Consider the following 70,557-nt stretch of genomic DNA (forward strand, 5'->3'; position numbering starts at 1 on the left):
TGGCTGGCTCAGTGGGTGGAGAGTGGGACACTTGAGCTCAGAGTTGTAAGTTTGAGCCCCTCGTTGGGTGTAGAGATTACTTAAAAATAAAAGCTTTTATTTATTTATTTTTAAAGAGTTTATGTATTTATTTGAGAGAGAGTGCACAAACAGGTGGGGAGAGGCAGAGGGAGAGCAGGCTCCCCACTGAGTAAGGAGCCTGATGCAGGGCTCAATCCCAGGACCCTGGGATCATGACCTGATCCCAAGGCAGATGCTTAACCAACTGAGCCACCCAAGCGCCCCCAAAATAAAATTTAAAAAAAAATTTTTTTTTTTTTTTTAAAGAACATGGCAAGTTCACAGGGAGGTGAGAATAAATGGCTTTGGGCTGGTCATCCTCCAAGATAGGCAACCCCACATTCCTTCTGCCTGGAATGCCCTTCTGCCCCTTCTCCCATGTCCTCTGAATATTTCATTATATTCTAAGGCTCAGGCCAAAAGCCCTTCACTTCATCATGCCTTATCTGACTCCTCCTCCCTCCAATCCTGGGCTCCCACAGTCCTGGTATATCCCTCTCTGCTGGCAACAGCTCCTCAGGCCAGAGATTTGGGGCTGGGTTTGGGCTTCTGGCACAGAGAAGATGTTTAATGCACATACAAAACTTTGCCAGAAAATGAGGAAGACTTCATGGAGAGGTGACCTGGAAAGATGGGAGGACATTTCAAGAGCGCAGGGGCAAAATGCTGGGATTGTGTGGGGAAGGGGGCGCCATCCCCAGCTCAGGAAAAGATGTGAACTTACTCAGGGCAAATGGCCCTGAGAGGAAGGTAGGTCCAGGAGGGCAGAGGTAGCAGCAAGACCTGGGGAGGAGAGGAACTGGTTCCTTAGAGGGTCTCCTTGGAACCCCCAACCCGAAATTCCTCGCTGTCTGGCCACAGTGCTGGGGCCAGGGCTTGGGACTCATCCAGCCCTTCTCTGGGGGTCATGACCCCATCCCCACGCCTTCCTCTCCCCACCACACCCCATCTTCTCCTCGGCCACCACCTAGGGGGGAATCAGTGGAGCCAAGACCTGTGATAAGGCTGGAAGGCCAGGTGGCTTCCCGTGTGCCCCACTGGGGGCAGTTTTCAATTCTTTGGTTTACCAGGGGGCAGAATGGGAAGAGCTTGGACTGTGGAGTCAGATGGACCTGATGTCCCCCTGGCTCTGCCACCCCTCCGCTGGGTCACCTGGGGCAAGTGGCTCCCCCTCTCTGAACAGAGTGTTTCCTCACCTGTGAAACAGTAATGAGAGCATCCCCCTCTCCCCACCAGGTTGTCCTAAGGTTTAAGGGACGAATGCATTTTACCAAAATGGAATTAGATAGTGGTGATTGTTATACAACCTGAAGTTGTATACTCTTTATCCTCCCCGAGGGCTCAGGAGTAGACTCTGGTCCCTGATCCCCCTGCCCTGCTCTGCCTCTCACGGTGGTTCCTGGTTTTCCTTGCACACACACCACCCCCCCACCCCACCCACCCCCACCCACCTTGCCTTTCCTTACAGGGAGGCTGGGCCCTGGTCCTGGCTGAGCCTGAGCCTTGGGCTGGCTTGTGGCATCTATATAGCTTGTCCTCAGGCCCCCTCCCATGGCCTTGCATGCTGACCTCCTAAATGTTTTTCCAGACAATGCCTGTTTTCCAAACCTTCCACACTCTGCCACCTCACTGGTGGCAACTGACCCTTCCCAGGGCTCCCTCCCTTGGATCCATGCTGTGGGGGCCCATTCAACTTGCGGTGTCTCCTCCCCCAGATGCCACGCTGGCAGCTTCCTTCAGCATCTGGGGGTCAGATTCTGGCCTGGGTCCCAAGGCTTCACTTCAGAGGCCCAGAAGTCCCCTGCCCCATCACACAAAGGCACTGCTTCGTAAGCCCCGGGCCAGGGCTGAGATTTCCCTTCTCCCCTATTGACAGGCAGGACCACTGAGTTCAGAGAGCCCGGTGCGGGCTCCACAAATGGGAAACGTGAAGGACGGACGAGCCCAGGGAAGCCGAACATGGAGCTTGAGACGATTTCATTCTAAATCACCTGGCTCTTCCTTGCTTCAGGTGGCTCCTCCCCAGAGTTCATCGGTCTTTCCCCGCAGCAGGGATGTGCCGGAGAACCTTCACCTGTTCACACACCAGAACTAGCCAAGCCTGTTTCTCACCATGTGGGGAGCCAGAGGTCTCTTCCCCATGGTGAAAAAGGCAGAGGCCACGAAGAGTTTAACTTTCTCGCTTTTACATGACTTCAACAAATAGGTATTAAACAGCTTCTACACTATTGTATGCCGGGCTTCATCCTCGCTCTCTCAGAGGCCCTGGTCTCCTTGGTTTTTTGGGGTTTTTTTCATTCTTTTTAAAAATTGAGATATAATTTGCATACCATAAAATCCACCCTTTAAAGTGTAACAATTCAGTGGGTTTTACAACATAAGGTTGTATAACAATCACCACTATCTAATTCCAGAACATTTCCATCATCCCCAAACCAAACCTTGACCCATTAGCAGTCACTGCCCCTGCCCCCAGCCCTTGGCATCCAATAATCTACTTTCTGTCTCCGTAGATTTGCCTATTCAAGACATTTCATATAAATGGAATCATACAATTTGTGGGTTTTTTTGTGGCTGGCTTATTTCATTTAACGTAGGATTTTCAAGGCTCATCCACATTGTAACATGTATCAGTGCTTTCATTCCTTTGTAAGGTTGAATAATACTCCGCTGTATGGATATACCACAGTTTGTTTCTCCATTTGTCTTTTGGATGGACATTTGGTTTGTTTCCACTTTTTGGCTATTGTGAATAATGTTGCTGTGGTCCTTCATGTGAAGTCTTTATGTGGACATGTGTTCTCATTTCTCTTGGAGTTGATGTTTAGGAGTGGAACTGCTGGGTTAAATAGTAACTGTTCAACTTTTTGAGAAACTGCCAAACTGTTTTCCAAAGTGGCTGTACCATTTTATATTCCCACCAGCAATTCCTTGCCATTTTTGGAATATGCCAGGCATGCTCCTCTTTGCTCCCCAATTTCTTGCTTAGAAAGGCTAGGCTTTACAAAATTGTAACCCATCCTCACCCTCTCCACTCTCCTCTTTGATTGTTGTTGTCATTACTGACATCTGACACACTATGCATTTTTTACTTTATTTATTGTCTCCCCTCATTAGAATGTGAGCTTTGTTTTATTCATTGTATTGTTCCTAGCACAGTGCCCAGCACTTAGCACCTGCTCAGCAAATGTTCATTGAGTAACACATGAATGAAGGCATGGATGGCATTGTGCTAGGCACCCGGGGTAGAGTACGGTGAAGCCTCAGAGGGGTGCCCCGAGTGTCACCAAGCTTGGACTCTGCCTCCACCTGTCAAATCTGTCATGGCGGCTCAACCCAGACCATTCATGCTCTCACCCTCACCAGCCACGGTGAGGGGGGACCGAACCTCTTCCCTAAGCTAGAGAGAAGGTGGGGGAGGCAAGTTTATTCACCATGCAGTCATTACAATAGGCCCACCTGTCAGATAGGACACTGTTGATAGACAAGGGAACAGTTTAGTCAAGGATTTGAAAGGTGGCAATTGGAGAGGGCAGTAGACTTGATGGCAGTGCCCTGCATCAGTCCTGTCTGTCCCCCTCCAGGACCCAGGCTGCCTCAGACCCTGGATGTGAGAGCTGCTTGACAGGAAAGGATGTTAGCTTTTCCCATGCCAGGAATGAGGGACAGACCATCCCAGCTGCAGAGCTGACCCAGTGGGTCTTTTATGGCCTCACCTCAGCTAGCCTCCAGAGGCACATTAGTCAAGAATCCTTCTGTAGCATGGGACAGAAATCCAGTTCAAGCTGAAGAGAAGGAGCAGTTCACTGGAGCATATGGTACTTAGAAGTGCAGGGGAGGGGGCAGCCAGTCTTCAGAATGCTGACAGCCAGGGACACACATGTCCTGGACTCTCCCACTCTTGTTCTCCTCTCTCATTTGTTTTTCTTTGCATGTTGGTTTCATTCTTTCCTACCATACATGGGGTTCTTCATGGGACAGGGAGCTTGGCTATGGAAATCAGCTTAGTGGCCCTGCCGCTCTCCTCAGAACAACCCAGAGAAACAGTTTGGCCCAGCTGTGATCATGTGCTCACTTCCCTCATTCACCCGCACAAACAGTCCATTCCCATCTGCAACTATTGTCGGTATGGTTACACCAGAAAACCAGGCAGGCTTGTTAGTCTCTCACATAATGCTTGCTAGGTACTAGGTACTTTGCAATATGATTTCTTTTAATCCACACAACTGCCCTGCAGAAAAATATACTGGTCAGGCCTTTTTTGGCTCCTACTGACAGAAGCCCAGCTCAGATTAGCTTAAGCCAAAAAAGGAATTTATTGCTCACATAACTGATAAAAACAGGAGTGGACTTTAGGCATAGCTGGATCCAGGGAGTCAGATTAGTCTGGGCTATCTCTCACTATCTCCAGCTCTTTTTTTTTTTTAAGTTTATTTATTTTGGGGGGAGCCTGGGTGGCTCAGTTGGTTAAGCATCTGCCTTCGGCTCAGGTCATGATCCCAGGGTCCTGGGATTGAGCCCCACGTCAGGCTTCCTACTCAGCTGGGAGCCTGCTTCTCCCTCTCCCTCTGCCCCTCCCCTGTACTTGTACTCTCTCTCTCTCAAATAAAGAAATTCTTTAAAAAAAAAAGTTTATTTTTTTAAGTAATCTCCATATCCATTGTGGCATTCGAACTCACAACCCCAAGATCAAGAGACACAGGCTCTTCCAACTGAGCTAGCCCCTCACTAGCTCCAGCTCTTTTAAAATTTTTGTAAAGTAGGCTCCACACCCAATGTGAGACTGGAACTCACAACCCTGAAACCAAGAGTCATCTGTTCTACCGGCTGAGCCAGCCATGCGCCCCTTAGCTCCAGCTCTTAACCTGACTCCCCTCTGTATTGGCTCAGGCACATTCTGCCCACACAGCTGGAAAGATACACAAGGCATCCAAAGCCCAGATGTCCTTTATAGCCCTCAATACCAGGCGAAGAGAGGGGCCTGCTCTCTGTATGTAGAGCAAACTACTTGAGGAGACTCTGACTGGTTCCTATGAAGGTCACCTATCTACTCAGTGGACAGAAGAAAGGCAACCCTAATTGGCCAGGCCAGGTCACATGCCCACCCCTGCAGCCAGAAGATAGGATAGACCTATGGGTTGTGGTGCCACCAGAACTGGGAAGGAACAAACAGATTGCATGGCCAGCTGTCGTTGGAATAATTTTCCTATTGTACAGATTAGGAAACTGAGACATGGGGAGATTAAGAAATTTGCCAGGGCTCTATGTACTAGAGATTCAGCTGGGATTCAAACCTGTCTGTCTGCTCTTCCCAGAACATTACCCTGCCCCCTTTTATTATTTTATTTTTATTTTTAAAAAGTATTTATTTATTTATTTATTTATTTATTTATTTTATTTGGGAGGGGTGCAGAGCAGAAGGAGAGAGAATCTCAAGCAGACTCCACTCCCCAATGCAGGGCTCAATCTCATGACCCTGAGATCATGACCTGAGCTGAAACCAAGAGTAGGGCGCTTAACCCACTGAGCCACCCAGGAGCCCCTGCCCCCCTTTAAAGTGATATTAAAACATCACCTGAACAAGTAGATTCTTCCCAGCACCCCTTGCAGCAGCTGTCACAGAGAGGATGCCCTGGTAGGAGGGGGTGGCCACATGCTCAGATTAAATTTTTTTATAAGCCCTGCTCCATGATTGAAAGAGTCTCTAAGGTCATTAACTCCTGTTGCCATACTGAATCAGTAATCCATCACCTGGCCTCTGTTTGGACATTGCCCATGACAGGGAACTCACCACCTCCCTACCCAAGGTAGGTAGCTTATTCCAGATGTGAACTAGTCTAATGGTTAAAAACATCCCCAATGGTTAGAGACAGAGCAGTTTGGGCTGGCTCCTGATCGTCTGTTTGTCTTCATTCATCTGTAGGAAAGCTTTTGCATTATAAGTGGAAGAGTAGACAGAAAGGCAGAGGGGGAGCCATTTAAATATTTGAAAGTTGTCATGCACCCCTTCCTCTAACCCACCCAGTCATCTCTCCAACTTCCATAACTGCTCTCCATTAATGAGAATACTAGTGAGAATATAATAATAATAATAATAAATTATTCTATCCCTGGGGGCAGCATCTATAGTCTCAAGAGCCCTCTAGAAAAATGTGAGCCTCAGTGAGTAGAGCACAGAACACAGGGGTCTCTCTCCTCCTTCACTGGTTTAACTAGAACCCAACATCTCTTGGTTTTGGTAGCCATGAAACACTGTTGACTTAAATTGGTTCTATGGGGTCTGCTGTTTAGCCACATCACCTCTCCGTTGTGGACAGTGACACTGACATTTTTTTTTAATCAAAAGTGGTGGGTCAGGGGTGGCTCAGTCGGTTAAGTGTCCAACTCTTGATTTTGGGTCAGTTTATGATCTCAGGGTTGTGAGATAGAGCCCCACATTGGGCTCCATGCTGGGTGTGGAGCCTGCTTGGGATTCTCTCTCTCCCTCTCGCTCTGTCCCTCCCCCACCCCTCTCTCCCTCTCTAAAAAAAAAGAAAAAAAGTAATGGGTCAATGGTGGTTTTTTGTTTTTGTTTTTGTTTTTTTGCAGAAATGAAAAAAAAACCATCTTAAAATTCATATAGAATTTCAAGGAACCCTACATAGCCAAAAACAATCTTAAAAAAGAAGAAAACTCATGTTCCCCAATTTCAAAACATCCTACAAAATTAATATGATTAAAACAGTGGCATTGGCATTAGGATAGAGGTATAGACCAGTGGGGTAGAATTGAGAGCCCAAAAATAAACCTTCACATCTGTGGTCAATTGATTTTCCACAACAGTGTTGAAACTATTCAATAAGGAAAGGACAGTCTTATCAACAAATGGGGCTGGAAAAACTGGGCATCCCTATGCAAATAATGAAGTAGACTTTTACCTCATACTGTATATAAAAATTACTCAAAATAGATCAATGACCTAAATTTAAGAGCTAAAACTGTAAAACTCTTAGAAGGAATCATGGGGGGTAAATCTTCATGACTTTTAGATTTGGCAATGGTTTCTTCAATATGATACCAAAGCACAAGTGACAAAAGAAAAAAATAAATAAATTGGACTTCACAGAATTTAATACTTTCGTGCATCAAAAGACATCATCAAGAGAGTGAAAAAGCAACCAACAGAATGGAAAAAAATCTTGCAAATCACAAATCTGATAAGGGTTTAATATCCAGAACATATAAAGAACTCCTATAACTCAGCAGCAGAGAGACAAACATCCAATTTAAAAATGGGCAAAGGAGGGGCCTCTGGGTGGCTCGTTGGTTAAGCATCTGACTCTTGATTTTGCTCAGGTCGTCTGACTCTTGATTTCAGTTCAGGTCATGATCTTAGGGTCGTGAGATGGAGGCTCCCGTCAGGCTCCACTGAGCGCTGAGCATGGAGTCTGCTTAAGTTTCTCTCTCTTTCTCCCTCTGCCCCTCCCCTCCCAGTGCGTACGTGCTCTCTTTCTCTCTCTAAAATAATTTTTTTAATTAATTAATTAAAATGGGTAAAGGATTGTGAATAGATAGTTCTCCAAAGAAGATATACCAATAACCAAAAAGCACATGAATAAAAGCGCTCAACATTTTTAATCATTAGGGAAATTCCAATCAAAATCATATTAGATACTACTTCATACCCACTAGGATGGCTAGAATTAAAACAAAACAAAACACAATCAAGTGTTGGCAAGGATATGGAGAAACTGGAATGCTTGCATACCGGTTGGGAACCTAAAATGGTGCAGCCACTGTATAAAACAGTTCGGCAGTCCTTCAAAAAACTAAAGAACTACCTCATGATCCAGGAATTGTACTCCTGGGTATATACCCCTAAGAATTGAAAACAGGGTCTCAAACAGACACTTGCATACCCATGTTCATTAGAGCATTATTCACAATAGTTGAAAGGTAGATACAGCCTGCGTGTCCATCAACATATGCACGTATAAATAAATTATGGTTCACATGTACAAGAGAATATTATTCAGCCATAAAAAGAAACGAAGTTCTTCAACATGGATAAAACTTGAAGACATTATGCTAAGTGAAATAAGCTAGATACAAAGGGACAAATATTGTAGGATTCCACAGAATCTAGAATATCTAGAATAGGAACATTCTTAAGAGACAGAAAGGAGGCTAGAGGTTACCAGGGGCTGAGGGAAGGGGGAAATGCGGAATTATTGCTTAATAGGTGCAGTTCCTGTTTAGGGTGATGAAAATGTTTTGGAAATAGATATTGCTAATGGTTGCACAAAATGTGAATGTACTTAATGTCACTGAACCGTACAATGAAAAATTATTAAAATGGTAAATTTTACATCATCAATGTTTTACCACAATTAAAAATTTTTTACATGATTAAAATGGCAATTTTTATGTTGTATATATTTTACCTCAGTTAAAAAAAATAAAGAGCAGAGCTGCAAGTTCTAAAAATACCTTCAAGGTGAACTTCAGAAAGTGTTCCTCTTCCTGTGGTTAAAATTGAGTGGCGTGCCTTCATTTCAGCTCCCATTTATTTTTATTTTTTTAAAGATTTTATTTATTTATTTGACAGAGAGACACAGCCAGAGAGGGAACACAAGCAGGTGGAGTGGGAGAGGGAGAAGCAGGCTTCCCACAGAGCAGGGAGCCCGATGCAGGGCTCGATCCCAGGACTCCGGGATCATGACCTGAGCCGAAGGCAGACGCCTAATGACTGAGCCACCCAGGCGCCCCTCAGCTCCAGTTTAGTCCCTCAACCTACAAGATGCACTTGGAGAGGGAACAGATTACACAACCATATGCGGTGACCACATGCTCGATTTTAGACTTAATGTCTGTTTCTGGTTGGTCAAGATCATGTTGGGTCTTCATTTTGTTATCCAGTGTACTTGCCATCTCCCCAGCTCTGTGACACCTACTGGACTGGATTACACCATCTTCCACACCATTGACTGAAAGGTCAAACTCGGCAGAACTCTGTGGCTCCTCAGTAGAGACCTCCTGCCAGATTTGTACTCTGGGGGTACGGCCATCTAACTGCCACTCGTCCTACCTGTGCCTCTGGAGTATCTGGAGTAACTCATCATCATGTCTTGTCCTGCCTTCTTCCTCACCAGTCTCCTCCACATTTTCCCACATTGTCCTCAAAGATGTCTTAAGAAGTAGACCAAAGGCTTTACTGCACTCCAGACACAGGGTATCTCCTTCATCTGCCAGTCTGGACAGCCTATTACAAAAGAAAATGAGATTATTTTGGCCTACCTGAATCTTTCAGGGAGGGGGATAATGTGGGGCAATGGTTTTCCAACTTGTGCATGCATGAGGATCTCCTGGAGGGTGACTACTAGGCTCTGCCCACAGAGTTCAGATTCAGGACGTCCAAGTGGGGCCCCAGCACTTGCATATCTAGTAAGTTTCCAGTGATACTAAGGCTACTGGTCCAGGGACCACATAAGGTACAAGAGCAAATGCTTTGGAGTCAGGTAGACCTTACCTTGCTTGAGCATCAATTTCTTTGAAACCAATCTCACCTCATGGAGTAGCTATGAATTAAAGAGGGAATGCATGAAAACACTCAGCTTGGTGCCTAGCACATAAGGGATCAATAAACACTGACTCCTAGTAATATGCCTAGTAATGAATTGGTGCTGGCTGTTCTTCTGAACAGCTCACAGACCGTTGCTGGATCATCCATCTGCAAACTGGAGTAGGGGTTGGTCAGTTACTGGTCCTTAGCTTTTCTTGGTTTCGCCTGGGTAGTGGGTAGGCTTCAAAATTGGTTACCTGAAGAAAATAGATGGATTCACTAAGGAAGAATGAAGAGAAGAGTATAAATCCTTCAAGTGGGAGGAAGGAGCCCTGGCTGAACCGGGGGAAGGACCCCTCTACCCACTGCTTCTCTTTTACCTCTTAGCTGGTTACTTGTGATGCTCTCAGAATCTTACTTTACACAGCCCATTCATAGATATCAGGTCAAGAAATGGGTGCCCAGCCTAACCTGGCTCCCAGGCACAGAAAACCTCTGCCCCAGATGGATGGGACTCCCAAAGCAGCCCCCCAGCTGCAGGCCAGCCGCACCCCGAGCATCCTCATTCCTGCCACACCTCAGACACTGAGCTCCCCACCCTACTCTTGAGATGCATGTTTCAAAACTGAGATGTCACCTCAGCTTCTATTCCCGAGATTGTGTGTTGGTTCCTGCCTGGTCCTTCTACTTCAGGGGCAGTCCCCAGGCTCAAAGGTTGAACAGGACTGGTGGACAGAACCAGCCAGGCAGTAGATTCACCTACCACCTCTGCCCCCTTTCCAAGCCCACAGGCCTGGGCTGAGAGGCCCTTCCCACTGCTTACATCCCTTCCCCCAACTTTCCCAGACCCTAAAGGATGTCCAAGAGCTCCAAGAACCATAGGGGCAGAGCCTGCCCCGGGATGCACTTCATACCTGCTGCAGGTAAAATGAGGCAGTAGTTCTGGGGCTGGACTGCTTATCCATGTAACCATGGATATGTTCATGAAGCTCCTGGTACCACACATGGTTTCCTCCTTTGTCAGATTGAAGCTAATGATCTTACGTGCCTCAGAATTGCTGAGATTACACGGGATATTTTATGGCTAGTGTTTAGGACAGATCCTGACACATAGGAAACTCTTAATAATATTGACTTTTATTACTATTAGTTTCTGGACCAGAGTTTTTTATTTTTTTTTGTTTTTATTTTTTAAAAGATTTTATTTATTTATTTATTTGACACAGAGAGAGAGAGAGAGAGAGCACAAGCAGGGGGAGCAGCAGAGGGAGAGGGAGAAGCAGGCTCCCCACTGAACAGGGAGCCCAATGTGGGGTTCAATCCCAGGACCCTGGGACCATGACCTGAGCCAAAGGCAGACACTTAATGACTGAGCCAGCCAGGTGCCCCATGGGCCAGAGTTTTTTTAAACTACTGATATTTCACCTTCTGTAGTAGGTTTGATAGTGTCTCCCCTTCCCAAAGATACAGAAAGTCCTATCCCCTGGTACCTGTGAATAGGACCTTATTTGGATAGGCTCAGTTAAGGATCTCAAAGTGACATCCTCCTGGATTTAGAGTGGGCCCTAAATCTAATGACTGGTGTCCTCACAAGAGAAAGGACATAAAGAGAGACACGCGGGCAAGAAAGCCATATGAAGATTAGATTATTCTGCCACAAGCCAAAGAACTGGAGCCACCAGAGGCTGGAATGAGGAAGGAAAGATTCTCCTTTAGAATTTTCAGAGGGAGTGTGGCTCTCCTTGCAACTTGATTCCCAACTCTGGTCTGCAGAACTGTGAGAATAAAAATGACTATAGTTTAAGCCACCAAGTCTGTGATGAGTTGTCATGGTGGCCCTGGGAAATGAATACACCTTTCTTTCTGATTGTCCAGAGGCCCTGCCCAGGCTCACTCTCTCTTGCAAGGGTCTGTTCACATTTCTCTCTCCTCCTAGCAGAAACTCCCACCTCTCAGGGAAATCTACCTTGGTGTTTAGTGGGGAAAAAAATGATAATTTAGCTACAAAGTCTTTTGCTTTGAGCATTAAAAACCTTCCCTCACACACCTGCTTTCCAAATGAGGCCTTCTTGGTGGAATGCAGGTCTGAAGATTTACAAGGCCCTCTTGGTCTCCCTGGCTGGGCTGGCTCACTCTGCAGAGGATACTTCTGCCAAAATGCTGACCACCCCGAAAAGGTCATGAGAACCCTATCTGTCCTGCTTGGCCTGTGGTGCTGGCTTAGCACATCATTGTCCAAATAAAAGTTTATTGACTTAAGGGATGAGGGAGGGGGTTTTACTGATGTCCCCACTCTACCCTAGTCCTAGAAAATTCCATGAGAAGTGAAAACATGTCCATACACAGAGCTGTACACAAATGTCTGAGAGGCTTTATTTACCATAGCCAAATCTGGAAACAATACAAATGCCCATCAAAAGGTGACTGAATAAACAAACTGTGGCATATCCATACAATGGAATACTACTCAGCAATAAAAAGGACTGATCTACCCACCAGTATAGACAAATCTCAAAATCATTATGCTGAATGGAAGAAGCCAGACACAAAAGAATACATACTATACTATTCCATTTACATGTAATTCAAGAGAATGCAAATTAATCTATGGTGACAGGAAGACCAGAAGTTCCTGGGGCTGGGGTGGAGGGGAGATTGGCTGCAAAGGGACAGGAGGGGACTCCTGAAGGTGACAGAAATATTCTGCATCTTGATCATGGTCATGGTTACACTGATGTCTACGTTTGTCAGAATTCATCAAATTGATAGTTTAAATGGGTTCAGTTTATTGTATGTAAATTATATCTCAATAAAGTTGATTAAAAAGAAAATTCTAGGGGCACCTGGGTGACTCAGTTGATTAAGCAGCCTGCTCTTGACTTTGCCTGGGGTCATGATCTTGGGGTCCTGGGATTGAGCCCCCTGTCGGGCTCTGTGCTCAACGGGGAGTCTGCTAGAGGATTCTCTGCCTCTCCTTCTGCCCCTTCCCGCACTTGCACTCAATCTCTCTCTCTCTCTCAAATAATTAAATAAATCCTTTAAAAAAAGAAAATTCTATGAAGCTGTGGACCCTGAGTACTACATCCTCTATTTCAATAAAAATAGGATATGCGTCTTGCATGTGGAGAAGTCTATCTGAGAACTTATTTAGACAACAGATAGGTATTGAACACCAGCCCAGTGTGGGCGTCTGGTTGGCACTGGTAAGTCCATAAGGCAGGTTCCGCCCTCAGGAGGCCCAAGGCTATAACACAGCTTGCCAAGTTCTCAAAGAGAGATGAGCTAGGATGAAAAGGATGTGCCGAGGGCAAAGAATAAGAATTCGTGTCCCCTGCGCTTCCTTGCCTGAGATGCTTGTACCAAGTACTAAAAACATCTGGGCCCCATCCCTGACTTACTCAGAATTGCTGAAAAGGCCTGAGAATCTTTATTTTTAACAAGTGTCCCAGGTAAATCTCCATATCAGGTAAGTTTAGAGAAAGTGCTTGACTGGATCTCCATTTCAGGCATAGGTGGGAATCACTGTCTCCAGCCAATTAGAAGACTTTGAACTAGAAGGGCATGTGAAGGGCAACCCACCCACCTATCTACCTCTGGCCAATGAGAATCCGCCAACCCCTCCTTCCTCTCCATTCCTAGAATCTCAGCCTATCTGCCAAAATTTCCCCTGTCTACTTAAATCTCTCCCCCTTCAGAAGCTCCTGACTTTTTGGTCCAGTCTGGGAAAAAGAGAAAAAAGCTCCCCGTCCCCAAATCCCACCATCTTCCAGAAGGGTAAAGGTTTTATTAAGCAGTTCTGCAACTTGGGTCAAACATATCGGTCCTTTGATTAGACAGTGTTTCTGCTACTCTGGCCTGAGAATTCAATACTAACCTTGTAAACCTAGTGAACACATTCCCCATGCTGAGAATGGTGGGTGTGAGGGTCACCATGCCCATAAGCACTTTCTACTCTGCATGCAGCCATTTTGTTTGCTTGGGCAAAGCCCCAGCATTACAGGAGGATGTTTGGTGGCAGTGGGGATACAACATTCAGTAAAGGTCTATGACACAGTTAGCGATCACTCTGTACCTCAGGGGCCCTTCCCAAAGTTGGCTAGGTTCCTCCCCAGGATGCCAGGACTTTGGGCGGAAGGCAAGAGTTCAGGCCTTAGCTGCTGTCCTTCCCCCAGAAGAGGAAACTGTCCTCTCTTTGAGAACATGCCATGGTGACCATATTTTAAAATCCCAAATAAGGACATCATTCCTGACAAAAAATTTGTGGATTGATTGATGTGAGAAGTCCCTTAAAGGTATGTAAATCAAGTCCCAGTTACATACTGAATAAATTATATTTCTGGAAAAGAATGCAATCAAGGTAGACACTGTCCTGAAAAATCTAGGCCAGTGGTTCTAAACAGGGGTGCTTTTTTGACTCCCAAGGCACATTTGGCAATACTTGGAGACGTTTTTGATTTTTACCTTGGGTGGGGATGAGACCAGGAATGCTGCTAAACATCCTACAATGCACAGGACAGCCCCACAACAAAGAATCGTCCAGCCCTAAAGGTCAGCCTGTGTCCAGGTCAAGAAACCCTGGTCTAGGCTCTGTGGTGCTGTACCTATGGACCCCACGGTGTTGACCCTGGCATTGGTTTTTGTCCTACCTACTTTGGTCCTGGTCTTGACATTGTCATCAGAGGGGAGATGTTTGGGACACTTCTGCTCTCTTCTGCCTCCTCCCATGTGGGCAGATGTAAGGAGACAACTGCCTTTGAAGAGGTGCCCAGGCACCAACCCAAGCATGATGAGAGTCAGGCAAGGTCTTGAGTCAGTATCTCCCACGGAGGAGTGTCCAGAGCAGAGATCAGCTGCAGCAAGGGTCAGGGAGGAACACTGGATTTGAAGGGGGACACTTGGGTTCTAGTTCTGGCTGACTCTGCTTCTGACTTGGTCACTTAACGTCTTTACCTCAGTTTCTTCAGTTTCTCCTCTGGGCACAGGTTCCTGCTCTTGCCTCCTTCACAGGGTTGCTGTGAGGGTCAAGGGAGATGAAGGGCGTGACTGGTTTTGGAAAACTCAAAGGTCAGGCAGCACCAACCCACAGAGTAGTCTCCTGTGTGTGGACATAGGGGTTCCCCAGGTGGCCAGCAGGAGGCGGGAGGATAACCCTTGTGGGGTCACAAACAGCCAGGTATGATTGGAGCGTGGAGGAGGGGACGGGAAGTGGCGGGCAACATGGTGCTGGGCAACACATGGAGCCTTCCTTTGAGGATCCTGCTTTCTTTTATAGCTGTCACACAAAGGAGACAGAAACTCCTACACAGCCATGTAGAAGTCCAGAAGTTTTTAGGGGCACCTGGGTGGCTCAGTTGATTAAGTGTCTGCCTTTGGCTCAGGTCATGATCCCAGGGTCCTGGGATCGAGCCCCACATCAGGTTCCCTGCTCAGCGGGGAGTCTGCTTCTCCCTCTCCCTCTGTGATATCTCTCGCTCTCACTCTCTCTCAAATAAATAAATAAAAATCTTTTAAAAAAAGAAGTCCAGAAGTTTTTAGGAATTGAGGAGTTTGGAAAAAATTTTTCCCACTTACAAAACTTTTCTAATTTCTCTTCATCTATAATCTTTGGCTATGGTTTTCTATTCATGCATGTGTGTGGGAGAGAACATCTAGTTTGTTCCCACCAATTTTTGTTAGATATTTAATTTTGTTCCAATTAATGTTTATTACTGGACATTTCAGTTATTCCAAATTTGTGTTAATATACACAACATAGAGAAGAAATAGCTACAAAAGAATTAGAGGGGCACCTGGGTGGCTCAGTCGTTAAGCGTCTGCCTTTGGCTCAGGTCATGATCCCAGGGTCCTGGGATCGAGCCCCACATCGGGCTCCCTGCTCAGCGGGAAGCTTGCTTCTCCCTCTCCTGCTCCCCCTGCTTGTGTTCCCTCTCTTGCTGTGTCTCTCTCTGTCAAATAAATAAATAAAACTTTTTTTAAAAATTAGAAGTTTAAAAGTAGATTTAGGGGCACCTGGATGGCTTAGTCGGTTAAGCATCCGACTCTTCGTTTCCTCTTAGGTCATGACCTCAGGGTCATGAGTCAGACCTCAGACTGAGCCCTGTGTCAGGTTCTGCCCTCAGCACGGAGTCTGCTTGAGATTCTCTCTCCCTCTCCTCTCCCTCTCTCCCTCTGCCCTTCCCCCTACTCATACTCATAAATAAATAAACAAATCCATAAATAAAGTGTTTTTGAAAGTCATTTTAAAAATAAATAAATAAAAGTAGATTTAAAACACCTTGAAAAGATGGACAGAAATGTTTAATGATATCTAAATGTGCAAAATCACTTCAAAAGGAACTAAACATATGAATACTTCCGAAACATCAGCTGTGGGTGTAAGTGTTCATCACCTCACAACCATGCTGCTAATCAACCTGCATTGGGCCAACTATACAGAGCCTGCTCCAGCATCTCCTTCCCCAGGCTAACCTCCTACAGCACATGTGACCCTTGGACCCTTGAACTACATGGGGGCTAGGGGTGCCTACCCCTGCACAGTCGAAAATCTACCAATAACTTTTGCCTCAAATACAAAACTTAACTATTAATAACCTACTGTTGGCCAGAAGCCTTACTGATAACATAAATAGTTAACACATATTTTTTTAAAAGATTTTATTTATTTATTTGATAGAGAGGGAGGGGGGAACACAAGCAGGGGGAGTGGGAGAGGGAGAAGCAGGCTTCCCGCTGAGCAGGGACCCCGATGTGGGGCTCGATCCCAGGACCCTGGGGTCATGACCGGAGCCGAAGGCAGACGCTTAACTGACTGAGCCTCCCAGGCACCCCCACATATTTTGCTTGTTATATATACAATATCCTGTAGTCTTACAATAAAGTAAGCTAAAGAAAATGTTACTAAGAAAATTGTAAGGAAGAGAAAATACATTTAGACTATTGTACTGTATTTATCAAAGAAAAAAAAATCCACGTATAAGTGGACCTGCACAGTTCAAATTCGTGTTAAGGGTCAACTATATCAGTACACACGTGCGTGTATACTTTTTTTTAGAGGAGGCAGTGGGATATAGTGGTCATACTTTCTGCCCGGAAGCTAGAAGGAGACCCCTTCTGACTGGCAGTATAACCCTGGGGCTGTTATTCATCTTCTCTTGACTTCAGTTTTTTCATCTGTAAGAGTTGGATAATAATGATGGTATGTCAAAGGGACAAACAAGCCAGCCAGAGAAAGAGCAGCCAGTGGCCAGAAATGGAACAATTTGAGTAACAAAATAAATAACATAGAATTAGATTTTAACTCAAAGTATAAAGTAAGTATCCATGAGGTTATATTGATATAAATGACTGAATACATAAATAAATTGAGGAAAATTCCAAATAATGTATGTGGATGCTCTTCCCTCAAGGAGGCGAGCATAACCTCACTGCTAACGCATGGGCTGTGCACAAAGACTTCCTCCCAACCACTGCAGGGGAGGGGATAAGAGAGGCACTTTCTAGTAGAAACCTAGCAAATACTAGCTCAGCCAGGTGGTCGAGGTCAGCATCATTAGTGAAAAGTCATCTCGATAATATAAACCTTTGGTAGGATGCAATGAGAAGGGCACTCCACCTCTGAGGCCTTCCTCCTCCAAACCCATTAAGTCCTGTCTGGTCGGGAGGGAAACATCAGACAAACCCCAATCAAGGGGCATTCTACAAAATACCTGACTGCACTCGTTAAAACTGTCAAGGTCGTCAAAAACCAGGAAACTTGGAGAAAGGGTCTCAGCGAAGAGTGGCCTAAGGAGACATGACTACATGTGATGTGATATCCTGGATGGGATCCTGGCGCAGAAAAAGGATGTTAGGTTAAAACTAAGGAAATCTGAATTAATTATGTGTGGACCTTAGTTAAAAATAATGTACTAATTATATTAGTACATTATTAATCCATTAGTTGTGACGATGACACCATATTAATGTAAGATGTTAACAATAGGGGAAAGTAGTGTGAGCAACGTGGGAATTCTATGTACTATCTTTGCAGCTTTTCTGTAAATCTATTCTAAAGTAAAAAGGTTATCTTAAAAAGTGGATAATAGTGGGGCACCTGTGTGGCTCAGTTAAGCGTCTGCCTTCGGCTGAGGTCACCATCCCAGGGTCCTGGGATCGAGCCCCGCATCGGGCTCCCTGCTCCACGGGAAGCCTGCTTCTCCCTCTCCCACTCCCCCTGCTTGTGTTCCTGCTCTCTCTCTCTCTATCAAATAAATAAATAAAATCTTTAAAATAAATAAATAAGTAAAAAGTGGATGATAATGTTTAGGTTGTGTTGTTGCTTTCAGTGAGGGAACTTACATCAAGCATTTGGCAGACTGGCATATGTTGTTTACAGTTAACTATTAGTTACCATTATTGTTCCTATTTCTTTTATTAAAATAGGAATACATACTCATTATAGAAAAAATTTACATGCAAACCAAAGAAAAACATAAGCCAAAGAAAATAAAGAAGAACATCCATAATCTTACCCTGTCTGAGACAACCACCAATCACACCCGGCTGTGGGTCCCTGCAGACATAATTAATTGTTTGCAAAATTTCAGTCACACCATATGTACACTATGGTAAGTGGCCATAATTTAATTTAGTAACATTTCTGCTGTTCCAACTCTTTGCTCTTACAAGTAGTCAAGAGTGTAAGTAATGGGTTAAATATTAAGGAGAAAAAAGAAAATCCTGAAAAATCATAAAAATTGGGCACCAATGCTTAAAGTTACACAAACGGTGTTCATCAAAACAACCCTCATCTGCAAAGCCGATGACTGACTTTTCTAGATCTATTTTGTTTCATAATTTTTATAAAAATATTTTTTAAAAGCAAAGAAAAAAAGAAGGTGATCTGGCAAAATGTCGACAGTGCTTATCTCTTTTGTTTCCTTCGCATCTGGCTGTGATTGCCAGGTGCTCTACAAGGAGGATATTTGACTCTAAAGCAGCAGGAGTAGATGATGGTAGGGCTGTCTTCAGCCTCTCAGCGGGGCCCCTGGGCTGCTAAGTGAGTCTGAGACCGAGCCCCCCAGGACAGGCCCTCTGGGTGGGTGAGGGCTCCAGTGGTGTGTAGGGGCTTGCTGGCAAACTTTAGTCACTGTGCAAAAGAGTGATATAGAAAGCTAGCACTATTGCTCTTTCCAGAAGCCCAGAGAAACCAGAGGTCCTGCCCCTCTTATTTGGCGGCCCCTCCTCATTTACTACAGCCAGCTCAACTGATCCTCCTACAGTCTGGGAAGCAGGTAGACGCCTCTCCTCTGCACTTGATCTGCTCTCCCTAATGTCCCCAGTGACCTCAAATTGCCCCCCTTCCCTAATCATTTACATCCTCCTCCTTGACACTCGTGCCAGTATTTCACACTGTTGACCTCTCCTTTGCTTTGAAAACGTTCTTTTTCTGCCAGGACTGCACTTTGTCTTGGCCAACTCTAACGGACTCTTCTTGGGTTGCGCTGCCGGTGTCCTTTCTTCTTTTCCACACCCTCCAGACTCTCTTCTTGGTCTCCTTCTTTTCTCTTTCTATGAATTCTCCCTTAGTGGCCTCATCAACTACCAATAAAAAACCCCCACCATGCATCGATGTGTTCCAAATCTTCAGCTCCTGTATTTCCAACTTTAGTCTTGTCATGATTGAAATGAACCTCTGGCTGGCTTAAGCAGAGAGGAGATGTATTGGAAGGACGGATCCACTCACCAACTTGCAGGAAAGGCTGAAGATCCAGGCTTAGAAGTGATGGAGGCTGAAGCAGTTCTGGGGAGCCAAGCTGTAGGTGCAGGTGAGTAACTCCTTCAGAGCATGAGGACTGAAGAATGTACTATAAGAATGTTACCTACCATGGAGTGTTTGCTGAATCTTAAATGGTATGTATAGATAAGGAAGCTGAGGCCCAAAGAGGATGATTAAACTCACATTCCTTCCTTCTTTCTGCCATTATGCTCAAGATTAGAATTCTGGGAAGAAAGCATCTTGGTCTTGGCTGGGGATGGACAGAGCCCCTTCACTGACAGTCCCACCAAAATACTCAGTGGGAATGATTCTTTCCCCTAAAACTATAAGCTTTTCTGAACGTGAGAGAGGGGAGTGGACCCAAGGGGTGAAAATGACAAATGTCTATCATATTTCTGCCCAGAAACGTCCTTAACTTCTGCCCTGCCTCTTTCCTACTCCACTTCTTCTAAATACTGTTCTAATAATTTCCCTGCCTTCAGAAGTGGTCTCCCTGCTGCCACTCTTCACCTCAAAATCTTCTCACCCACCAGCACTAGTCATCTTCTAAAATACAAGTCTGATCAGTCAAGCCCTGTTCCCTCCTAAAAACACTTTATGGCTTCCCATTGCCCTTAGATAGAGGTGGTTTTTTTGGTTTTTGTTTCTGTCTGATTTCAACTTTTATTACCCTCGTTATATGCAGGTGTGTAGACAAAAGCTTCTTATCAGCTAACTATATGAAAAGATAAATACTGTAAATAATTCATGTGATCCAAAATGGGCAAAAGCAAAAGACTATAGCTTCCCCCCAAGAAGAAAAATTTCAGACCTATGAAAAGGACAATACGTTTTAAAAAATTGTACTTACTTAGAAGCATTCAGAATATCAAGAAAACAGGGATGCCTGGGTGGCTCAGTTGGTTAAGTGTCTCTGCCTTTGGCTCAGGTCATTGATCCTGGGGTCCTGGGATTGAGCCCTGCACCCAGGCTTCCTGCTCAGTGGGGAGTCTGTTTCTCCTTCTCCCTCTGCCCCCAGCCCCCCGATCATGAGCCACACTTTTTCTCTCTCTCTCTCTTTCAAATAAATAAAATCTTTAAAAAAATGTGAACAAAAAAGCTGCAACTTTTTTTTTTTTTGCAACTACAGAGTGAGAAGAAAAACAATTATTTCATATAAGCTGCATCAGAAACAACTGAAGATGAAAAAACTATCATCCCCATATATATCTGATTTGGGCTGTACACCAACAGGAACTTGTTTTAAATTTCCATGCCCATACTGCTCCTGCCAAGATTAGTAGCTATTGAAAATACCACAGGGATAAGGGTAGCTAAAGACACATTCGGTAGTGTGTAAGCTCTATTAAAAAAACAAAACACCATACAGTTTAAAAACAAATCTTACACGGCCTTACAATTTTTTTCATTAAAAGGAGCGAGCTGGGTACAGGGGGGTTAAATGCTTTATGGACAAGAAATAAAAGCTGCCCTAGAACTAACTTTTCCACCATCATCTTCCTTGCCTTTCTTCTTTTTCTTGCTTTTTTCAACCTTGGACAACTCCCGTTTCTGCTGCATCAGCTTCCCTGTAGCTTGGTATGCAGCAATATCCTTTTCCTATTTTTCCTTCAGCTTAGGGCCTTCTTCTAGTGAGGCTACCTGTCATCTGCAGCAGTGTCATCCCATGTCTCTCCCAGGTCCTTCGAAACATCACCAATGGACAGGCCCAGATGTTCTCCTTTGATTCTTGGACGATACTCAGAACAAAACAAGGTGAAGGCCAAAGGAGGCCTCTTGGATACATCAGGATCCTTGAACTTCCCTATTATTTCCCCTTTAGGAGGTATGGATGCAGGTTTTCATATCTCTTTCATAATGAGCTTTGTCACTCTTGGCCATGTCTTCAAATTTTCCTTTCTCTTTAGAAGACATGTCTTCCACCACTCTGAGCACTACTTAGAAAACTTTGAGAAGTTGGCTGAAGCATCTTCATGCTTCATCTTGTGCCCCTGCCAGCAAGTTTGCAGAAAGAATGCACACGACGTTTTCTGCCTCTCAGGATCCTTCTTAGGATCTCCTTTGCCCATGTTTAATTATGTTTCCTCCGTGAGGCTCAGAGTCACCCAGTGCCTGTCTGGCTCTCAAGTGCCCTAGTGCTATTTCCGTGGAACTCAATGTCCTGCAACAGCTCGGCTGTCCGGGTAAAGTTATTAACATGCTTTACAAGGCCCTTCCCAAGCCTCACCTTCCCACAAAGCTTCATTTTCTACCACCACAGCCCTGCTGCTCCTCAAACATGCCCTCTGTGCCTTTGTACAGGTTCTTCCCTTTTCCTGAAATACCCTTTTCACATTCTTCCTCAGGATCCCATACATACTTGTCTTTCAAAGATGGGCTCAGATCGTATCTGCTCATGGAACTTTCCTCAGCAAGGCAGGATGAGTTGGTAACTCCCTCTTTTGTACTCTCATCATACCCAATATGGACTTAGATGACAACCCTGAGCACATTTTATTACTGCATCTGTTTACAAGTCTGTCTCCGCCACTGGTTTGGGAACTCCACCTCAAGGAGGGCCTGGGTTTCCTCTGCTTCATTTCTCTAACAGTTAGCGCTGTGCCTAGCATATAGTGTTTGGTGAATCTTAAATGAACTACACAGATAAGAAAACGGAAGCCCAAAGAGGTTAAGTCACACACCTAGAACAAGGAACTAACCCAAGGGAAATGGATTTGGAGGAGATGTGATACAACAGATGGTGCTTTCAATAGTTTAGGCAGTTTCTAAGGGCCGTTTTTCCCCTACCCCCCACCTCCCACCCACATACAGGCTGGTAACTACCTATTTATTCCCTTGGGAAATTTCCCTTTGGAAAAAATGGGCTCAAACTCAAACTCAGATAGTCAGGAGAGATTTAAGTTAAAGAAGAGTAAGGCCTTCTTGTTCCTGGGTTCTTATAGACAAAAAAGTGAACTGACTCAGAATGCATGGACTTGACCTCTGGGGGCTTTTAAAAACGAGACTTTATCAGGAGGACTAAGTCCGAAGTCCTGTTAGAGGCAGACAAATGGCTGATCTGACGCCTCAAGAGTCTGCCTCTTGAGGAGGCCCATGAGGAGCAAAGGAACCAGCCCGAGAACTCCAGTGTCTCCAACCATGTTCCCATTGAGCTCAAGGATGTTTGGGGGAGGGGAGACGGATGAGGGAGCCCTTGCTAATTAAGCCTCTACCCATGAGCGAATGTGAGGCTAATAAGGCGGCCCCATTCCAGGGCACCTCCACACCAAGCCAGCCGGTCTGCCTGTTTATTGCCCGTATGGAGATCATTAATGCCTCCTGACACTGGGGTCACTCCTGGGGTCAATCCCTGAGCCCGTTCTGCAAAACAAGGGGAAATGAACTTACCAGCACATGTGGCTCAGGCTTGGTGGGGAGGGGGACTCCCGTCACCCCACACTTCAGCTCTGGGAGAGATCAGCACCCCAGGCTGTCAGACCCCCCAGCACAATCCCCTCTGCCCAAGCTGGACTCTGGGGAAGGGTGAAGGGGAGCCTTCGTCTGGGCCAGGACAACCCCCACTGAGGTTGTCCCAACCCACAGACTGGACACTAATCCCCTGGCGACGGGCTGGGGTGGTGTCTGGGAGCTGCAGCTGCAGCTCGACAGGGGCCAGGCCCCCACCACAGGTGGCGGGAAGGCACAGGTCGGTGGCCACGTGGGCTCGAGCTGCGGCCTCAGCCCACCCTCACCCGCTTCCCCTGTGCTGATTGGGCCCCTTAACCCTCCAGATCCAAGATGGCAGAGAGGGGCGGGGTTCCGGGCCAAGCGAAGCTGCGATTGGTGAAGCCCAGGCCTTCTGAGCTGAAGGACGGCCTCAGTAGCCACTCAGGGAGCTCCCAGCGGTGGTAGTGGGCCCTTGGCCGCTTTACCTCACACTTCAGCAACCAAGGCAGTCTCCACAAATCCATCTCCCGCAGCCTGGGAAGGGCCAGGGTGGACAAGGAACGCCGAGATGGTCCTCTTGGCAAATCCATACCAGTCTGGGGCCTCCTCCTCCGTAATGACCAGAACTGGGAATCAGCCCCTACCGACCCAGGGAGATGTCGAGAAAGCCCCCAACTGGCTTGGAGGAAATCAATGGGATTATGAAGTTAATGCCACAGCAGGGCTGAGTGACAGTTACCAAATAAATGATCTCAGGAGGACAAGGCTGAGGTTAAATGAGGCCCAATAAATAAAGGGACGTGTTCAAAGGAGGAACTTCAGAAAATGCAGGGACATGGGGGGTTGAACCTAGGGACTCCTTCCTGCCCTCCCCTTCTAGGGTCTGTTGAATTCTCGGGGAGCCATAGCCTCAGGCCCTGCCTCCCAGGAACGCAGACCAAGGTCTGTGCCCTGTTCAGTGCCCGTGTGGCATAGCTCTTAGGCTCGGGGCTCCTTGGACAGCTCCATCCACCCAGCTTTGGTGACTGACACGAGGGAATGGCAACTCTTACTGGGAAGGTCTGACCAGTTAACAGAGCTCCAGAATGCCTCTGATTCCTTAGAGACAGGGAACGGACCAACTGCAGCAAGCCGGGTTGAAGCTAGATGCTAGGAGGCACTTCCCAAACATTAGCTAGATGGAGGGAATTTATGGATCTTGGAAGCAAGGAAGAAGGCCTGTTATAGAGGATTTTATTCCGGATGAAAGTACATTTATCCTTATCCCCATTCGTGCCTGGTTTAGTGAACATTGCCTTTTTTTTTGGCCAAGATGGTGTTACCAGCTGAAGGGGCCATCAGCACCATCTTTGCATAAGAAAAGCTTGCCGTAGAGTCTGTATACAGTGCTCTCCATTCTACCACCAGCGTGTCCTTGTGAATGAGCAGCCCATTTCCATGAGTCATGCTGAGTCTTCCAGTGGCCAGCTTGGTGGGGGTCAGTGGGAGACAGAGCATGATGTTCCTGGGACCATGAAGTATGCCAGTCTGCCTTTTTTTTTTTTTTTAAGTAAGCTCCATGCCCAGCGTGGAGCCCAGTGTGGGGCTTGAACTCACAACCCTGAGATCAAGACCTGAGCTGAGATCAACAGTTGGACACTTAACCAACTGAGCCACCCAGGTGCCCCTGTACTATGTCTTTCTTTTGGGAGTCTAAAGAGAGATGACTAAGTCTTTGGTCTCTAGGTAGGTATTTTATTTTTTAGAAAATGAACAATAATGATAGTTAGAATCTTGGGCTCTGGAATCTTAGAGGTCCAATGACCTCTTTTCTAACCATGAGACCTTGGGCAAGTTCTATTTACAGTAATAATAGGATTATTTTGTGTCAGGCACTTTGACAACAATACTGTAGGGGAGGTACTGTTACCCTTGTTTAACAAATGAAATGAGCTTAGTTAGGTTAAATGACCATAGAGCAGTATATTTAAAAGCATGGGCACTGGAGATGCAGACTAATTGGGTTCAAATCCTGACTTCGTTTCCTGGTTGTATGACCTTGGGCATATTACCCAATTTCTTTATCTGTGAAATGAGGACTATGATAGTACTCACTTGATAATTTGGTAAGGTTGAAATGAGGGAAAGCACTTAAAGCTCTTAGAATCCTGCCAGGCACATTGCAGGTGCTCAATAAACGTAAGCTATTGTTGTGAGCCCTTCAAGCACTTCTATGTGATATCACTTCATCCTTTCTACTATCCTTTGAGGTGGCTATTATTATTCTTAAATTCATTTTACAGATGAGGAAACAGGCTTTAAGCGGATCATGTTCTAGGTCCCTCTGTAAACAGCCTACTAAGGACCTGAATTCAGGTTTTTTAACTTCAAATTCCAAAGACTTGCTGATCGCTCACATACTCTCTCATCCTAAGTCCTAATTTGTTTCAGCCCCTCATTCAAAAACAACCCTCAGAGGACCCAAATTCAAAAAACCCCAAGGACCCAGGTTTGGATAGTCTGTGCTTAGGAAGAATAGAGGGGAGAAAGAGGAAGAAAGAAAATGGGGATTGGATAATGAAATAAATTCTCTGACTTAGGCATATTTTTTACCCAAGCCAACCCTAGTAGAGATAGCTTCCTCAGACAGGTAGTAAAATAAGCGTGTGTTTCAGAGCAGTCGTATTGGAGGAAATGGAAAGAAGTGGCAATGCCGGAGCGGGTAGTGTTATGGGGGAAGAAGTCTGCTCGGCAGACAATCCACCTATGGCTAAGGACTCTGGAACAGAAGGCCTAGATTGCTAGCCCTGACTACGCAAAACCCAGATCTTATCATTCATTCCTTACCTCTGTAGCACCCCAACTGAGAGTTATAGGAAGGACTCACCGGGTAAATGGTAAACCACTGCCTCTGTCCTCAGGCTTGAGGAGGCTCAGACCAGCCTACTTCACCCAGGTCAGGGATCAGGCCAGCCCAGTCCTCAATTTCTTCTAACTGCAAGTTTCTTAATTCTCTTTGTGGGAGAAGGCCTGGGAGGCCAGGGTGAGAGGTCAGGTGAGCAGGACTGCACCTGGGGTATGAGGGGAAGCACCTGCAGCAGCTGCCACCTACTACCCATTCCCGTTGCTGAATCCTCCAATTTCCAGAACAAGCTCAAGCTCCCGCTCCCACCCCAGTTATTCTGAGCTTGAGAATCCTAATGGGATGTGGGCTGGAAAATCTAGAACCAAGATTTGGGGCTACTGGGGACACAGTGGGATAAAGCCACAGGGGACAAGTGAATTCCATGCTGCCTCACCCATCCTTTCCCTTTGGGGGACTTAATAAGGACCCCAGGCCTTGGGTCATAGCACACACTAAATAGCATGGCTAGAAAGGGGGGTGTGGAGAGAGGGATTTTGTGTCCTGGATTTGCACAAGAAGGTATGTGCAAATACACAAGGACACACACAAACATTCAGATATGTATCTTTCATGATGGAGTGCCTAAGGACTCACTCAACAAGGAGTTGGGACCTTTACCCATGTCTCTGGAGTGTATTTGGCTGTAAGTAACAGAGACCAAGACTAACAGTGATGTCAAGAAATAGGCTTATCTTTCACACATTATAAGAAGCAGTCTGGCACTGGTTTACCTGCTCATTGATGCCATCAGGTTCTTTCTTTTTGTTCTGATATCCTTAGTATATTGGCCTTCGTCCTTGCATCAGGGTCTCTAGAGGGTGAGAATTCCACAGATCTCATCGTTAGAAGAAAAGAAGATTATGCCTTCCCCTTTATCAAGAGAGCAAAAAAATTCCCTCCCGACCTTCCTCTTGCCAGTCTTCTGCTTAGGCCTCATTGGCCAACATTGGATCATGTGACCTCTCCCAGCTACAAGGGAAACTAGGAAAGCAAGCAACAGGATTTCCATGATCGACATACAGCAGTGATTTTCAACTTTGATCCTATCCTCAAAGATTCTGACTCAGTTGGTCTGGGGTGGATCTTGACGTTGGTATTTATTAAATACTCCAAAAACCTAGGTTTTTAAAAAAATTGTAATTTGGTTTTCACCACAGTATGGAGCCAGCTCCAGTCATCTTCAACCAAACCTCCCCCGGCCTCCCAGCAAGCCACTTTACTGCACTGACTGGGATTCTCCAGTTTATCCTGTAATCCCTGCTCCCCTTGGGGTTGATTATTTAGGTGATTAATTAGTAAGTTTGCAGGTCATTCATTAGTGAATTTGTGCTTAGTAACTGGTTAGCCAATCAGCTAACTAATAGAATTAATAAACTAACCAATTAGTTGGCCTTTCCTTTTTGTATGTCTGGCACATAGTAAGCACTTGATAAATATTACTTTGGATGAATGAATCCATCAAATGGAGATAAAATGGAATTAATACAGCATCTGATGAGAGAGTAGCTGTGAAACCACTTTGTAAATGGTAAGACACCGTACAGACACATGAATAAAAATTGACACGAGAAACTACTTTAAAAATTAGGGCCAGGGGGCACCTGGGTGGCTCAGTCACTTAAGCGTCTGCCTTTGGCTCAGGTCATGATCTCAGGGTCCTCAAATGGAGACCCGCATTAGGGCTCTCTGCTCAGCTGGGAGTCTGCTTCTCCCTCTCACTCTCCCTTTGTGCTCTCCCTTCTCTCTCTCTCAAATAAATAAATAAAATCTTTAAAAAATAAATAAATAAAAGCTAGTTTATTCCTCACCCTTCACCAAAGAAATACTGTTTCCACATTTCTGAAATGGAAAACGACCACTTTGCCCTGCTGCTGATAAGCCAGATTTTGCTCTCAATTACAGCAACTTTGTCAACACTTAGTGATAGCATGTATTCTTACTCCTTTTTCCTTAATCCTATTTCATCTTTTTACTTGTGTTTTTATTAGCTTATTTTGGTTATAAACCATCTCAAGCCCTTTTGGAAAAGAGGTGGGATAAACCATTGAGATGGTTATAAACCATCTCAAGCCCTTTTGGAAAAGAGGTGGGATAAAATAAATTTTAGAAATACTTGGGAACTGGGGCGCCTGGGTGGCTCAGTCGTTAAGCGTCTGCCTTCGGCTCAGGTCATGATCCCAGGGTCCTGGGATCGAGCCCCGCATTGGGCTCCCTGCTCCGTGGGAAGACTGCTTCTCCCTCTCCCACTCCTCCTGCTTGTGTTCCTTCTCTTGCTGTGTCTCTCTCTCTGTCAAAATAAATAAATAAAATCTTAAAAAAAAAAAAAAAGAAATACTTGGGAACTAACATATTAACTACCTACCACATGCCAGGGATTTACATGCATTAACTTAAACCTCACAATAAGCTAGTAGGTTGGTGTGATTATCTCCATTTTATTTAAGTGTTAAGGGACTTGCCCAAGGTCACACAGCTGCTAAATAATGAGCCAGGATTCAAAGCCATGTTTCAAAACCAAGGTAAGCCTGACACCAAACCTGAGGGCTTTCCCCTAAGCCAACCCAAGTTTGTGTGATAGATGGTCAACTATTCACTTAGCTAGTTTAGGAGAGTTTTTGTACTTTGAACTCCTCAAATCTGTTTTGGAAAAACAAACAAACAAACCACTGGTCTTTTTCTTTTCTCCATAGGCCATTTATCAATTGTTTTATGTACCACTAAGAAGAAAAAATACTAATTAAACTCCAACACTGCAATGAATTAAACTACCATTGATTCTAGGATGCATCCCCAGAGCACCTGGGTGGCTCAGTCGGTTAAGCTTCTGCTTTTGGCTCAGGTCATGGTCTCAGGGTCCTGGGACTGAGCCCTAGGTCGTCGGGCTCTCTGCTCAGCAGAGAGCCTGCATCTCCTTCTCCCTCTACCTGCTTGTGCTCTCTGTCTCTCCGTCAAATAAGCAAATAAATAAATAAAATCTTTAAAAAAAATGTATCCCTATTTCAGAGATGTCAAAATGTAGAAAGAAATTGTGTGTGTTAGAATCAATGAAGCAAAGAAGTCCATTCTACTAACAGAGAATGTGTATACATAACCTCCCCTTCTCTCTACTTGCTGGCTGGTTTGCCCCTTCCTTTTCCTTGCCAAACCCTTGCCTGTCCCTTCTGTATCTCATTTCTCCATGTCATCATGAACTAGGTGATACTGATTTGGAGTATCTCCTGTGAGTCTCCAGAAAGCCTTGCACTTACAGACAGTCTCCACTCTAGTTTGTTTAAAGAGCAACTCTAGATGCTCTCATTATGAACTTCCTCCAATGATTGTCAACCAATTCTTTCCCGAGTCTGGCCTAAATGTAGTCTTCCCCTGGCACCTGGTGATTCACTGCCCTCCCTGTTCACCATCCCACACAGTAGTTGGTTGGTTCGTCTGTACACTATTTATTTGCAAGGGATTTCCCTACAGGCTGTTGGAGTGGGCATGGGAGGGGGCTTGGGAGCAGAAGCTGAGACTGTCATCCAGTTCTCCCTAACACAGGAAACATGACTCCCCAGGCATCTCTGAAACACCAGGGCCTTTCCTTTCTCCGCTCCCAGAGAAGGCAGGATTGGAGGAGGATTAAGCTTCTCCATCCCTTAGACCTTACTTCCCCTTCCTGGTTTGGGACTCCATGAGACAAACTGTGAAGGGAAGACAGGGTAGCGGAATTTGGTACTGCTAAGGGTGATAGGGATTCCTGAGCGGTGGGCCCTGTGGACTTGGGGTCCAGGCTCCTGACAGCAGCTGGCTTTTCTGAGTTGGTGTTTTGCTTCCACCTTGGAGTGCAGGGTAGTGGGCGAGGCCCTGATGCTGGCTCTCCATTGCTAGCGTTAGAAAAGGGACACATCCATCCAGGGAAGGAATTTCCCTGTCCTGTTCCCTTCAATCTGATTTTGAGGTAAAAGTCGGGAAAGGAACAGAGGCTGATTGGAACTGTTGGGGACACCAGTGGAGGGAGGGATGCAGCCCATGCTGAGGACCAAGAGGCTAATCTGGGATTATTGACAGGGGACTCTGGTGGGCAGACCTAGCCTCGCCTCAGTATTCTGGGCATGTGACAGGCTGTGAGCCTTGGACATGGGCTAAGGTCCACATGGGTCTGTCTGCCTGTCGAGCTGAAGGGTCCTGTGGCGTGGCACAGACAGACATAGAGAAAGAGAGGTAAGTGGAGACAGAGGGAGTGGAGAGTCAGAGGCCGGGCAGGGAGGTCTAGACAGTGAGGGGGGGCCTCGCTTTCCGAGGCACAGAGGCCGGAGCGCTCCCAGCGCAGTGGTCTAAGCTCCCCGGACTGCAGCAGGCATCGGACTTCCTCCTGAGCTTTCTGGGATCTTGAGGCTGCTGGCGGAGTCTTGGCGCTCGCCGCAGTTTCCCCCAGAGCCTCTGCCAAGCCCTGGCACCTTGAAGCGCGGGCCTCGGCTCGGATTCAGAAGCCGGCCCAGGACTTCCCCGCTGCCGCCGCTCCAGGCCCGGCCGCTCGGCCCCCTCCCCGCCTGACGAAGGGCCTGCCCTCACCCGTGACCTCCGCGGCCGACTCCGAGGCGCGCCAGGCCCGGTCCAGCGCCCGCTGCCCGCCAGGCCCGGACGAGCAGGGCGCCGGTGAGCGGAGGGGCCGCGCCCTGGCCGTCGCGCCCGCGCGGGGAGCCCGGGAGCAGGAGCGCGCGGGCCGGAGCGCGTAGGTGTGAGAATGTGTGAGGGGCATGGTCGCTGGACGAGCGCGGGGCTGTGAGGCGCCGTGCGCCCGCCCCCGGGACGCGGGCTTACCGAGCCGCTGCGCGCACGGCTGGGAGCGGGTCTCGGACGGAGGTTTGTGCGGGCGCCCGCGGCCTGGGGCTCGGCGGAGGGCGGCTGTCTGCCAGGGGGCCCAGGCCCGACCAGGCCCGGCCGCGCCGCGCCCCAGTGTGCGGGCCGCGCCGCCGGTGCGGGCGTGCCGTCCTGGTTGTCGAGTCTAGGTGCGAGCCGCACGGCCCGGCCCGGCCCGGCCGCTCTCTCTCTTCCCGCCCCTCTAATCTAAACCATGCGGGGCTCCCAGCCCGGGCCCGGCCGGCGGGGCCCAAGGGCCGCAGGAAGGGCACCAAGCCGCGCGGTGGGGGAGCGCGAGGCCCGCTCGGGGCTCGGGGTCCTGGGGCCGCGGAGCCAGGGGACCCTAGAGCCCCCCTCCCCGGGGGGCGGCTGGCGCAGACTGATTGACAGCGGCGACGTCAGCGCAGGGGGGTGGCGGCCCCGGAGGGAGGGAGGGAGGGAGGAGGAGGGAGCTGAGGCCCCAAAGTGCAGCGTCGGAGATCAAGGGCCCGCTCCAGAGCCGGGATGTGTCCGGCCCCGAGGGCGCGGCGGGCAGCGGGACACTGACCCAGCGCCCCCGAGTCGGTGCCCCGGCCGTCCCGTGCCCCTCGGACCCGAGCCTGCAGTGGACCTCGGGCCGCAGGCGCCTCCGCATGCGGCAGCGCATTTAGGGTGAGTGTGGGTTCCCGCGGGGTTGGGGGTGAGCCGGGCGTGCGGGACAGGGGCCACCCTGAGCCCAGGGTTAGGCTGCAGGGCAGAGGAGGATGAACTGGAAAAGAGACGAGTAACGGAACCGGTGTAAGAACCTCAGGGACCCTCAAGGCTGCAGGAGGGTGACGAGATGTGCTGCAGATCAGGCTGCCGCCTCGGCCCGACTCCCAGTGTTTTGGGGCGCGAGCCCTCATCTCCTCTGAATAACAGGATGAATTGGGTCTGGGGACCCAAAGGCAAAGAAACGACAGCGCCAGCGCCAAAGGAACAAGGTTAAGCCGTGACAAGCGGAGCGGTGGTCTTGAAACTGGTGTTTGCAGAATAAGAAAGGCCAAGAAGAGGGCCCGGGTACTTGCAGCGATATCCATGTGGGAGTGTGTGATCAGAAACCTGGACTTCAGAGCCTTTGATGCAACAGGCTCGTCAAAATTAAAGCAAGGAGCATTATATATAAATAATTATAGATGATCAAGACAGAATGTGAACAATTACCAAAGAAATAGGGCTAAGCGGCAAAACTAACAGTGTTCACACTTTAAAACCAGAGTAAAATAGTGGTCACTTTCAGAACCAAGTGAAAACTGTAATCACAGATTTAAAACGATTATAGACAAAGTAAGTCCAAATATAGGAACAATGTGATAAAAACCCTTGTATTAAAATCAATAATAATAGTATAGGGAATAGTAACAAATGACAAAACTGTAGGAAAAAAGTGAACAATTGAAAATACTATTAAGGGAAATACTAATATTAGTAGTAGTGATGGAATACTATCATATAATTTAATATTGATACTATAATGAATTATTAAATAATAACCAAAATCTTTAGAGCAATACTAATACAAACAAAGAGAGCAACAAGAATTGCTGGAATAATATGACAATTTATTACCAAGGTATTGATAGTCCCAACAACATTATAAATAATGGTGGAGTTATAAGAAGTATCGTGCCAATGTGATGAAAAATAATCAGAGTATTAGGAACTACAGCAATATCACAAATTATGACAAAGTAACAAGGAGTAATGATGTGATGAAAAATAGCCAGCGAATTAAGATCGTAATTACAAATAATGACAAAGTAACAAGATATTGTAACGATGTGATGAAGAATACCTGGAATACTGTGGACAATTCTAACAAAACAAATGACTAACAAGAAGTATTATAAGGATGTGAAGAAAATTAACATCAATATTGAGAACAGTAATATTACAAGTAATGGTAAATAACAAGTTATTGAAACTGTGACAAAATACAGAGACCGAGGAGCCAGCAATGGAAGCATTTTAGGGGTACAGAATAAAAATTAAAATAACAATAGATTATAATGACCTATTGGAATACGATATCTAATAATTACCTATTAGTAACAGTATCACTAAGGTACCAGGAGGCCCTAGAATGATGGAGCAGTGGCAGGAAAGTAACAACATATTTAATAATGATGAATTAACAAATCAAACCAGTACTTTAATTTTACAGTATTAAAAATTAAAAGTACTAATAATTTATGTGCTAGGATATCCTTAATGTCATTGAACTGAACAGAATACTGCTCTGATAATAGAGATAATTAAAATATTTAAAATAATACAAAATGTTAATTTCCCCCAGAGCGAGAAAAATACCACCAGTAATCTAGAGTGAAAAGTAAAATGCTCTTCTTAGAAAACGAGTTGGCTGAAAGCGACGGACCGAGCGAAAGGGCGCCCAGCCTGCGGGCCGCGTCCACGGAGGGGTCCGCGAGAGGGGCGAGCGCGGAGGCTGCGGGCCGCGCGGGCCGCGGGCTCCAGCTGGTGCGGAACCCGGCTGTGCCGTTCGCGCCGGGGCTCCAGGTCCGAGGGGAACCATGGGGGCGGCCACTGTGGGCCAGCCGGGAGGGAAGAAAAGGAAACTAGCGGGGAGCTCCAGCCAGGGCGAGGGCCAGCTGTCGCGATGTCGGGATGTGTCTCCGGGGCCGAGAGAAAAGGAAGAAGCGAAGGAGAGCACCACGCACGCCGCCCTCGTCTCGGATCGGAGCCGTGGGACTGGCGTCAGTGGATGCCGGCCGCGGCCGTGCTCCGTGCACAGGACTGAGAGCGCCGGGCGTGAGTCAGACTGCGGCCCTGCATGGCTCCTGGTGTGACAAGTGCCCCGTAGAGGACCCAGTGGCCAAGACAGCATTGCGCCAGGCGGCGCGTCCTCCCGGCCCCGCGGTCCGCCGCACCTGGGACCAGCCGATCGCGGCGGCCCATCCCGCTGGCCCCAGATACAGTTGGAACCAGCGTGTTGGGCCAGAGCGTGCAACTCCCCTCGTCGAGCAGTGTCCCCTTGGCCGGGGGGGCTCCGGGTTTCCTAGGCCTGGCTCGGAACCCGCATGTGGCCCAAGGCGGGTACAGGCGCTAGCCATGCCGGGCAAGACTTGTTTCCTGCTGCCTGTGGCTGGAGGCCTGGGAGGGCTGTCAGCTTTATCTTTATGGGCTTTTCCCAGCCCCAACTCGCCCAGGCCCCTTTTTATCTCCCTGGGTTGCACTTGGCTTGTTTACTTTGTGAGGCCCTGGGAGCCAATGTCTAGGACCTGGGATGGGGAGGCCAGTGGGCAGGATAGTCAGAGGCCTGGGCCTTGGGATGCTCAGGGAGACCCAGGAGAGAAAAGAAAGAAGACAGGAAGAGAGGCAGCCAGGCACATAGAAAGACCCATCAGGTGCCAAAGAAGGGAGAAGAGCAGGGAGGTGGAAAGGAGAAGCAGAGATAATGCAGGGGTGCATCCATGATGGAGGCAGGAAAGGCAGGTCCTGCTGCCTGGGCTCTCAGCCTGATATCTCAGTACCACTTCTAGAAGGGAGCAGGCACTTGGGGCAGGCTGGTGAATAGTTCTAGACACTTGCGGAAGGACGGCTGTGCCTGGGAGCAGGACTAGGTTGTGCCTGTGACCTGGACCCACCCAACAGGCCTGGTCCTTAGCTAGGAAGGGTCTCAGTCCTTTGCCCCAAAGCAGAGCCCTTTGGAGCTAAAGTGTGACTGAGTGAGCCAGCGAATGTGAATGTGTGGGCAAGGCTATGAGGCCCCTGGCTGAATTCAAGGCCTGAATCAGAGCTGCCCTAGGAGAGTGTGGCTACTTGAGTGACTAGAAAGCTCTGTGTGGGTGCTTGTGTCTGGGTGTGAGGCTGTGTGTGCCTGTGTGAGGGACCCAGAAGCTGTCTGTGGGAGTGGGAATGTGCAGGAGTGAAAGCCTTTGGTTCAGGAAGGCTTTACCTGACTGCTGTCTAAGGGAGTGCGTTAGGGCAGATGGGTGAGCAAGGGCCTGAGGGACTGCCCAGCCCTAGGCTCTTTCTGCAGGTGTGGAGCCCCAGGAGCTTGGGCCCTGCCCTCCTGGCCCGGCCGTCCTCTGGTGCCTACCCAGGAAGTGTCCTGGCTGCCCTGACCCAAGAGTGGGCCTGGACCCCAGTTATTAGGAAACAGCGAAAAGAGACCCAGGCCTCAGGCTCCACTGGAGCCGAGCAGGAGGGAGGGACTGGGGGTGCAGCTGGGGCAATGCCGAGAGGGCGGTCCTTCCCCCAGGCCTGCTCATCACACAGCCCCACACCCAGGAGCAGGCAGACCTTGAACCGCACACAGACCCTCCCAGGTTCAGAACCCAGACGGAGGAGGCCACGGTCCTACCCTCCGCATTTTCTCCCTCCCGCAGCTCAGAAGGGGGCGGTGTCCACGTGCGCCTTTCCCTCCCGGGCCCGAAGTCCCCCGGCCGGGCTGGAGCGGGCTGTGGGGCCTCTGGCGAGTGTGGACCCGGGCATGTGACTCGGTGTGTGCTGTGCCCGCAGGAGATGCTGCAGGATAAGGGCCTGTCGGAGAGCGAGGAGGCCTTCCGGGCCCCGGGCTCGGCGCTGGGCGAGGCCAGCGCTTCCAACGCCGCCAACGCCCCCGAGCCCGCGCTGGCTGCGCCGGGCCTCAGCGGAGCCGCGCTCGGCAGCCCCCCGGGCCCCGGCGCCGACGCCGCCGCCGCCGCCGCCGCCGCGGAGCAGGTAGGGCCCGCTGGCCGTCGGGCAGAGGTCGGGCGTCGGTCTGTCTGCAGGGCCGCCTGCGTGTGCCAGTCTGCCCCGCAGAGGACAGGACTCGCTTCCCGGGGGACCTGGCTGCGTCCCGGACTGCGTGTTCTCCTCCGCGGGGCAGGGCTCGCGCTCTCTGCCTTGCGTCCCTCTTCGGCTTCGCGCCCTCGGGGCTACTCTGGGACAGGCGGGGGAGGGCACCCTTGTGGCAGCGGGGCGAGCCCGGGCCAAGTGTCCAGCTCCGACGACGCCGAGAGGGCGGGGGTCGGGGGCGAAAGCTCTGGCACCGGGAGCGAAGAACGGATCCCAGCCGGGTGAGAGCGGGGAGCGGCCGCGCGGATGTCGCTCAGAGGGTCACAGTGATAACCTGATGATCGCAATAAAAGGAATCCGTCTGTGCACGCCCTCGGCCGGCATGGGTCTGCGTAGCGTCTGCGGGTGCGCGTGTCCCTCCTGTGTCTGTCCGAAAGTCTGTGGCTACGTCCCGCCACGTGGAGTGTTTATGTTTGTGTAGTGTGTCATCTACCCTGTCGCGGTCAGGATGTGTCCTCTGCGTACCACAATAGGTGCAACTCCGAAGGAGTGGGTCTCAGCTACTGATTACATTTTGAAAAATTTACCAGTGGTACAGTATAATTTTATGAAAGGAAACGGTCCCGGGGCTGGCAGCACTCTGCATAGTTCCTTGAGTCTGTGTTCTCCGTCCTGAGGGCTCCTCGTGGAGCCGTGGCCCAGGCCGACAAAAGTCCCCTTCCCTCTCATCCCTAGACCATCGAGAACATCAAGGTGGGCCTGCATGAGAAGGAGCTCTGGAAGAAGTTCCACGAGGCAGGCACCGAGATGATCATCACCAAGGCGGGCAGGTCAGCGCTGGGACGTTTACTTGGGGGATGGAAGATGACTGGTGGGAGAGATGGGGATCCCCTTGGACGCTCTCGCCTTAGCCCCGCATCCTACCACGGTTTGCTACTGGGCGCAGAACTTCACCCGGGGAATCCTCCTCTAGGAAGCCCAGCGGGAGGGAAGGAAGGGAGGGGCAGCACTATGCAAATAAAATGCAAATAAGGATCACGACGTCGGAGGTCCCGGTTCCAGCACTATCCTGCTTTGTCCTCCTCCTTTTGGGGACCTGCCTGGTTTCTCAGGATTGCATTGATTGGGGACCCGGAGATGGCCCTCAACAGATGGAGGGAGGGGACCTGTGTTTTCCTATTTCCATAATTTTCCGGGGCAGTGTGCACCCCAGATCTCTCATCCCAGGGGTGCTGCTCCTCTGTTGACAGGCCCCCCCCTCCCCGCCCCTCAGCCAAGGGAAAGGGCCCGGTGTGTTGTTTAGGGAGCAACTCTCGGGTGGCTGCCAGAATAATGATTTATAAAGTGGAAACATCTTTAAAATGCGCTGGTGTCTGTGGGAGAGAGCCTGGAGGAAAGCGTGAGAGGAGGAAGATGCAGCCAGGGCAAGATGAGAGAGAGAGAGCGAGAAGAGAGAGGAGAGAGATTCAATGGGGCCAGGAGTCTTGGGCTGCGGGGCAGGAGGGGCTAGGCCAGCGGTTATCAGTGAAGGGGGATTGCTGCAGATAGTGAAGCTGGAAAGTTCAGGTGTAGAAACTACCCCTTCCCCACCTACTCCCATTTGATTTTGATCCCTGAGGGGAACAGGGTAGGTGTGAAAATGTGCTGTTGTCTGGCCATGGGCCCATGATTGGGTTTTCCAAGGAATAAGGTGGTGAAGCCTTAAGGGCCAGCTGCTTGCCTCTGTGCAACCCTCAGGCTAGGTGCTGCAGGGTCTCTGCCCTCTCCTCATCCCCCTCTGCAAAACCATACATACGGTTGTATGCAAAGCACTTAGCACAGCTCCTGGCACATGTAAGCGTGCCATAAATGCTAGCTAAAATTAATCGTAATTAGAGAAATGTCTGGCATCCACTTAGCATTTTTCTTCTACTTTTTAAAGAACTCTGCCGAACTGCTCAGAGACCGGTGGGCTGTTCAAAAGAAAAAAAAAAAAAACCTGGTAGTTTGCAGTGTGTAGTGGAGTAGTCCTGTGGTCCCTCGTGTCCTTTCCCTGGCAGGACTTGCAAGGTTTCCTCTGTTTTGTTGGGGGTAAAGTCTGGCCACTTGGCCACCCCGGCCTGGTAGGTGGCAAGGCCACCTGGAGCCTCTATCAGGAGAATAAGCAGGGGGATATCAGGGCCTGAATTTGTTGCATTTGGGAGATGGGGAAGGAGGATGCATGAAGGGAACCTGGTAAAGGGTGCCACTTAGAATAGTCCTTGAGGACGGTGGGGAGCCAGGTGTCACAAGCCTTGCCTCTTCCTAGCTGAGTGCACTTGAGCACATCTCTAAGCTTCCTGTGGTGTTGGCTAACACAGAGCTGGTGACGGTAGACTTACCTGCCAGCCTTCCTTTCTCAGGCACTCTGAGACTCAAACCAGGGGTCCTATGAGCTACGTATGGTAAATTGTTGCGTGGATTATAGGTGTGAAGAGGGGGAATTTATTTCTTGTGACTGCCGGGGTGGAGGGAAGGAAAGAAGAGAGAGAAAGATTCAGAATTTCCCTTTTTAGGCAGCAGAAATAACCTTGTCTTTTGAAAATAAATGGTCAGCATGTTCTTGGGGCAAGCCTGGCCTCTGGCATTGAAAACAAAAGGCATTTGTGATTCTCCTCAGTGGGGTTTCCTGCATCTGCATGGGTCCTCCTCCTTCCCTCCCCCCAACACAGACACACACACACATACACTTCCATAGGTACCAACATCAGGCAGATGTTTGTGCCCGATTCCTAGTGAAGGCTTAGAGATGGGCCTCAGGGAATGATGATAATAATTTTTAAATGGCTGTGATGAAGTTGGCCAATTAGGGTTTCATCACACCCTTTCATTTCTCTGGCGGAAAGTTATTCGTGCAACAGGTCTAGTCCTAAAGAAAGTCACTAGCCTCATCGCCCCTCCCCACTGTTCTCACAGACCCTCTTTCCTTCTGCATAGCTGCTCACTGACCTCAGAGACCAAATTCAGGGCTCTGATCCCCGTGGCCCCCTCCGCCTTACTGCCTCCCTCGCCTGGGCAGCCTCAGGAGGCAGCTTGCTTTGCTTGGGCTCGGTTGCTCTTCAACATCCTGTGGACTCCCAGTTCTCTTCTTTGTGTCTCTACCAGCACCCTTCTTGGGACACCTGCATTTCTTAGCAGATGGCCTGGACCCTTCTCCTGAACCTTGAATCACAGATTCCTAGACTGCGTGAGCTGGAGGAGAACCAGGGGAACGTAAACCTGACCCCAGAGAAGGGAAGGCACTTGGCTCTTATAGATAGAAGCAAGATTAGGCAGTTCCCGAGTCTACACAAGCCAAGCTGATGATACTCCACCCCCAGAACAAAACCCCAACTTTGAGAAATTCCCCTTATGGCTTATTTACAAGGCCATTCAATGTGGGGTTGTTGCTCTACTCTAGAGACCCTGGCTGGTTAGGGGCATGGTCATTGCTGTCTGGTGGAGGGAGAGGCAGGCCCTGGAAAAGGGGAACCCAGGATGTTCCCAAGCTAGTTTGAGTCTTTGGTCACAAGCCTCTTGCCTGAAGCCCTGAAGGTCTTAAGGCCGAGGAGAGAATAATCCCCTTCATTGGATAGTGGCTTTGGATTCTCAAACCATTTGATCTGGGGAATAAAATGCCAATCACATTGGGAGACATCAATTTCTGAATGCTCAGTAACCCCTGATGTCAGGTGTAAAATGGGCCAGAATCCTCCCAGCCAGTTTCTGTCCCTCTCAGTCTCCTGAACTCACAAGTTTTAAGCCATTCACTGCATCGAGCAGACCCCTCCTGTCTCTACCTCCTTCACATCCCTGCCAAGCTTGAAACATGTGAGAAACTGCATTTTCTCCCAAACATAGATAAAAGCGAGCTCCACAAAAATTTAAATATAAACCTCCCCAAAATGAAAATTTCCTAACCGTCTGACTGCTCTCCTCCTAGGTCATGGTTTTGCCACCAGATAAATCTCCACTATCAGCCTTCATAGCCTGTTGAGTTCAATGTTGCTTGTGTTAGTGACAGTGAATTTGCGTTTGAAAAATGAACTACCGATGAGAACTCCTGTTGAACCTGTATTGTTTGTTATTCTGAGGCAAGGATTTGGCCCAGCTTAATCCGGGGCTTCAAAGCCAATTGCCCTCGCTCTGTATACAGAGCGTCAGAACCCAGTGGCGTGGATGATAAGACAAGTAAGGGTTGAAGACACTGGGAAAGTGGGTTGGAGAGAGAGTCCTTTGATCTCTTTCTAAAGTATTTTCTGAAAGCAAAAGTCTATCAGAAGGAAGTGTCTTTAAAAAAGAATCTGAGAAGCAACTGATCTTCCAAAACAGCATTCATTCCACACACCCTCACTCCTGCCCCCCACCTCAGGGAAAATATTTCTTAAAAATGCTTTGAGTGAATTAGAAAACTCTGTGTGTGTGCGTGTGTGTGTGTAAAGTGGGAATAAATTGTGAAGCTTTGCCATTGCTCTCAGAAATAATTAGGCTCTAGAAGGTTTGGTCTCAGTATAGGCAGCATCAGCAACACAGCTCCCTGCTCCCCCAGGAAACTGAGCCTTGGCTGATGGGCCTTAACCTCTTCCCAACATACTCAGAAATGTCTCTCAAGATTCCCAGACACTAGGGATAGGAAGAAGGGTGGGGTTTTCTGTGGACCCCCATCCTTTGCCTGCAACCGGTTCCTTTCAGACTCTGGGCTCTGCTGCTGGTATGTATATATATATATATATATATATATATATATATATATATATATATATATATATATATATGTGTGTGTGTGTGTGTGGACACACACACATATGATATACACACGGGTGTAATTTTCAATGTCCATTTTATTGAAGTGGAACATTCCTGCAGAAAAATGAACAAATCTTAATTGTACAGCTCTATAGACTTTCACAAATAGTACCCCCAATCATGGCACCACCCAGATAAAGAAACAGAAGAGAATCCTCTTGTGTGCCTTCCCACCCCACCAACCCCCGCCCCCCCTCGAAGCCCCTCTCCGGCCTTCTCACCCCTTGGATTTGGTTTTGTGCCTACGTTTAAGGGAAGGCACATCTAGCTGCTCCTGGGGTTTCCGGGCCCCCAGAGAAAGTCGGGTGCCTTCGGGTTTGGGGTTTGGTGGCCTGGCTAGGTGGAGAGAATCTAGCTGGTCTCCTAGGTCCGGCTTAATCCCTGCACCCCCCCTTCTGGATTGGTGAGGGGCTCGCGTAGGTCAAGGTCAGGAATTTGGCGAGGGCTTAGGCCAGGGAGCCGGCAGCCCCCCGCGGCTGTCTGAGCCCAGCTGAACTTGCACGTCCCCCCTCAGCAGCGAGCGAGCATCTGAGGGGCTGTTGCCAAGATCACAATGCCCCGAATCCCTTGCCCCGCGCCCCGCAAGCCTCCCACGCCGAGAAACGTCCAAGGAAGCTTATCTTAGCAGTTCATTCTAAAACCATTTCCGAGTATGAAGTAGATAAGGCTCCAGCCCGCACCCTTTCAGAGCCTGTTTCATGATCAGAGGAGAAACCCCCGGCTTTCATCTCCTCCCGGGCGGCGGGGCGGGCGGCTTGTTTATTCCCCGGCGGAGCCGTTTCCGCGGGCGCCCGGAGCGCCCCTCTGCCTGCGGGGCCCGGAGCCCCGAGGGGGCGCCAGGGACGCAGACGGGAGGCCCGCGGGGCGCAGGGAGAGAGTGGGGGAGAGGGCTCGACGGCGCGGGGCTGGGGGTGGGGGGGCCGCGGGGTGTCCGGGACAGGCGAGCCCGGGATTCCCGGCCAGCGCCCGTGGCGGGCAGAGTGGGAGCCAGGCGGCTCAGAGCCCTAACCTCTCTTCCTGGCCCTCCCTCCCCGACCCGCTGAGCTGTTCATTTCCCCCACAGTGGTGGTTTCCAGGTACATTTACGTCCTGAGTCACAGAAACAATTTACATCGCGCCCCCTCCTTCCATCGGTTTCAGGAGAGAGGGCCTCCCGGTGTAGGGGAGCCCCGAGGAGGTCACAGCTCCCAGACCCAGCCTGCCGTTGGTGGCAGGAGTCACGCCCACCCGGGAGCGCTCCCTTGCTGGGCCTCTGGGCTCCAGCTTTAGTCCCCTCTGGAACCAAGGGCAGATGCCTTCAGCGGGGAGGGGAGGCTGACAGGCTGCATGGACCCTGTGCTTCTCCTGCACACGCAGCCTTTCCCCAACCCGTGTGTGCCCTGCATTCTACTGGAGCCCCGCAGGTGGGGAAATGATAGGGTCCCCAAGGCTCGTGTTCTCAGAAGCAGTCACCAAACTGGACCCCTGACAGATAGGGAGATACCTATTCCCGTGAAAGCAGTGGCGCTCCCTGAACCTGAGTAGTTCGGCCTGGAGCAGTGGACTCTTGAACTCCCGGCTCAGACCAGCTATCCCATCCCCCCTGTCCCTGCCCCTAAGGGCTGCAGCCCTGGGAAGAGGGAAATCGGTAGGCAGCGGAGGCAGAGGCTGGGGGATACCTTCCTTCCCTGCGCCAATTCCTGGCAAAACCTCCCTGAGGGTGTTTTCCGTCAGGAAAACTGTGGTCAGCTGTGGTCAGCTTCTAGGAGAAGCCAAATCACAGGACCGTGCCTTGGGGCGCTGAGCACAGGCTGCTTATAGGCCTCCTAGAAAGCATTTAGCCCGTGTCAGCCTGGCCTCCTGAGCTGCTGAGACGAAGCGTAGTAGGGAGTAGGAGAAGGGGAGGGGCAGGGTCCTTGACCTTCCTCTCAGCCCAGGTTAGGGAGACTACTCCAGTGGCAGGGAGACATTTTCTCCTGCCCCCTTTGTAGATACTGTCCTGGGGGGTGGCCATATCTGCCCTCTGCCATTGCCACCTGAAGTGATTACAGGACAAACAGGCTAAGTGCAGGGCACTGGTGCCCGGTCAGCCCAAGCACAGCCAGGGCTGCCCCATCTTGTGGCAGTTTCTGTAGCGGTTACAAAATGGTGGTCTGGAGGGGACAGGATTCTTGGCCTTCCCCCAGGGAGGAGGGGAGGTGAGGCAGCTGCTGCCCTCCCCGCTTCAGCTTTAGCCCTATCAGGGAAGAGGCTGGGCCTGGAAAGAGGGTGGTGCAGGCTCCAGCTGTGCCCCCAGGCCGGGCAGGGGCTGGTGAGCAGGCGGTACCGGGTTCCTGAGCCCTCTCACTTCCCCCATTCCTGGAGAGGGGGTGGGGTGGACATTTGAAAATGCTTTCAATTGACATCTGAGACAAATTCTTCCACACGGTTTATAAGTCCCTAGACTTGCGGCTAGAACTTCCCTCCTCCCTCCAGGCAGGCACACGTGCACACATGCGCACTCCACTGTGTACTCAAGTACATGCGCTCGTGCGTACACAGGGCCACACGCCTCCCACGTCCTGGCCCACTGCAGTGCTCTCACGGGCCCTTCCTCCCGCAAGAGAGAGGGCGAGCAGACGGGGGCTGGGCCAGGGGTAGAACTGAACCTCCCACCTCTGGGTCCTCGCCGGGGCTTGCTGTAGGGTCTGCCGGCTTGAGGAGGCCTTGATCCCTTCTGGAAGCCCTGTCCTGTCCAGGTAAGCTGGAACCCCTGTTGACAAAATGGGGGGCTGCAATCACCTGTTTGAGGTGTCTAGGACAGCTTCCCTTGAGGTTCTCTCAGCTTAGTGAGGAGGCAGAGGACCACTTGATGGCTTTCCTTGAGGGGACAGTCTGGGCACTGTCCCAACTCAGGGGATTTGGTTCCTGATGCCCTAGTGTCTTCAGTTAGGTTTGGATCCTGCCTCTCTCTTGGGGGAAACACCTTTGTGGGAGATCAGCTAGGAGAGGGTGGGGGTGTCTGAGAGGATTGTGAGGAAGGTCTGTCTGCCCCTCTGGGGAGGTCCAGTGTCAGGGACCTGGGGACCAGGGGCAGAGCTGTGCCCCTGCGGGTGTGTGTACATGTTGTTGTTCCTGTGTGTGTGCTGAGGGGTCTGGGGAAGCCCTTCTCTAGAATATTCACTGAGCCTCAGGGTCCTGGACAGTCTTAGCATGGGCTGTGGAAACTGGAAAACTTCCTGTTTTTTGGTGAGTCCATTTTCACAGAGGTCGGCCATCCACTGGTTTGTGGAGGGAGGAGTGCAGTGAGGGCCAGCGGCAAGAGTCACAAATGGACTCAGTGAATCCAGTGAATCCACACACCAACCTATGAGATAGGTGGTAATATCCCTGTTTTAGAGATAAGGAAACCAAGGCACAGAGAGATCCAAGCAAGTTGCCCAATGCCTCACAACCTGTCAGTGGTGTGGCCAAGGCACAGTGGTCCTAGAATCTTTTCTCCATGAGGCTCCTGAGCTGGCTTCCCCTGGTCCCCGGTGAGTGTGCACAGGCCCAGGCATGGTCTTCACACAGTTAAACACTTCTGCTAAACACCCCAAAGGAATCCAGAGACCTAGCAGCGCTCTCCTGTTTTCCTGTGAGTTGGTTTGAGGCCCGAGGGCTTCCACAGAGGCAAGGCCCAGAGGAGACACTCCATTGATTACAGAAGCAGCTGACAGGGACTTCGAGGTCTTTTGCTCTGGCCCCTGTTAATGGCAGCCCAGAACTTTAGTTGCATATGGACTGGCAAAGGGCAGGAGGGAAATTAAGCAGCCAGGTTGCTGTTGAAATCCTCTCTCATGACCCCGAGGGTTTCTATGCTTTAGCTGCTCACAGCCAGTAGGCCTAAATATTAGGGGATCGTGGGGAAGAGGGAATTGCACTGGGGAAGCCAGGTAAGCCCTCTTCCTAGACACAACTCCCGGGGCTCAGAGCAACTGGTGCGGCCCTTCCCTTGTGTAGGGGGAGGCTGAGGCCAGAGAGGGAAGGGCCTTACCCAGCTCACACACGTTCTGATCAGGGGCCAGTGTCCCTTAAGGCCTTCTGTCCCCTCACCCCTGTGTGCCATCTCTCCCGGTGCTGTCTCTGCCTTTGCCTCACACCTTGGCTCCCCCCAGGAGGATGTTCCCCAGCTACAAGGTAAAAGTCACAGGCATGAACCCCAAGACCAAATATATCCTGCTGATTGACATCGTCCCTGCAGATGACCACCGCTACAAATTCTGTGACAACAAATGGTAAGAACCTGGGGCCCTCACATCCCCTGTCTTCTCTCACCACACCCACCCCACCACCTGATGTTTGGTCCAGGGGCTCACCAGCTAGTTCCAGTGATTGCCCAGACGTGCGGCATTGGGAACTGAGCCTGCAGGGGCTGCAGGGTTGGCAAATGTCTGCCCACCTGCTGCAGATGGGGCTGGGGCTGGAAATGAGTTGCAGTGTTTGAGTGTTTGGTAGCTTTCAAGAGTCTGTTCTCTCCCTACAGCTGTGGACAGACAGGACTGGTGACTATGCTGTGGGGTGAGAGATGGACAACAACACTGGATGAATATAGGCTCTGGTCGGGCCGCGCTGGGGAGGAGGATGGGAGCTGTTTCTTGGGGGACTTTGATATTGGATGGTTAGCACCCAGATGCCTGGTCTGTGGCATCTTCTGCTGCTTTTCCACTTGCTCCTTGTCTGGCTGTGAGCCCTTCCTTTAAGCTGTTGATCCACAGTGAAGGGCAGCCGCCTGGTGGTTGGATGACAGGATGCCTTGGCAAGGGGTTGGGGGAAACAAGTGGGTTGTAGGGCAAAACGGGGGCCGGACAAATAAACACTGGGCTGCTTTTTCTAAGGCCACCTCCTCTGTACCCTGTCTGTCCCCAGAGCCCAGGACAGCACTCAAGGAGAGAGAGGGATTGAATGAATTAGCAGCCAGCTGGGATGTGGGCTCCACAATGGGTTGGTAGTAGGGTCAGCAGAGACTGGGCTGAGGAGGCCAGGTCCTGTCGAGGGCCATGTTTCTATTTCTTCTCTCTTCGGGTTGGATTATCATTCAGAGCAGGCTCTGGCTGAGGGGACAGTTACCAAGTAATTTCTTTGGGGGCAAGCACTATATTGGGGACAAGTAATTTTTTTTTTTTTAAGATTTTATTTATTTATTTGAGACAGAGAGAATGAGAGACAGAGAGCATGAGAGGGAGGAGGGTCAGAGGGAGAAGCAGACTCCCCGCCGAGCAGGGAGCCCGATGCGGGACTCGATCCCGGGACTCCAGGATCATGACCTGAGCCAAAGGCAGTCGCTTAACCAACTGAGCCACCCAGGCGCCCGGGGACAAGTAATTTGAGAGTTGTCTAGGTCCTCTGAGAAGCTCCCTCCAAATAATATAATTTATAACATTTTAAAATTGAAACTATAACACGCACACAGAAGTGCCTAAATCTCCGCACAATATACTTGTGATTAGCCCCATTCTTTGAAGTAAATAAACACATCTGTCTGTAACTTCCCTTTCTCTTTCTACTGCAAATAAGAGATTCAGAATCGCTCCCCCTCCTCAGCACGCTCTCCTCTGACCCTCACTCCCACTCACAATGCCTTACATTGAGAGTATAGGATGAGCATTGATTTTTTTTTCCCTCTCAGGTTTATGGGGATTTGCTCTCAGAGGGGACAGGGAATCTGGGCTTTTCCAGACCCCAGAGTAATCAACCGCTGTGGTTCTGTCTGCTCTGTTGGCAGGATGGTGGCAGGGAAGGCTGAGCCGGCCATGCCAGGAAGGCTCTATGTCCACCCCGATTCTCCTGCCACTGGGGCCCACTGGATGCGGCAGCTGGTCTCCTTCCAGAAGCTGAAGCTCACAAACAACCACCTGGACCCCTTCGGCCATGTAAGAAAGAGACTGCCTGGCCTTGAGAGCCAGCCCTGGTGCTCAGCTGGGGGTGGGCTGGGTAGGGGTGGAGATGTGGAGAATCCACTCTGGGGATCCAGCTCCGGGCTTTGGCACATGCCGGGGCCAGACTGGGGAAGGAGCCGGGGTCTGAGTCCCACAGCAGTACATCTTTCCCCTCATACTTGCTGCCTGGGTAACTTTGGGCAAGTTTCTTGGCCTTTTTGAGCCCTGGTTTCCCTATCTAAAAATCTTTCGTGGTTGTAAGATTTAACTGAGAGAATATGCAGGAAGCACTGTGCACGTGGGAGGCTTTAAATACATGGCAGCTATCTACAAGGATGATGATGATGGGTCAAATCTCTCCACTTGGGTTTCCCCAAATTTGGCCTTGCTGGAGCCAAACACACGTTCACTTTCTTGGGAAAGAGTCACTGATGAGTTCTGAAGCCTCTCTTTGGTGTGTGCCTTCTGCTGGGCCTGGCAGCCCCTGCCCTCTGGAAGGGAAGGCCTCGCCCTGGCCCTGGTGGCCGCTCCTTCCTGGCCTTGCCTGGGGCCTGGCTCTTATAAGAGAGACTCTGGAGCCCCAGGGATGCTGCCGCTGACGCCCCATCCAGGCTGCCGAGGCTCATTCTTTCCCCATCTGGCTCTGGCAGGCCCACAAAAAGCATTTTATGTGGAAATTTTTAGCTCAAGTGTGTGGCAAACTGAAGTCTGGGGACGTGGTATTATCCACCGGGGCACAGGCCTGGCCCCTCTCCGCTACCCGTCGTTACTCTGGAAGTACAGGGTGGGGTGGGGTGGAGCACGGGGGCCGTAGAGGCTGCTAGATGCAGTTGCCCAGGCTGCACATGTAATCCTCAGGGTGCAGCTGGTGGTAGGGGACGCAGGGGTGAGGAGGGGTGCAGGGATGTGCCTCTTTCATACCTAAGTTCTATTCCTGAGGAGTTGCATGCACATCAGAATCCTGTGAATCATAGTTCCTCATGGAAAATGCCAGCAATGGGTCATTTCTGATTGATTGGTATATAAGACAAGCAGCCCTTAGTTCTAATTTTCTGAGTCTGTTCCGTTCTCTTCTGAGTTGGTAATAAACAAGCAACTAGGAGAAAGCTTAATGAGTGTAATGAACTCCTGATTTTTCCGTTTTGCAAGGAGCCCAGGTTTTCCCATGCGAGGCAGGCAGGTGCTGGGGGTGTGTGGCAGAAAGGGGCAGCCCCAACTTCTCCTGGGGGTGGAGGTGAGCCACCGATCTAATGGGAAGAGTGGGCCAAGTCCCCACCTCCCAGAGCACGGGGCCTTTTAACCAAGAGACAGAAGGGCCTCCTGGGTCTTACTGGGCACTATCTTGGCCAAGACTTTGCTCCCCGTTGGCTCCTACCTGGCCTCCTCTGCTTGCCCAGGTCACGGCACCAACCTGGAGAGGTTAACGAGGGCCTCTGTGGTGGGAGTTTGGGACTAGCTGGCAGGCACGTGTCTGCCTGCCACTGTGGACAGGGCAGAGCTTGGCAAGAGCTGGATCTTTGCGTGAGCCAGCCTGGCTTGCCTCTCCGGTGGCTCGCCTGGGGTCCATAAGGGGTTTGCTGTAATCCCGCATATAGTCTTGAGTCTGAGCCGGTGGGGCTGCCTGAGGGGCTCGTGATGTCGAGGGTAGCCCTGGCTATATTCACCATGCCTGCCTGGAGCTCACCTCTCCTTGGCCATAGGGATACTCCCCATACTAACTCAGCTCTCTCTGCGAGGGTTGGGATGCAGAGCATCTTCCTCCCCGCCCCTGCCCCCCCGCCCCCCGCATCTGCCCAGCACGAGCAGCTTATTGGTTACAGCACCCTATGTGCAGCGGCAGGACCTGGAGAAGAGGTGACTGTCCCAGGGGCTGGGAGTAAAGGAGCCGTCTTGGACCCACACCTGTCCCCAGGCCAGTATTCTTTGAGCTTCTCCACCCGTCTTTCTGTGCCCAGGGCTTGAGCTGTCAGATCTGCAACTATCTGGAGCATCCCTGGAGAGGGAGCAGCTTCTGACTATGAGGCAAGGGCTGTGGAGGATGGATTCCTAGATAAGCCATGTGGACCAGGGCTTTCTGCTCATTGGCCTGCACCGGTGGGAGTGCTGAGCCCTTCATCACCTTGCCCGGCTTCTCGGTGCAGGAGCCTGGGAAAGAGCCATGTCGGGCTATGAGTCTGCCCCCAAACAAGCCCTTCCTTCTCCATTGCTCACCTCCAGTGTTTCAGTTTTCCCTAAAATCTCCCGGACCTCGAGGAACTTTCTCAGCCAAATGAGCTTTGGACTTTTCCCCTTGGGTCTCCTAGTGTGTCAGGGATTTTAGCTGTTGCCTTTCATTTGCAGCCCTCCCTCAGGAGAAGGGTCCAGGGTCCCAGTGAGAGCCTGGGCTAGGCAGCTGGTCCTACATACAGGGAACAGGGACCCCTTGGACCACATGGCCCACATGTTCCAGGACCGGGTTTAGAAAACTCCTGGTGGATGTTTGCCATGGTCCGGGAGGGCCATCTGTTCCTTCTTGGGGTAGGTTCAGGGTATGACCACCGGTTTCTGGGAGTAAGCCCAAGGCCAGAGGAGGGGCAGAAAGGATCACGGGGGCTGGGCAGGACTGACCTGCTGCCTTAGAGCTCCAATTCAGCTCCACTTCTGTTCCGCTGTCTAGAGATGGGCAGGCGGCCCTTGCCTCCTACTTGCACCCCCTCCCACCCCCCCAGGGTCCTGGGCCAGGTAACCATGAAATGGTAAGAGAAGCCGCTTCGGGAAATTGAGGAGGGCCTCACCGAGGTAGGGCCTGCCTCCTGCAGCAGGACATGGAGATGGCTGGGTCTTACTTTTCTCCTGATCTGGAGGCAGGGAGCCGATGGCTGCAGTGGGGTGGGGTCTGTGTGTTTGTGTGTGTGTCTGTGTGTGAGAAGAGACACCTCTTATGTCCCAGGACTCCCAGATTGCTGAGCTGGAAGACCAGCTTATGATTTCTAACATAGTAAGTCTAACTGTTCCAGAGGCTGGGTTGGCTCCAGGCTGGGGCTGTAGGCTGCAGCTCTTTGGTCACCAAGTGGCACTTGCGTTGTCCCCTCAGTGTGCCACCTCTTCCTCTGACTACCTAGTTAGTTACTCGTGAGCCTTGGGATGCAAGCTCAAACGCCCCTACCTCAGGGAGGCAGTTCAGGGTCCCCATTACATGCTCCCAGATTGCCATGCACCTTTCTGTCCTTGTACTTACCGCAGTTAGGATTTTATCTATTTAAAGATTGGATTTATTTATTTTAGGGTGGAGGGGTGGAGGGGGGGAGAGAGAATCCTCAGCAGACTCCATGATGAGCACAGAGCCCAGCTTGGGGCTCCACCCATGACCCCAAGATCACACCCAAGCCGAAACCAAGAGTCGGACGCTTAACCAACTGCACCTCCCAGGTGCCCCTAGAATTTTATACTTAAAAATCAAACTTGTTTTTGAATAGGAAATATACAGTCCCACGATTTAAAAATAAATCAGTGAATAAAAAGTGTCTGTAATGAACCATTTTTCTCCTCTGGTTCCCCATCCACCCAGTTTCTTCCGATCCCGGCCACAGCTAACCATTGTTACTAATTTGTTTTTGGCATTTCTTTTTGCATATACAAGCAGAATACAGAATCTCAAATCCTTTCTTTTATACGCAAAAGGTAGCATACTATAAATGCTTTTTGTGCCTTGCTTTGTCAATAGTATAGCATGGAGATCATGCCCTTCACCTAGAGCTTCCTTTAATTCCCTTCCTTATAGCCGCATAGAATTTCATTGCACGATTGTTCCATCAATCATGTAGCCAGTCCTTATCGCAGAAATGAAGATGCCTATTTTTGCTCTTTCAATTAAACTTGTACCTATATCATTTTACACCCGTGTCAAGTATCTCTGTGTGGCAAGTTGCTTGCTCAAAGGGTGTTTGGATTTGTAATTTGCGGTTTCACCCTCCATCGGAGTTGTACTGATGGGTACTCCTGCTACCACTGTAGCCTCCCCGGCGGGAGGGAGAGACATTCTGGGCTTTTCCCAGTCTGACGGGTGAACCGTAGATACTGGTTGTAGTTTCAGTTTGTATTTGCTTTATTCTGAGTGAAGTTAAACATCTTTTTTCCTCTTCTGTGAACTGCTGTCCTTACCCTTTGCTCATTTTTCTCGCGGATTTTCGAGCACTTATCCATTCTAGGAGCTTTGCATAAATGAGGACAATCTGGCCCATATATGTGATAGAACTGCTCGTATGTTTTCCCGGTTTGCCGTTTGCCCTGTGACTTTGCATGTAGTGGTATCCCCACACAGAAGTTTTTGACTGAATATATTGCTCTTTTCCTTATGGATTCTGGATTTTGAGTAACTGAAAGCCCCTACCCACTCCTTACTTAGAAGGAAAATCTCTTGGGGTGCCTGGGTGGCTCAGTCGTTAAGCGTCTGCCTTCGGCTCAGGTCATGATCCCAGGGTCCTGGGATTGAGCCCCACATTGGGCTCCCTGCTCAGCAGGGAGCCTCCTATTCTCTCTACCCCTCCCCCTGCTTGTGCTCGCTCTCTCTGACCAAAAAAAAAAAGTCTTAAAAAAATGAAAAAGATAAAAATTGATAAGCTTTAAAAATAAATAAATGAATAAATAAAAAGATAAATGTAGTCTTTGGTCCAGTACATCTTCTCACTACTTACTTTTGCCTGATTTTTGGATTACTGTTGTGACTTCCCCCACTAGATAGGAAACCACGAGGTTTTAAATCACCCCTGTTTCCTTGTGCCTGGCACTGGGTCTGGCACAGTGGGTGCTGGTAAGCAGTAAGGGAATGAGGGAACCTGCTGCCGGGGGTGGGATTTAGCCAGAGAAGGCATGTCCTCCACCAGGGGCTGACCTCCCTCCAAAGCTCACGCTGTCTACATGTCAGTGAGGACCCAGGGCTATTGATCTCCCTCTTTTCCTTCTTTTCTCCCACATTGCTGCACCCTGCACAAAATGCCGAGCCTTTGCTGGGTGCATTGGGAGATACAGCTGCCCCGTTCAACTCCCGATCAGGCCTGGTGCTCCGCAGCCAGGTATAAGTAGGAGCTCAGGCTAGCTCCGCCTCCCACTGGCTGTCTGAGGTTGGGCGAATGCCTTCACCTCCCCAAGCCACAGTCCCCCTCGTCTGCACCGAATGTGCTCAATAATAATGCCTACTTTATAGGGACATTGTAAAGAGTACTTAGCTCCTCAGCACAGGGCCTGGCACGTCGGCTATGCTCCGTAAACACCGCAGTGTCTCTGAGAGAAAGCAGAAGGCTTTCTGGGCCCCCGGGCTGCCGCCCTGGGAGCGAGGCCTAAGACACATCTGGCCAAGGCCTCGTGAGTTGGCTAATGGGCCGCCGGACTCAGTCCTAGTTTGGATAGTCTTTCAGCCAATCGCTTACCTTTCTGGGTCTCAGTTTCTCCTCTTTCCGTGTAAGCTGTAGACGAATCCTGTCCCCGTCCTTACCTCTTTGCAGGACTGGAGAGGGTAAGAAGGATGATGGAGAAGGTAGTCTTAGAAAGTAAAATTATGACGCAGGGGAAAATCTGGTTTTAATCTATGACACAATGGGCATTAGCCACACTTGTATGGCTAGCATCCAGATACACTGTGTTCTGTGGTGGACATCAGGGCCTGGTGAATCCTCGTCACTTACAGTGTTGGGTTGACCCTTGATCATTAATTTCTGAGCGTGCTGTTAAGAGCAGCGTGTGCTCTCTCAGAGGCCATCTGGGATCTTCTCGGGATTCTGTCTCCAACCAGCTATGTGCTCTTGGGCAAGTCAAGTTCCCACTACAAGCCTCCTGTTCCTCATCTGTAAATTAGGCGGTTGGACTAGAATGATTGCTGAGGTCTGCCTCTCCGTGCGCTAATGTTCTGTGATTCTAATGCAGATAAAGCTCAACCTCGCTGACCGAGCACGCTAGGGCGATCTCTCGAGGAGATGGACGCTTGGCGCTATCACAGTTTGTTAAAAGAGAACAGGCTTCTGAACTGCCGCCAGAGCATAATGAATCCCATTTCTGTAGAACAATGGTGGGACCAGTCATGTAGCAGGGTTTGTTGATGGGGCTGGTCTATTTGGCCCAACGTCCTCTGCCACACACATAAATGTGAGACTCTGGCAAAGAGATGAATGTGGTGCCTGAGGAACTTCCAAGTAAAGCCAGGTGTGAGTCACAGAGTTGGTCTCACACTCTCCTGGGCTGTCGGGGCTGAGGCGCCAGTTTAAGTTTGCGTTGGTTCAATGAGCGGGACTTTCTTCCAGACACCTGTCCAGGTTCCAGACTGCCCGAGTTAGGAGGGGTGTTTGGGACCACTTCTTAGTTGAAGGCCTCCCTTTACAGATAGGCACCCCAATGACTGGAGGGAAAGAGCTTGCCTAAGACTTGCTGCTGCTGAGCAGAAATCCATAGAAGCTTCTGGACCCTTCCTGACTTCTCTGTGTCTGAGATTGTACCCCCCTAGTGGCTCCTTCCTGCCCCTGCAGGTCTGGCACTTTCTCTCTTCCCAGTTTTCCCTGCCAGCCAGTCTGGGCCCCTCCCCTAGAAGGTGTGTTTGGCAATCTCTCCACCTCAGTCAATGGAGGACCTTGTCTGATAGGCTAAGGAGTTTGGCCTTTATCTCAAGGGGCAAGAGGGAACCATCAAAGGTGGCATTATGAATACAAGACATTTACTGAGCTCTAAATGCTGGCAGGGATGGGGGGAGGAGAACTTGGGAGGCAAGAGGAGGAAATACAAAGCAAGTGGACAGTCTTCCTGGATGAACTAGAAGGTTCTAAGCAAGGGAGTGACCTGATCTGATGTGTAGCAGGTGAAAATGGAGATGGAGACAGGGAGGAGGTTGTCCCAAACCCAGAGAGAGATTGGGGGTGGGCAGAATTGGGGCTGGGCAGGGGGAACGGAGAGGCTTTTATCTTGTGGATGGAGTCACAGGACTTGGTCACTGACTGGACCTGGAGGTGAGTGAGGAGCAGGGAGTTGATGATACCCAGGGCTCTGGCCGGACTGATACAGCCTAAGCCTCCCCAGGTGGCAGAAGAGCAGGGCGGCTGCTGTCACCTGGCTGACGGTGTCCTTAAGGGACAGCCCAGCCTCTCTGTGCAGGTGCCTGCATCTGCTGAGGTCTGTCAGTCCATTGTCTGTGTTCTCCCCGCCGTATAGGAGCCCGAGTGGCCAGGGCTAGCTAGTTCTGCCGCCGGGGAGCCGCAGCAAGCCTGCGCTCACAGAGAACTTGTCTGTGCACAGCTTTAACCTTGAGGTTTGACCTGAAAAATGCCTTGGAGGCTACCTTGTCTCTAGAGAGCAAGGGAAGATAGGAGAGGAAGGGATGGAGAGTTTGCGGGCATGGCCCAGGTCTCCCCACTCCCGTAATCCTGCCTTGCACTTACTAGTTCCTGTCTGGGGGTAAAAGAGCCCAGAGGTACAAAAGGAGTAAAAGATACGGCTCTTTCTTTTTCTCTTGAGGCGTTTGCAGTTTAATTGAAGGGACAAGCAGAAACAGGAAACCACTAGGAAGCAACACGACAGCCAAGTAGACAATGCGTGGGGAGGAAGTTTCAGAATCAGGGGTTCACAACAGGACCCAGTAATCTGGGAAGGCTTCCCGGAAGAGTTGGGCCTTGCGATGAAAACCCTAGAAGGTGAGAGAGAAGGGGAAAGGAAGATCAAGCAGAGGGAACCACATGTGAAAAGGCCCAGAGGTGGGACTCTGGAGGCATCTAGACCACCTCCTAGGGATTTAGTTTCTGGGTCTTCTGGGGACTTGGGTCCTTTGTGGACTCCTGCAGCTGGGGGACAGTGCGGGGTGACAGAGTAACCTAAAGGGACTGGGAGGCATTTCCCAAGACCCATTCCCCAGGCTCCTGGAAACAGATGTCCATGGAGGCCTCCCAAGGCAGGACTTGTGTCCACTCTGAGTTTGTCTATCTGGCAGGCTCCAGTTGGGCAGTAGGTCTCCAGCTGCAGGACCTGGCTGGGGGTTTGGGGTGCTCTGTACCTGCCCCGAGAGGGTCCAGAGGTTTGTGGAAGGGGGCACAGCCAGTGAAGAAGGCAGAAAAGCTAGCTCTGCTGGGTGGCGCAACCCAGCCAAGCCAAGGAGCCCAGGGAAGGCCGGAGGCCACAGCCCAGCTCCTGACCCACCTAATCCTCAGCTGCGCCTGCCCTCTGGGCTGTCTCTGTCCCCAGGGTGTGCCGAATGCGGCACCTTCCCAGACTAACGCTTCTGCCTGGGCATGCCGTGGAAGAGCCTGGTTCTGGCCCTTCTTGTGGCACTCTGGTCACTCAGGGATTTAGTCTTGCCCCGTGCCTATCCCTGGGAACCGGGAAGGGTGGGAGCCAGAAGGGCTAGCCCAGGAAGGGGCACCCCTAGAAGGAAAGGAAGGAGAGAAAGGAGCTCAGAGAATAATGGGGCCAGAGGACCACAGCCTTGCCCAGCCAGGACAGGAGCCAAAGGGTTAACAAAAGCAGCGGTGCTGATAAAATGCCCCAAATTCCTGGTCCTGCCTCCAATGGGGAGGGCGTCTGGCAAATGTCAACGATAAAAAATACATTTTAATGGCACATGATGCAGCCGCTACCGTGGGGCACGGCCGAATGAGGCAGGTTCGGAGCGGGAACTACTGTGTGTTACTCCCAGGGCTCCGGGGCCAAGCCTCCTGGGCTCTCCTGGTCTGGTGGGGCGACCTGCCTCCCCAGCCCCAGGCATCCTCCAGGGCCCGTAGATGCGGGGGGGGGGGGGGGGGTGGCTTCTGGCCTTCTCTGGCATTATTTCTGGAACTTTGCCATCTCCTACCTTGGCACCTGGAACTCTAGCCCATGATGGAGCTTCCCTCCGGGCTGTGAGCAGCCTTGAGCAGGTCTGAGGGCAGGATGCATCTGGGAACCCCTTCAGCAGACCTCTGCAAGTGTTGAAACAGATGAAAAAAGTCGGAGTGGGACACTTTCCTCAGCTCCTCCCCCATGCTGCATACCCTGGCAGGCATCTCTAGGAAAGGCAGGTCTCAGGGCAGGCGTGAGGAGCGGGAGGAGCAGGGTGAAGGGGCAGCTGGAGTAGGAAACCTGAGGGAGATAAGTTATGTATAGCACCTTTCTGGCCTGTGCCAGGAGTCAGGCCCTGGAACCTGGGCTTTTAGGAGGATAAGAGCCAGCCCAAGGCCAGCTGACTGAGACCAGAGACAAGAGGGTGAGGACCTGGAGCTCAGAAAGAGACCCTTCTCTTCCAGATCATCCTCAACTCCATGCACAAGTACCAGCCACGGCTACACATCGTGAAGGCTGATGAGAACAACGCTTTCGGCTCCAAAAACACAGCCTTCTGCACCCATGTGTTCCCAGAGACTTCCTTCATCTCTGTGACCTCCTACCAGAATCACAAGGTACAGCCACCCCCCAGCCCGCGCCCCCCTCCACTGACCCTGCGTGGCATTTCTGTGCCTACTAGTAGGGAGGCAGGAAGGGAAGCCCCCCTGCACTGAGGCAGAGGCGCCGGGGACACCTGGGCTGTCCCTCAGAGCAGCAAGAAAGCAAATGCTGAGCAGGAAGAGAGACCAGACTCCTAAATCTCCAGTGCGAAGTCATTATGGGGATTGGACGAAGCTGGCAACTGTAAGAACCAAGAGCGTGGAGCTTGTCTTGTGGCTTGAGTGTTGGGCCATTTTGTTCTATAACCTTCTTCGCCCTGGTGGGATTCAAAGGTCAGACTCTGGGCCTGCCAGGAAAAGGGAAAGAATTGGGGAAAGGAGGCTCAGGGAACGGTCATGTGTGGGAGCCCGGAGACTGAGCCTGTGGTCAGCCGGTGGTCAGACGGGTCCACCTCCCTCCCTGTTACACCCCCTCCCCTGCCTGACCACCCCAAACCACCTCCGGATCCCTGCACAGGCCACTCTCCCCTGTCTCTCTGCTTCTGCCCAGGCAACCCTTCTCAGGGGACTTGTCACATCGTGCGAGGGACTGGCCAGGTGGGCTGGGGGGATTGAGGAGGGGCCATAGGCTGTGGCAGATTTCAGGCATTCAGGCGTTCAGAGTGACAGATTTGCATTTAGTACGGTCCCTCAGAAGCTGATGTGGCAGATGCCCTGGACGGGGTGACACAGATGGGAAGCTGTTAGAGGCACGCAGGTAGCCCAGTGGGGTAGGAGAACAGGAGACGGAATCAGAAGGTCTGCAGTGAGTAGAATGGACGGAAGCCAGCAAGGAGCCAGCCGTGAATGGTGAGCGCCGGGAGGATGCAGTGAGGCTGCCGGCCGGCTGGCTGAGGGCTGGGGTGTGCCCCTTCCCTGGACCCTGCCGGGAGCTCTGAACAGTCTGGGACAGGGGAGGAGGGCCAGCAGCCAGCCCAGTCCTCTACCCCAGCGACTCTGTGTGTCCTCTCCTGACAGATCACACAGCTGAAGATTGAGAACAACCCTTTTGCCAAGGGATTCCGGGGCAGTGACGATAGTGACCTGCGTGTGGCCCGGTTGCAGAGGTGGGACTGCCTGGCCCGGGGGTGGGGGGGGAGGGGGGGGCGCAGACCGGGTTCAGGCCCACAGACCTGGTAGCCCTCCAAGTATCTTTACTCTCTTCCTGTCTCCCTGTCCCTGTCCTCCCCACCTCTCCAGCAAAGAATATCCTGTGATCTCCAAAAGCATCGTGAGGCAGAGGCTCGTCTCCACCCAGCTCTCCGCCAAGCCTGACGTCAGCCCCCTGCATGGTGCCCACCAGACGCTCCAGCACTACCAGTATGAGAATGGGGCTCACGTGCAGTTTGCTGCAGCTGAGCCACAGGACCTTCCCCTCAACACCTTCCCGGCGCAGAGGGACTCAAGCCTCTTCTATCACTGCCTGAAAAGACGAGGTAGCTCTCTCCTAGTCCGGAAGCCCTAGAGGGTCAGACGAGCTCTTCCTACAAACACTCTCCATCATATGTGTGAACATGCACGCCTGTGTGGGCACATGCGTGTGTGCGTATGTGAGCATGTACACACACACACACACCTGGTTATCGTGTGGTCTGGGAGAACAAGCCTGGAGGGTTAGAGGCCTTGGCCCGGCTTAGAGCAGGGATGTTGATTCTTGATTTTAATGCAGCCTTCGGAATCCTCATGGACAGCTTGTGGCCTTGGTGTCCCCAGGACGCCGGTTGGTACCCCTGCCTAGTGCCCGGTGTTCTTTATATGCACTGCTCAGAGCCTCTGCGGGGTGGGCACATCACAGAGAGTCAGGTGGACTCTGTCTCAGCCTGGGAGGAGGCTGAAGCCTCAGGGTCCAGAGGTATGGGGATTAGGGCTATCATTTATCAAAGCACCCTCAATCCTAAAACAGGGGTGACCCAGAGTCATGAGAACAGGCTCCCCACCTCATCATACCAGGATCTGCAAAGAGATTCCATTCTTGTGAATGGAAATCAGCTATGTGGATGTAGACTGGGGGCCAGGAAGCCAGGCAAAAGAACTGGTTTCGTTTTCTTTGGAGAGGAGCCCTGAGCATCTATGCTCTGGTACCGGGTCTGGTGTAAAATTCTCCATCTATAATACAGATGATTATCATTTATACCAGAAGAACTCTCAGGGCCCCTGAAATTCTCTTGGGAATGAGTTGGGAGACTTTTCCTTAGAATCCAGAATGTTCTCTCCACCTAGCTCCTAGGGAGCTGCTGGTAGGGCTCTGGGTACCCTCTGCTCCAGTCCTATTAGAACGAACGGCCTAGGGGTGCCTGGGTGGCTCAGTCAGTTAAGCGGCTGCCTTCGGCTCAGGTCATGATCCCAGGGTCCTGGGATCGAGCCCCGCATCGGGCCCCGTGCTCAGCGGGAAGCCTGCTTCTCCCTCTGCCTGCCACTTCCCCTGCTTGGCTCTCTCTCTCTCTCTCTGTCAAATAAATGAATAAAAAAAAAAAAAAAAAAAAAGAATGAATGGCCTAGAACAGGGGTTGGCAAACTGTGGCCCTTGATCCAAATCTGGACTGTTGTCTGGTTTTGTCTGGCCTGTGAGCCATAAAAAATGGTTTGACGTTTTTTTAAGAGTTGAAAAAAAAAATCAAAGGATGGTTATTTCATGATATGTGAAATTACACGAATTTTAATATTCATAAATAAATTGTATTGGAACACAGACATACCCATTTGTTTACCTGCTGTCCGTGGCCACTTTCACGTGACACCAGCAGGGTCAAATGGCTGCAACAGATTCCGTTACAGCCCACAGAGCCTAAAATATTTACTATCTGGCCTTTTCCAGAAAGAGTTTGCTCACTCCTGACCTAGAGTGACTGGGCCACGTTCCAAGTCCAAGAGCTTCATGCTCTTGAGGGAAAGGAGGAACTTGGAGGGAAGATAGAGAGGAGGGATGAATGAAGGATGACGAGAGAGCTGGGTAAGAGGGAGAAACAAGTTCCTCCTCTTCAGGGAAGAGGCTTCCAGAGGGGCAGAGGGAAGAGGTGAGTGCAGGCCCTCAAACTCAGTCCACTTACTCCCAAGGCCACCCTGCCCTGTGCACACACACAGCTCCCAGAATGAATCCCTGGAGAAAACAAAAGGAGGGAGGCCAAGTGAAGCCATTGGACGAGTGTCCTTCAATTTGCTGAGTGGGCTGTTGCCAATCCTCAGGCCTGGGTCGTCCCTGGGTCCCAGGGGAGGATGTGCCACTCCAGACAGTCATGGTTGAGGACGTCGAAAGACACATACATATGGTGGTTAGGGGCAGCTGATGTCATCTTTCCCCAAAGAGCGTTATCAGCTTAGCCTTAAAAGTCCAAGTCACCTTTTACTTAGTATCAGCTCCATTTCTTAATTTTGTAAACACTGTTCAGTTGGACTCTGTATAACAACAATCTGCTGGGACTCCTTTGAACACATGTAGGGTTTACTTCCTCTTCTAAAAGCAATAGTAAGTGCCTGCGAGTAGCTTTGCCTTGCTAAGGCCTTCCTGGGAGCTGTTTCTGTTAAGGCAGAAACATTGTGGCTTTAATTTTCTGGCTCATTCAGACAGATGTGGCCTCTGGGCCTGTTTCGGCCTGGCAGTTGCCTCTACTTTCCTTGGCCAGGCTGGGCCTCACCTAAGAATGCCAGTGCACATTAAGGCCTCTTCCCATCCCTAAGAGTCACGGTGGCAAAGGATGAAAGCTATATGCTGCCTGGCTAACTACATCACTGGGTGTCCACTGATGTGGTGTCCCCTGCGGCCTCTGAGCAGGGTCCATAATCTGACCACTTCTTGGCTGCTGCCACCTTTTAAAAGCTGTAGCTGATTAAAATGATTCTGGAAGTGCCACGGCCACATGGGGCGAGGGCAAGGCCTGCATGACAATGGTCGGCCATCTTGGCATCCAAAAGGAGGGTTCCAGGCCCTGGGCTGGTGGAATATGGCTCTTCCTGAAGGTTTCTTTGTCTTCCAGCAGACAGTGCCCGCCATCTGGACCTACCTTGCAAGCGATCCTATCTGGAAGCTCCCCCTGCAGTGGGAGAGGATCATTATTTCCGTTCTCCCCCTCCCTACGACCAGCAGATGCTGAGCCCCTCCTACTGCAGTGAGGTGACCCCAAGAGAAGCCTGTATGTACTCAGGCTCGGGGCCCGAGATTGCCGGGGTGTCTGGGGTGGACGACTTGCCCCCACCCCCGCTGAGCTGTAACATGTGGACGTCAGTCTCCCCGTACACAAGCTACAGTGTTCAGACCATGGAGACTGTGCCTTACCAGTCCTTCCCCGCCCACTTCACCGCCACCACTATGATGCCTCGGCTGCCCACTCTCTCGGCTCAGAGCTCCCAGCCGCCGGGGAACACGCACTTCAGCGTCTACAATCAGCTCTCACAGGCTCAGGTCCGCGAGCGGGGGCCCGCCGCCTCCTTCCCGAGGGAGCGCGGCCTGCCCTCCGTGTGCGAGAGGAAGCCCCCCTCGCCACACCTGAATGCTGCCAATGAGTTTCTCTACTCTCAGAGCTTCTCCCTGTCCCGGGAGGCGTCCTTACAGTATCATTCAGGAATGGGAACTGTGGAGAACTGGACTGACGGATGACTCCCCTGTCCGGAGACAGCCCCCGGACCATGTCAATCCAGTGTTAACCTCTGTGGGTGGCCTGCACTACCGAGAAACGCAGGAAGGTATTTCAAAGGGCGGGGTGTCTGCGTGTATGTGTGCGTGTGTGTGCGCGCGCGCATTGTGCGTGCGTGCGTGTGCGTGCGTGCGCACGTTTGGAGAGCATCCGCCTTCCGACGTGCCGCTGAGGCCACGACAAGGGAAAGAACCGCAATTATCTAAGAAGTGACTTGGGCTGCAGGACCTGGGTCCACTGTTAGCTCCCATCTCTTGACAGGTGCAGGGACGGGACGGCAGTGGAGAGTTCATGTGAGATACTTAGAGGTTTTGATAATATAATCTTTGATTCACTCAGGGGCCACGTGGTGAGGTCTCTCTCATAGGGAAGGTTGGGGGAAGACTCGAATTGCTGGGGTGGGAGGGCTCTGTGCACATCTTTGAGTTCCTGGCCTTCTGTTAGCAAGGGAAGCTGGAAATCTTGTCTGGGGAGCAGGGGGCCCACTCTCCTGGAGGTTCCCTGAGACATGCTAAGCCACAGAGTGTGCTCTGAGAGTAGAGCTCACGGCTCAGTCAGTGGCCTGGAAATTGATCCCTGGAGTCCTGAGGTCTGAGGGATGACTTTCAGAGAAGGTCATGTGCTAAGTGCCACCTGATGGGTATTAAAATTTTTTTTTTTTCCTTCAAGAGGAGGGAAAATGCAACCAATAGCATCTCTGTCATCATTCAGGTTTTCTTATATGGTACAAAGCCCCTCCCCTGAGCCCCCAACGTGCAGTTTCTCACTCTCTCTGGTGTACAAGACTCTCGGCCTCTCAGGCACCATCTGCATCCTATGACTGGCAATTATGAAACACACTTCACCTGGCAACGTCCCCAGGCGACCACACTGGAGCTGCTTGCCAGGCAGAGCCTGTTCTGCTCCCAGAAAATCCTCGCCTCTGGAGCAAGAAAGCCCAACAGAAATAAAAACAAGAATCGAGAAAACATTCATTTCTTCCAGTACATTTGGCCAGTGAGCTCAGAGGAGCGAGGATAATTCTCCAGTGAGGTGGATCGTGTAGTCCCCAGCCCAGCTCTTTAGCATTGAATATCACCAGACCATCCATGTGGCTGGTGTGAACTCTGTAATCAAATTTGGGAAATCACTAAACTCTTTGCATGCTGAATAGCTATTTATATATTATATAAATAAATAAATAAATCTCTCTCTCTCTCTCTCTCTCTCTCTCACAAATGCAGGCCACGTGTCAAATTCAGCTTTGCTTTTTACAAACGAATAAACTTAATAAAATGAACGCTGGAGGGGGTATTTGGAAAGACATCTATTTAAATTTTTATTACACATTTGATGTTAAAAACTAAGAATGGTTTAGATAAAACATAAATAAATAATATATATGTGTGTATATATATATATATACATAAACAGACACACACACACCACAGATTAAACTTTATTAGAAGACACAATAGCCAACAGGGGATATGGAACTTCCAAGTGTTTTGTTATATAGCATGGACATTTTATTTTACATACCGGAACATAAAGCCATTTTACAACTGTGAAGTGTGTGGATGCTCTTTACTACTGAATTGTCATTTCTTGGCTGAGCAATGGTCTCAAGCGTCCCTTTTGCTGGTATTTTTTTCTGCGCCTCTGAGCATTTATACCATGGAGCCTCTGAGCCTCGAGTCAAGGAATTTAGAGCCAACGGAACAATTGTACCTCTGATCTCATGCCACTCCCCAGATGACAGGTCTGGATTCCAGGGCCCACAAAGACCCCAGAAGGGCAAGGCAGACAGTACACCAGAATCCGTCCCCTTTCCGTAGTCAACACACAGCCTGGTGATTTGGGGGAGGTGGTCTTACAAGTAGGGAATTCTTGGTGGGATTTGTGTGGCTTCTTCAGACAAAGAACTGAAGAGCAGGTTGGAGTGAGAGCCTGGGGCTTCCTGGAGAGGTCAGATGTATGAGCTCCTCAGGCACCTGCACCCCAGAGAAAGGAATCAAGGCCTGGAAGAGACCTCTGCTTCCCACTCCTCAGCCAGATCCCTAAAGCATGGCCGCAAGATGGAGTAGAAAAAGGGGAGATGAAATTCAGTCCAGGTTCACCCTATTAGATTAGAAGAGAAGCTGGTGTGGAAGGTGTGTTGGGTCCCCCTCCTTACAACCCCTTGCCTCTTGCCTCCTCCCCTTTGCCGCTCCTTTTCCAAAGCTGCTCATTGTCACCCACCGTCTCCACAGCAGGCTGCTCTGGGAAGCCAGGAGAAGAGAAGGCAAGGATAAGGGCATTCTTTAAACCCTCATCTACATGAAGATGAAGTTTCCTGCTGGGTAAAAAGTCAGCCTTGTCATCTGTTTCCCCCAAGTCCTTCCCTGTGGCTTTAAGGCTGCTCTCTGGGGGAGACTCCTTCCTGCAGAAGGAGGCCAAGCTCCTTCTCTCCTTGGCTGTTGGTTCCCATCTTGGGTTCGTTGGTCACAGAGAAAAACTTAACGGAACCTGGCTTAGGGGATAGGGAAGGGGGTGGGCTCATCCTCACACCTGCTCTGCTCTTTTCTTTCTGGGTGAAGACTGTATTCTGGGATACCCCACACCTTCTAGAACCGCAGACAGAGGGCCAGGAGCTAGATGTGGATTCCCAGGCTCTCTCCAGACACACAGTTGCCTGAGTCCAAGGTAAAGAAACTGTCTCTTAAGGGATATCCTGCCTCTAGGCGGCCCCTATCTTCCTACCAGCTTTCTGGGAAGCATGAAGTTCTTGGGCTTCCCCACCTGGGCACGGCTAGAGAGCAGGGCCTGCAGTGGGATTTGTGGAACTTTCCTGCCCCTCTGAATCAACAAGTCAATAAAAAGGGGGCACATGGGATACCCTGGAACAAAGGGCACCATTCAGTAGCGCCAACAGGTCATACATCATCGGGCCAGAAACCTGCCACATGAAAAGTGTCTGCTTCTACAGTGCCCTGCACTGTAGGGGGAAAAAAAAAGATGACTGTTCAGCTGTGAGGCCATAGACAGGCAGCAACCCCTCCCCACCCCCATCCCAACCAGGGCTCTGCTCTCTGGCCCAGGCCCGACCGCTCGGGGAAAGGGGGCTAGGCTCTCAGCTGCAGCTCGGCTACCCAACTGCCCTCCAACAACAGAAGAGCCTGGAACAACAAAAGGGAGAATGAAAGAGAAGCTGGGTCAGACTGACAAATTGTTAAAAAACCAAACCAACTTCCAGTCTTGGCTGGGCCTCAGGGGGTCAAGAGGCCTCGGCTCACCCCACTAATGGAGCCTGCTGGAGAAGTAGCAGCCCCAGCCTTGCAGTGTCTTATCTTACAACATAAAATTAAAACCCACTTAAAAGGCCGGAGGGCATGTTAACATTCCCCCTGCTGTCTAATTGAAGTAGTTCCCAGTGCAAAGGATTTCACTTGAAAGATGTCCCCCTCCGAGCCCCAGTTCTCCCGCTTGGCAGGCAGGGGAAGGGAGCAGGGAGGGAGAGACTGTCATTTCAAAAGGGCAGCACAAGCTCAGGCAGGAAAAGCATGGTTCTGTTGGCCATCCCCACCCAGGCAGCAGGTGGCGACAGCAAAGGTTAGGACGGGCTGGGTTGTTTTGTATTTTTAAAAAAAACTTACAAATTCATTAGCAGCTATGTCAGCAGAGGCCAGACTCCTGACAAGAAGCCCTGGTAATGATTCAAATATGGCGAGCCCTGCAGCTAAACCTGGCAGTTCCTGCAGCCGAGAGACTTCTATTCCGTCCCCCAACAACGCCATGCTCCCTCCTATGCAAATATATTACAGGTCTCGGAGGCATACGGAATCAATCAGGGACATCCTGTAAAGGTGATGAACTTGCGTTGGCCATCCCGAGTAATGGGAACCAGTCAGCCTGCAGCCGGCTGGGACTGAAAGCCAAGGTGACAGCTATTAAGCAATTGTGTGCCGAACAAAATGGCAAAGGGGCCGGGTAATCAATTCAATTTCGATGGGCAACCCAAGCAACTGCAGTGTCTGTCGTCTGTCGCAGCTGATTAGAGAGGCCGGGCCTGGAGCTTTCAATGCGAGCCCATCAGAGATCAGAAACAGGCCCGGGATGAAAAGGGGAAGAACTGTCTCCTGAGAAGCAGGCGTTGAAGAACTCTGTTTTATGTGACTGTGTTCTTCTTTCTCTCCTTGAAGAAAGAGGAGGAAAAAAGCGAGCAGTTTGGAAATTAGATAGTTTTCTTTTCAGCCATTTATCATTATGAAGGAAAGTAGACAGGGCAGGGGCAGAAAAATCTCCAGTGGGATTTCTGCGAAGTCTCACTAAGAAGGACCAGGTTTACACTTTGCAGCTCAAACAGCCCCTGCTTATTACCACAGCCTGACGGGGGTCTGCAGAGTGTCCAGAGTCCCTCTTGTCTAACAAGGGCAAACAGGTCCCAGCGCTCGGAGGATCACAGAAATTCTCCTGCAGAAACCCCAAACCACCAAATTGTATCATTTGTGAAAATTAAAGCCTGAGTTGGAATAATGGGGAGAGGAGGAAAATGGGAAAGGAAAAGAAGAGATAGAGTTGTATAAAGTCGCAGTGGGTGAGGCCCCCATGGGGGCCCTCCATTTCCCCGGGGCCCAGGTCGGGGCAGGAAGGGCCCTGGCTGTGTCTGCCCAAGGTCAGCATTGACCCCAGTCTGATGCTGGACCCTGGCAGCCTGCTTGAAAATTCTAGGCTTATGTTCGGTTCTCCAGGGCAGCGGGGCTCAGGGGGGCAGAGCAAAGGCACCCCCAAGCACAGAAGCCATGACGGAGACCAGCTCTGGGACCGAGGAGGGAGTGAGAGGCTTGTGAGCCGATGGCAAGCGATGCAGACCCAGGAAGGAGAGGGCCGTGCTGGAGCCCAAGGGTGGGAAAGAAGCATCTGAAGTAGGGCAGGTGGTGAAAGAGGAAGGGCTGATTTAGAAATGGAGGGCCCTGGGTGCCCATGATCAGCTTCTTCTTAAGAATTACAAAGGGATAATGAACTTGAACAAAGCTAACCTCACGAATCTTCTGAAATGCAAATTAAAGTGATAAAATACCACTTTTATCTAACAAATGAATAAACACTTAAGAAAAAATGTGGGGAGCACCTCTCAATCATTGCCAGTGGGAAAACAGATTGTTATAGTCTTTCTAGAAAAAGCAATTTGGTAACTTGGACAAAGACTCTAAAAGTATTCATATCCTAAAGAAAATAACCAGAAATGTGGACATAGCTTAATGTTCATTATGGTATTATTTTTAATAGCCCAAATTGGCAGAAAGTAAATTATGGTTAAGTAAATTATGATATACTCATATTCTGGACTGTGATGTAGTCATTGAAATTATATTTACAAAGTCTATTTAATAACACAGGGAATTGATTTAATACTAAGTGAAAAAAGAGGATCATAACATAGAGTATGATCTCAAGAATATTTGGGAATGAAAAAAACATTGGTGTGGCCAAACTACAGATCATTAAATAGCAATCAACAAGAGAATGAAATATATAAATATATAGTTCCATGATATATTGTGTGAAAAAAATTTTCTACATAATAGGTATGGTTTCCCATTTGTGTGAAATGTAAAGCAAAAAACAAACCTCTGTGTGTGCATATATGTGTGCATGGAATATGTGTGTGCGTGTGATGCGTGAGCCTGTGACATGCGTGTGTGTGTGTGTGTGTGTGTGTGTGTGGTAGGGGCTAAGAGGTTTAGGAGTAATTTTTTCTGATAGTTCCCTCCATACATCTCTGTTTTATCTGCCTTGTTACCATGAGCATGTATTACTTCTGTAACTAAAAGATTTCATTAAGGAACAAAGAAAAATAAGTCATGAGTATAGAAGTGCCTGGAATAAAAGAGTCAACGAAACCGTGCCCGAGTGCTATGACAGGAACTCGGGGAAGTGGTTGCTGCTCCCAGTCACGAGGACAGAGACTCTGGGCCCCTTCACCCTACTTGTTTCCCTCCTGATTCTTGGGCTCTCCTTCTTAGAAACCCTTTCTTCTGTCCAGGCCTCTAATGCGGCTGTTGTTCAAGGCCTGGGGCTTTAGCCATGTCTTCTCACTAGGGACTCTCCCTAGGTCTTTCACCGACATATGCTGACAAATCTCAAATCTTATCTCATTTTCCTCTCCCAAGACTGTCTCCTGGATGTTTCCATTTAAGAGATGTCAGGATCTCCAAGCCCCGCCTCCGCCCCCCCTCCTCCCCCCAGTTCAAACCTGAGCTCTCCAAACATCCCACTGCCTTCTTTGTTTTGGTAAATGGCACTACCAGCCAAAGTCTCCAGTTCCCTACGTGTACGCCCCCAAACACATGCTAATTTAGGCAGATTGTGTTTTCTAAAGCTCGCTTCCATCTATATCCTTTTTCTGTCTTTCGTCGGGCCTGGCAGTATCCGCCATAGTGGCAAGTCCGCAAATCCCCGGGCCTGGGCTGCGCACTTGCTAGCGTCGGCTGGGTGAGGCGGCAGAGCTTCGGGGGTGATGGCTGTTCAGAGATGGGAGCCAGGGAACTGCCCAGGCAGAAGACAAGGGCCTGCTCAAGCATGGGGGGCTGCCTTCACCCGTGACTCTGCTTTCGGCTTGGTGTGGCCTGATTGCCCTGCTCTGGCTGCCAGCTGGTGTGGTGAGAGAGCAGGGCACTCCTGCGGCTCATTTTGTAGGGTCATAGGCTAGCTCCCCGGGTCACAAGCTATCTGAACACCCTCCTGCCCAGTAGGCTTGCATCGAGAGTGTGTTGCTCACACCGACAACTCTCTGTTGTCTTATCCAATTGCTTGCTAGGGGGCAAGTGAGCCCCAGGAGTACTAGATGGGGGCTGTTTCCAGCATCTGCCCTCCAGGTCCTTATATCTCTTTCCCTTTCAGGGATTCCAAATTGTCCCCTCTCCCAAGCCCTGTTACAGGAGACCACTCAGCCTAAGCCAAGATAAGACTGGTCTTGTCTCTCCCTTAAGAAGAGAAAACCCAAAGCCAAAGACAAGAAGCCCCCAAACATGGCTCCCTACATAAAGTACCTAGGACAGGGTGCATGCTTAGGAAATGATGGTGCTCCTTATTCCTTCACCCCTACTCAGCTTGACCTCGTCTCCTAGCAGGTGCCTGTATGAGCTGGGACAGCCGCAGATGAGCCACTTACCATCCCACCTGAGTAGGTAAGTTCCTTAGGATGCTCTAATCTGAAACTTCCTTAGATTTAGGTCTAAGGAAGCGGGAGACTCCAACAAATATAATTTAGTAAAGAATTTGTGGCACTTAGATTTATCATTGCCTCTACCAAATACAACCACTCACCACAGGTTGGCCATGAACTTGTTGCCCTCTACCTTACCGGGGGATAGGTTGTCACTGCATTAGGTCTCATCCTCTCCATGAACCTGGGACAGCATGGTCCAAACTAGCAGAGTTAGTAAATAATCCAGGTCACTCTAGAACAACTGTTTAAAATGTTTGGGGGATGGCCCCAAGTCCCACTTGGCTTGGGTGGCAGAGCTGGGGTGTCTTTTCCTTGCCTTTGTAGCTCCTAGTTGTAGAGTTCTTCCTCGGGATGACCTGGAAGAGACTCGTTCTGGAGTCACTGTTCTTTACACCAAGAATTCCTAGCTAGGGTGCCTGAAGCAAGGGCTGGGTCTGTAAAATGACGTGGTTCCATTAGGAATGATGGAAAGTATGTGAGCTGCTTTTAATAACACCAAATAGAGCACAGCACAGTCTTCCTTCCCTTAGACCCCACGTGCTGACGGCCTGGCCCACATGTTCTGTGGCCCAGACTCAAAGCCAAGGGCTGTCTCAGGGCAGTTGATGGACCTGAATTTACTCCAAACTCGGCACCGAAGGTTCAGGCATTAAGCTATGGCCTGTCACACTGGAGACATGAGGTTTCTAGCCCAAGTAAATGAGCTTTTGGCTCCTTATTATCAGTGTAGAGCAGTGAAAAGAGCTTGGGACTGGGTGTGAAAAGATGCGGGTTCTAGTCCCAGTTCTGTCCCTCACCGGCTATGTGACTCGTCCTTTTTCTGAGCCTCCTTTTCCTTCTTCTGCACAGCTCCTCATAACCTTGCAGCACTGAAGGTCTATAATTCCATGAATAATGTCTGCAATCATGAATTTCTTAGTTATATTCAGGACTCTGTCTGAATCTATAGCAGGACTCTCTCCAAAGAAGGGTAATGGCGGGAAATACAGAAACTTTTTTCTCTGTAATTTTTTAAGATTTTATTTATTTATTTGACAGAGAGAGACACAGTGAGAGAGGGAATACAAGCAGGGGGAATGGGAGAGAGAGAAGCAGGCCTCCCGCGGAGCAGGGAACCCGATGCGGGGCTCGATCCCAGGACCCTGGGATCATGACCTGAGCCGAAGGCAGACGCTTAACAACCGAGCCACCCAGGCGCCCCTCTATTTATATTTATCTCATCCTTTTCAAATATCTAATGTCTAGGTTAGTACAGTGGTAAATATGTCTAATTTATAAATAAATTTATAAATAATTAATATATTGGGGTATATGTTTGTGAGCTTTTTGCTGAAGAGAGGTGAGATTTAAAAAAAAAAAAAAGTATGGAGGGAAGCCTGGGTTGCTCAGGTCATGATCTCAGGGTCCTGGGATGGAGCCCTGTGTCAGGCTCCCTGATCAGTGGGGAGTCTGCTTCTCTCTCTCCCTCTGCTCCCTTTCCCCCACTTGTGCTCTCTCTCTCACTCTCTCTCTCTTAAATAAATAAAATCTTTAAAAAAATAAATAGAAACAAAAAAAGTATGGAGGCTAAGGGGTGCTAGAGAAGTCACTGTGGTGGTCTGGGCTCTACGTGCCCTCCCAGAGATGGCGAGGTGCAACGAGGCAGCGGAGAGAGAATGGCCTGGAGGCCTACCACTTATTAGCTGTATGCCTATGCTCTGTGAGGCTCTCTATCCCTATATATTAGCGGTAATGAAGTGCTCCCTTTCTGCCAAGGTTACAGAAAAGATTAAATGAGATAATACAGATAAAACTGAGCTCAATTAATGTCCCCCTCCCCCAAAACGGGATGCCAGTCTGCACAGGTTTCATTTTAGATGCTGAAAAGATGTAGACTTTTTTTTTTTCTGGGAAATTCCTTTTATTGCTTTTCGGGACTTTATTGCTTCTCCTGTCTCACAGTTAAGCCTCCTTTAACAGATGCCAAAGCCTATGAGCAGTTAGGTATAGAGTGCCAAAGGGAGTGGGAGGGCCATGCTGGGAAGAATCCGGCCTGGTCTTTGCAGCCCTCTGAGCACCTCACACTTCCAGGGGCTTGGGGCTCATCTAGGATTCAGGACAACATTCAAGGACATTTAGGAAAGGGTATCCCTCCAGCAGAGAAGCCAGCCATCTTCAGCTGTGTCTCCAGGAAGAGACAGGTTGAGCTTTCTGCTCCTTCATTCAAAGTTCATTGCCATACTCAGGGACGCTGGGAATTACTCTATTCCTGAAACAAAGTCCCAACTCTGCCACTATTTTGTTGGAGGTCCCCCAGTCTTCCTTGGCTTCGATTTCCTCTTTACAGAGAAGGATGGGTACTATCTGTGCCACCAGCCTCCTGGGCTTGCTTCATGGGCCAAACGAGATGCCCTGCATGAAAATACTTAGTAAGAAATGAAAGGGGGGCACCGGGGTGGCTCAGTTGCTAAGCATCTGCCTTTGGCTCAGGTCATGGTCCCAGGGTCCTGGGATGGAGCCCCACATCGGGCTCCCTGCTCCGCGGGAAGCCTGCTTCTCCCTCTCCAAATCCCCCTGCTTGTGTTCCCTCTCTCTCTCAAATAAATAAATAAATTCTTTTAAAAAAAAAAGAAATGAAAGGGATTTTCATTTATTATTATGCTTCCTATTGGTCCAATTAGTACCAGTCCATGCTCATGTCTGCATTTTCATGAAAAAAAAAAAAAAATCACTGCTTTTTATAGACTAAGGAGGGGGAACCATTGGCAAGGTATGGAGCAATCTCCTCGGCTCTGAGAGGTGGATGATTTAGCATCATCACCTGCCTTATCAGTGTGCTTGCCCGGCCTGCATCCTCAGCTTTTGAGAGGTCAATTTCCGGCACACACAGAAAAGCCTGTGGCTGTGGTCGGAACAATCGGCCACAGTGCTCCTCTCATGTTGTTGATCTCTTCATTTCCTCCGGCAGACTACTGCTAGGGACTAAGTGCTAAATTGTACGCTACCCTTTTGGACTAATCATTTGCAACAGCTGTAAGCACCCAGCCCTTCTCGGGCTTTTGCTGTCCGGCTACCGCTCTGGATGGCAAGATTGCTAATTGGGACATGATCCCAGCAAAATGGCAAGAAAGATTCAAGGAGCTGGTTCACTGGACCTTAAATATCCTGCCTACAACTTTACAGCTCAGGCGGCCATGGAGGAAGCATGAGTCATACCCAAGAGGTGAGGCCGCTGCCTAGGGAAGGCCTCGGCAATGACATTTTTCACGCTTTTAATAAACCTCTGTATTATTAGAACTCACCAAAGCTGAATTTAATGAAAGTTTTAGGCCCTAAGGCCTGAATTTTTCTTTTGTATGGCAAAACAAAACCAACTGGTCCAATTCAAATTAACCCCAGAAAATCCTTAAACT

At 50.0% G+C, this 70,557-nt stretch overlaps 1 protein-coding gene and 1 pseudogene across 2 annotated transcripts; one reads left to right on the forward strand and one right to left on the reverse strand.

Moving 5' to 3' along the window:
• The window catches only part of LOC118025131, a 28,942-nt pseudogene extending 7,515 nt beyond the window's left edge, over window positions 1–21,427 (reverse strand).
• Window positions 21,428–35,007: 13,580 nt separating this feature from the next.
• TBX4 (T-box transcription factor 4) lies at window positions 35,008–59,939 on the forward strand. 2 transcript variants are annotated; one of them, XM_035027365.1, is made up of 8 exons: window positions 35,008–35,205; window positions 35,998–36,092; window positions 44,181–44,300; window positions 45,788–45,935; window positions 55,172–55,324; window positions 56,327–56,415; window positions 56,549–56,784; window positions 59,320–59,939. In XM_035027365.1, the coding sequence occupies exons 1-8, from the start codon at window positions 35,008–35,010 to the stop codon at window positions 59,937–59,939; spliced, it is 1,659 nt and encodes a 552-aa protein (XP_034883256.1). The 2 variants fall into 2 exon arrangements, with proteins under 2 accessions (XP_034883256.1, XP_034883257.1); XM_035027366.1 differs by having other exon boundaries at window positions 59,323–59,939.
• The last annotated feature ends 10,618 nt before the right edge of the window (window positions 59,940–70,557 follow it).

Source organism: Mirounga leonina, unplaced genomic scaffold (assembly GCF_011800145.1).
Source record: "Mirounga leonina isolate KUSES-001 unplaced genomic scaffold, KU_Mleo_1.0 Mir_200, whole genome shotgun sequence".
Taxonomy (NCBI): domain Eukaryota; kingdom Metazoa; phylum Chordata; class Mammalia; order Carnivora; family Phocidae; genus Mirounga; species Mirounga leonina.

What these genes read in the sequence shown, in the direction of transcription:
- TBX4 (XM_035027365.1), top strand. Translation starts at nt 35,008, where the DNA reads ATGCTGCAGGATAAGGGCCTGTCGGAGAGCGAGGAGGCCTTCCGGGCC. An exon ending in ATCATCACCAAGGCGGGCAG is followed by an intron (nt 36,093 to 44,180) that starts GTCAGCGCTGGG and finishes GGCTCCCCCCAG; the next exon opens with GAGGATGTTCCCCAGCTACA. An exon ending in CGTGTGGCCCGGTTGCAGAG is followed by an intron (nt 56,416 to 56,548) that starts GTGGGACTGCCT and finishes CCACCTCTCCAG; the next exon opens with CAAAGAATATCCTGTGATCT.